The sequence below is a fragment of the Bidens hawaiensis genome, unplaced genomic scaffold, assembly GCF_021521415.1.
Source record: "Bidens hawaiensis isolate Kalapana, Puna unplaced genomic scaffold, B.hawaiensis_p1.1 tig00009361_1, whole genome shotgun sequence".
NCBI classification, from domain to species: domain Eukaryota; kingdom Viridiplantae; phylum Streptophyta; class Magnoliopsida; order Asterales; family Asteraceae; genus Bidens; species Bidens hawaiensis.
Genome location: NW_027491690.1, coordinates 585,102 through 657,190, shown reverse-complemented (window position 1 = coordinate 657,190; position 72,089 = coordinate 585,102). Strand labels below are relative to the sequence as shown.

The window sequence follows — 72,089 nt, the reverse complement described above, 5'->3', positions numbered from 1 at the left end:
CCAGACCTGCATGCCCTGACCAAATCAAATCAAAATCTTTTATCCACTACTCCACTTTTAAATAAATAATAATAATTTCCATACTTTATCATCATTACCCCTAGATATGAAAAGATTACAATCCCCTAAAGCAAGGGATTGTGTTCCCTCGAGTTTGCCTATAAATATGTAACCTAAGTTATCACCCAAAACACACTTCAAAGAACTACAAACTTGCACTAATCCTCTCCCAAGCATCCGTTGTTTTCAGCTCCGATCCTGTTACTAGGTAAGCCGAGAATATAACCTTGAGATCTACTTTCCAACCCTTATATTCTCCTATTTCTTGATCTTAATATATATACTTCTTGTTATTTAATCGTATTCTAGACCTTCAATTCCGAAGCCAACACCAAGAAAACCCGAATCTCGATTTAATCCCTTAACAAGAACCACAGGTGAGTCTCACAGCCCCTATTCTCGCTGTTTTCACTGTTTTTTTTTTTAAACTGCTTTCGGGGCGAGGGACACGTACTTAAATAATGTTTTATCATGGTATACTTACAAGCTATGCAAGCGATTATGTGTTTAAATTATATTTCATGATGAGCAATGCGAACGGTTATCTAAGGTTTTCGATGTATGTGCGCTAGAACTCGAGTAAGTGATCACTTTACCATTGGAACTCTAAGGGTAGGGACTGCTGGTTTGATCCACCCACTCGTAGGGGTCGCGCCTCTTTGCATAGACGAGTGCCTAGTATGGTCATGGGGCAGTACTATGGGTTTGAGCCCGCTCGTAGGGGTCGCGCCTCTTTGCATGGACGAGCGCCTTGTTTTCCGGCACAACGTCCGCGCGTAACCCGCGGGACGGAATTATTGATTAGCTCGTAGGGGCAGCGCCTCTTTGCATAGACGAGCACGGTTTTTCAGAAATGTCCACGCGTAAACCGCGGGACAGCATTATGTTATTTAGCTCGTAGTGGCAGCGCCACTTTGCATGGACGAGCACACTTCCAGTAATGATCGCGCGTAGCCCGCGGAACGACTTTTATCAGAAATATGTGTCAGATCTATGTTTTCATACGGATTATCAAGTATATGTTTAGACATGAAATCATAAATGTGTTTCAATATGATTTTATCAAGACTATGATGCAATGCGATTTATCAAGTTACTAAAACTTGTGAACTCACTCAGTTTATACTGATTCAAATGTTTTTACGTGTCTTTCAGGAGATAACTAGATAGCGCATGGAGTCACACTTAGAGCACCTCACGCTGAACATCTAAAACTAGCTTTTTGGAAGATTTTAGTTCTATCCCTTCGATGCGCGTGGTTGTTCCCACCGCGCAAGGGGATATGGCGTGGAAATCTTCAACAGTTTTTGTACTTGGATGTTTTTATGTAATTTTTAAAACAATGTAATGTATTTGTATTAAACATTTCATGCGCAATGAAAATCTTTGAATGTTTGCAATGGCCCGTGCTTAATTATCAATCCCCACTCGCGCGCGCCCGGCTGATTCCGCCGCTCAGGGCCGGGTGTGACAGATTGGTATCAGAGCACTGGTTATAGCGAACTAGGAAAAGAAGTTTTAACCTAGACTATAACCGTTGGGGGAAATCGCATGAAATATTTTTCAAAGAATATTTTCAAAAGAAACTATACACACACGTAGGAACACGGGTCACACAGTGTAGTAAATAATGATAACATTATGTGCTCAAAGTACATGCGCTAAGTTTGATATATTTTCACTCTTTTAAAGCGAGAATGCCTCCAACTAAAGCCAAAGGAATTACCATGACACCCGAGGAACTCGCGGAAATAATCGCGCAAGCAATCGCAACACATGAGGCCAGCAAGGCCGAATCAAGTCAGGGTCGTCAGAATGAGACCCCAGAACCCGAATCAGGAGCCTTGGACAAAGGATGCTCCTACAAGACATTCATGGCCTGTAAGCCTTGGCCATTCAAGGGTACCGAAGGGGCCATTGGGCTCTACAACTGGATTGACAAGATGGAGACAGTACTCTCCATTAGCGGATGTAGTGAGAACCAGAAGGTCCTTTACGCGACCTGCATGTTCCAAGAAGCAGCTTCGTCTTGGTGGAAGCTTCAAACGAAAACATTGGGGCGAGAAGTTGCTCTCCACAAGACCTGGGAGGAACTGAAGGAAATGATGATGAGAAAGTTCTGCTCTCGCGCAGAAATCCAGAGTCTACAACAGGAATTCTGGAACCACACCATGGTAGGAACGGATATCGACGCCTACAACAACCGGTTCAACGAGCTTTGCCAATTGGTACCAGACATGGCAAACACGGAGGAAAAGAAGATCGAGAGGTATATTTTTGGGTTACCTCCTGTTGTTAGGGTTCCGCTCAACGCCGCAGCGCCTCCAACTTTTGATGAGGCGGTAGCGCGGGCCATCACCCTTACAAGGGATACGGTCCATGCGGGTATGTTAACTACACGCGGAATCGAGCAGCGAACCTCTGATCCCAAGAGGAAATGGAACTCTCACCACCGAGGGTCCGACTCCAAGCAGCCACCGTTCAAGAAGCAGGAGAGCGTAAGGGCTTACGCGATTCAGGCCGCGGAGCCACCACGAAAAGGATACAGCGGGCCTCGCCCATGGTGCAACAAATGCAAGTATCACCACGAGGGTGAATGCGCAAGAATCGAATGCGCCAAATGTGGCAGACCAGGGCACAAGACGATGAATTGCCGTGTCAGAGAAGCGGGAGCAAGCGACAACTGCTACGCATGCGGGAAGCCAGGGCATTTTAGTCGGGATTGCCCGCAAAAGGGAAACCAAGCTCGCGGAAGAGCTTTTGTGATCGGCGCAGGCGAAGCTAAAGAAGAGCCGAATGTGGTAACCGGTACGTTTTTGCTTAACGGACATTTTGCATCTGTCTTATTTGATACTGGCGCTGACCTAAGTTTTATATCCGCTGAGTTTAAAGACTCCCTAGGCCTAGCAACCAGTAGGCTAGACACGCCTTATACTATAGAACTAGCCAATGGCAGGCAGTTATGCGCGAACGAAAGAACTGATCAATGTGTAATAGTCATGGGAGGTCTCGGGTTCAATATTAATTTGTTGCCAATAGACTTGGGAAGTTTTGACATTGTGGTAGGTATGGATTGGTTAGTCGAGAACCACGCGGAAGTTATTTGCCATGAGAAGCAGGTTCGGATCCCACTGTTGAACGGAGAAACCTTGGTAATTCAAGGGGAAAGAAGGGGAGTTGCGACGAAACTGATTTCGTGCCTAAAGGCGCGTAAGTGCCTAAGGAAAGGGTGCTACGCCTTCCTGGCGCATGTCGTAGAGAAGAAAGGAGATGAGCGAAGAATTGAAGACTTACCGGTAGTGCGCGAATTTCCAGAAGTTTTTCCTGAAGATTTGCCCGGATTACCGCCGCCGCGACAAGTCGAGTTTCGTATTGATTTGGTCCCAGGAGCTGCGCCAGTAGCTCGAGCGCCTTATCGATTAGCTCCATCTGAGATGCAAGAGCTATCCAATCAGTTACAGGAACTATTGGATAAGGGTTTCATACGCCCAAGCTTTTCACCTTGGGGAGCTCCAGTACTGTTTGTTAAGAAGAAGGATGGTTCGTTCAGAATGTGTATTGACTACAGGGAACTGAACAAGCTGACAGTCAAAAATCGGTACCCCTTACCGAGGATTGACGACTTATTTGACCAGTTGCAGGGATCCAGTTATTATTCAAAGATAGATCTACGGTCAGGATACCACCAACTTAGGGTCCATGAGGAAGATGTGCCAAAAACAGCCTTCCGAACTAGATACGGCCATTATGAGTTCTTAGTGATGCCTTTCGGGCTAACTAATGCGCCGGCTGTATTCATGGATCTGATGAACCGGGTATGCAAACCATACTTGGACAAGTTTGTGATTGTGTTTATAGATGATATTCTGATTTACTCACGGACCAAGGCCGAGCATGAGCAACACCTGAGATTGATTTTGGAATTGTTGAGGAAAGAAAAGTTGTATGCGAAGTTTTCCAAGTGCGAGTTTTGGCTTAGAGAAGTTCACTTTCTCGGTCACGTTGTAAACGAGAAAGGAATACACGTTGATCCTTCCAAAGTCAAGGCCATCGAAAACTGGGAAGCGCCAAAAACCCCAACTGAGGTGAGGCAATTCCTAGGACTAGCTGGCTACTATCGACGCTTCATTGAGAACTTCTCCAAGATAGCTCTACCTCTGACCGCGCTAACTCAGAAAGACAAGAGGTTTGTTTGGGACAAAAATCAGGAAGCAGCGTTTCAAATGTTGAAACAAAAATTATGTAGTGCGCCAATTTTGTCTCTGCCCGAAGGGACGGACGACATCGTCGTTTACTGCGACGCTTCACATCAAGGACTCGGATGTGTCCTTATGCAGCGAGACAAAGTCATAGCATATGCCTCGCGCCAACTCAAGACCAATGAAAAGAACTACACAACGCATGATCTGGAACTTGGAGCGGTTGTCTTCGCGCTAAAGATTTGGCGCCATTACCTCTATGGTACAAAGTGTATAATCTTTACGGATCACAAGAGCCTTCAGCATATATTTGATCAAAAGGATTTAAACATGAGGCAACGAAGATGGGTGGAGTTGTTGAATGATTATGATTGTGAAATTAAGTACCACCCTGGAAAGGCGAATGTGGTAGCAGACGCGTTAAGTAGGAAGGAGCGAATAAAAACACTACGAGTCAAGGCCCTAAGGCTAACCATTCGCACAGATCTCTCTACCCGCATCCGAGACGCTCAGCAAGAAGCCTTGAAACCAGAGTTTGTTAAAAACGAATGCCTTGGGGGTATGATTAAGAGTTTGGAACTTAAAGAGAACGGCAATCTATATTTCGCTAACCGCATATGGGTCCCTCTCAAGGGAGGATTGCGCGAGCAAGTACTAAACGAAGCTCACAAAACACGGTATTCCGTACATCCTGGCGCAGACAAGATGTACCAAGATGTTAAAACGCTGTATTGGTGGCCCAATCTTAAAGGCGCCATCGCGACGTATGTCAGTAAATGCCTGACGTGTTCGAAGGTAAAGGCTGAATACCAGAAACCATCAGGGTTGCTTCAACAGCCAGAAATTCCCATGTGGAAGTGGGAACAAATCTCTATGGACTTCATCACCAAACTGCCAAGGACACCTGGGGGTTACGACACGATCTGGGTTATTGTGGATCGGCTAACTAAGTCAGCGCACTTCCTGCCGATCAAGGAAACCGATAAGATGGAAAAGTTAGCCCGATTGTATATTCGAGAAGTAGTTTCAAAACATGGAGTCCCAGTGTCCATCATTTCTGATAGAGATAGTCGGTTCACATCAAGGTTTTGGAGATCGTTACAAGGAGCTCTAGGTACTCGCCTTGATATGAGTACAGCTTATCATCCTCAAACGGATGGGCAAAGCGAGCGAACAATCCAGACATTGGAAGACATGCTACGCGCGTGCGCAATCGATTTCGGAGGTAGCTGGGATACTCATCTCCCATTGGTTGAATTTTCTTACAACAACAGTTATCACACAAGCATCAAGGCTGCGCCGTTCGAAGCTTTGTATGGGCGCAAGTGTAGATCCCCACTGTGCTGGGCTGAAGTGGGTGACAAGCAAATGACTGGTCCAGAATTGATCCAGGAAACAACAGACAAGATTTTTCAGATAAGGGATCGCCTTAAGACAGCGCGCGACAGACAGAAGAGCTACGCAGATGTGCGAAGAAAACCATTGGAGTTTCAAGTAGGGGATAGAGTACTGTTGAAAGTCTCTCCATGGAAAGGAGTCCCCCATTTCGGCAAGCGAGGAAAGTTGAATCCGCGCTACATTGGACCATTTGAGATCCTGGAAAGGATCGGTCCGGTTGCTTATAAACTCCGTTTACCCGCCGAACTCAGTGGAGTTCATGACACGTTTCATGTGTCCAACCTCAAAAAGTGTTTATCTGACGAAACGTTGATTTTTCCGTTGGAAGAGATTCACATCGACAAACAGCTGCACTTCGTAGAAGAACCGATAGCAGTAACCAGTTGGAAAGAACAAAAGTTACGCAGAAGCAGCATCAAGTTAGTAAAGGTTCAATGGAACTCGAGGCGTGGGCCTGAATTCACTTGGGAAAGAGAAGACCAGATGCGCATGAAATACCCACACCTCTTTCAGAACGTGGCTCCTGCCAGCGACGTCTCCTAAATTTCGGGACGAAATTCTCTTAACAGGGGGAGAATGTGACACCCGGTAAATTCCCAATCCCTTAAACCAAGTAATCAACCTAAATATTAGGTAATTATGTTATATGCGCCTTGCGCGAGCGCGCCATGTTAGTCAGCGCGTGCATTTGTTATGTGCGCCCTGCGCGAGCGCGCCATGTTAGTCAGCGCGTGCATTTGTTATGTGCGCCCTGCGCGAGCGCGCCATGTTAAGAACCAGCGTGGGCATATGTTATATGCGCCATGCGCGAATGTTTTGGCTTTATGTTTTCATGTACCTTAACGTTATGTTGTCTAATGGGTTGACCATCCCGCATGATGCTAAGGCGGGTGCATCCTAAATCGTTTATGCGCGTGCGGAAGGGAACTAACCTCCCCGCATGGCGGGAACATTGAGAGCTAGTTTGTCTGAAGCTCTAGATGGAATTGACTTCAACATAACTGATCACTATGTTGAAATACCAAGACCACCTGGAGAATCTACAAATGAAACTCAATGTCCCTAACTGCGAGAAGGTTACGCACCTACCCGCAGCAAAGAAATGTCCTTCACGCAGAAAGCTATACGCACAAAGTAATACGCACAGAACACTTAGTCTATTCTCCAGGCGTAAGGAGATTACTCCCGCCCAAAAGGAAACAGTAGCGTGTTTCAGAGATTTTCCACTTTTTACTGTACACTAACAAAAGTACCTGAAAAAGCACTGTAACACGAAAAGTCAACTATCAGCCACCCTATTCTCACCAACCCCAGACCTGCATGCCCTGACCAAATCAAATCAAAATCTTTTATCCACTACTCCACTTTTAAATAAATAATAATAATTTCCATACTTTATCATCATTACCCCTAGATATGAAAAGATTACAATCCCCTAAAGCAAGGGATTGTGTTCCCTCGAGTTTGCCTATAAATATGTAACCTAAGTTATCACCCAAAACACACTTCAAAGAACTACAAACTTGCACTAATCCTCTCCCAAGCATCCGTTGTTTTCAGCTCCGATCCTGTTACTAGGTAAGCCGAGAATATAACCTTGAGATCTACTTTCCAACCCTTATATTCTCCTATTTCTTGATCTTAATATATATACTTCTTGTTATTTAATCGTATTCTAGACCTTCAATTCCGAAGCCAACACCAAGAAAACCCGAATCTCGATTTAATCCCTTAACAAGAACCACAGGTGAGTCTCACAGCCCCTATTCTCGCTGTTTTCACTGTTTTTTTTTTTAAACTGCTTTCGGGGCGAGGGACACGTACTTAAATAATGTTTTATCATGGTATACTTACAAGCTATGCAAGCGATTATGTGTTTAAATTATATTTCATGATGAGCAATGCGAACGGTTATCTAAGGTTTTCGATGTATGTGCGCTAGAACTCGAGTAAGTGATCACTTTACCATTGGAACTCTAAGGGTAGGGACTGCTGGTTTGATCCACCCACTCGTAGGGGTCGCGCCTCTTTGCATAGACGAGTGCCTAGTATGGTCATGGGGCAGTACTATGGGTTTGAGCCCGCTCGTAGGGGTCGCGCCTCTTTGCATGGACGAGCGCCTTGTTTTCCGGCACAACGTCCGCGCGTAACCCGCGGGACGGAATTATTGATTAGCTCGTAGGGGCAGCGCCTCTTTGCATAGACGAGCACGGTTTTTCAGAAATGTCCACGCGTAAACCGCGGGACAGCATTATGTTATTTAGCTCGTAGTGGCAGCGCCACTTTGCATGGACGAGCACACTTCCAGTAATGATCGCGCGTAGCCCGCGGAACGACTTTTATCAGAAATATGTGTCAGATCTATGTTTTCATACGGATTATCAAGTATATGTTTAGACATGAAATCATAAATGTGTTTCAATATGATTTTATCAAGACTATGATGCAATGCGATTTATCAAGTTACTAAAACTTGTGAACTCACTCAGTTTATACTGATTCAAATGTTTTTACGTGTCTTTCAGGAGATAACTAGATAGCGCATGGAGTCACACTTAGAGCACCTCACGCTGAACATCTAAAACTAGCTTTTTGGAAGATTTTAGTTCTATCCCTTCGATGCGCGTGGTTGTTCCCACCGCGCAAGGGGATATGGCGTGGAAATCTTCAACAGTTTTTGTACTTGGATGTTTTTATGTAATTTTTAAAACAATGTAATGTATTTGTATTAAACATTTCATGCGCAATGAAAATCTTTGAATGTTTGCAATGGCCCGTGCTTAATTATCAATCCCCACTCGCGCGCGCCCGGCTGATTCCGCCGCTCAGGGCCGGGTGTGACAGATGGCCAATGGTGTATGTGCATGGACTATCGCCGTCTCAATGAGGTAATTGTTAAAGATAAGTTTCCTATTCCGTTGATCGAAGAATTATTAGATGAGTTGGGGGGGTGCTACACTGTTTTCGAAGCTAGACTTATGTTCCGGGTATCATCAGGTGCGCATGGCACCCGAAGACGTGCACAAAACCGCGTTCCGTACCCACTAAGGGCACTACGAATTCCTAGTTATGCCGTTCGGTCTCACGAACGCCCCAGCGACGTTCCAAGCACTTATGAATCACGTGTTTTGTTCCATGTTACGGAAAGGAGTCTTGGTGTTTTTCGATGACATATTGGTCTACAGTCGGAATGAACAACAACACGTGCAACATTTGAAACAAGTTTTATCCATCATGAGGGAAAATAAGTTATTCGCAAAGGAGTTCAAGTATGTGTTCGGGGGCCGAGCGGTAGAGTATTTGGGCCATATAATATCAGGTGAAGCGGTGAAAACGGACCCGATGAAGATTGAGGCAGTCCAACATTGGCCCGTACCGAAAACACTTAAGCAACTAAGAGGTTTTTTGGGGCTAGCGGGGTATTACCGACGCTTTATACGATCATTCGGTATGATTGCAAAACCTCTCACGAACTTACTCAAGAAGGACGACTTTAAATGGAGTAGTGATGCCCAAGACGCATTCGAACGCCTTAAATCGGCCCTGTCATCGGCCCCGGTTTTGACTCTACCGGACCCTAAGAAACAATTCGTAATAGAGACAGATGCATCGGCAGGGGGTATTGGGGCGGTTCTCATGCAAGAAAATCACCCGGTTTCGTTTTTAAGTCGAGCCCTATCACCCAAACAAGATGCTTTGTCGGTCTACGAAAAGGAGCTGTTAGCAATCATGGTGGCTGTAAAACAATGGAACTATTACCTCATTACCGGGCCTTTCATTATCCGTACAGACCAACGGAGCCTAAAGCATCTTTTGACTCAAAAATTCACTACACCGCTGCAACATAAATGGTTAGCAAGGTTAATGGGTTGTGATTTTTGCATCGAGTATAAACAGGGTCGGGAGAACGTCGCAGCTGATGCCCTTTCTCGAGTTCAAGGCGGTACTCTTTTCGAGATGGCCATCTCCCAACTTGAACCATTATTGCTACAAAGAATATTGGAAAGTCAAAGGGGAGATATTGAAGTGAAAAGTATTGTTCAGAAGCTTAAAAATGGGGAACAGGTGCCACGGTTTAAATGGAACGGGAAGTGGTTAACAAAAGAGGACCGGATGGTGATTGGGGCTGACACGAAATTAAGGGAGGAGGTGGTACGGCTGTGTCACGAGACGGCCATGGGAGGTCACTCGGGGGTGCGAGCTACGACCCAACGGGTCAAGGGTATGTTCTTTTGGAAGGGGATATCGAAGGTGGTTCGCCGGTTGTTACGTGCATGTGATGTGTGCATGAGAGCCAAACACGAAAATGTTGCCTACCCGGGTTTGTTACAGCCGCTACCGATTCCTGACACGATCTTTACGGATATTTCTATGGATTTCATAGGTGGATTACCGAAGGTTAAAGGGAAAGATACAATATTCGTGGTGGTTGACCGACTCACGAAATACAGCCATTTCATGACATTAGGGCATCCGTTCTCGGCTAAAGAAGTGGCTCAAGTATTTCTTGATAACGTATTTAAACTCCATGGGTGTCCTAAGTCAATCGTATCGGACCGTGATCCGATATTTTTGAGTGCTTTTTGGACAGAATTTATGAACCTACAAGGGATAGAAGCAAACTTGTCCACCTCATACCATCCACAATCGGACGGACAGACGGAGGTAGTTAATCGTTGCTTGGAGGGTTATTTGAGATGCATGGTAATGGAGAGGCCACACACTTGGGTTAAATGGGTGTCCCTAGCTGAATGGTGGTACAACACCACGTTCCATTCGTCGTTGGAAAAAACTCCTTTTGAGGCTTTGTATGGTTACCGTCCTCCCTTACACATACCATATATTCCTCGTGACACGAATGATAGGGATGTAGACGAGATGATGCAAGATCGAGAGACCGCGATAAGGTTGGTAAAACAGTCCTTACTTAAAGCTCAAAACCGTATGAGGCAGCAAGCGGATAAACGTAGATCGGAACGGGTTTTTGAACCGGGGGCATAGGTGTACTTAAAGTTGCAGCCATACATGCAGAATTCATTAAGAGTCAACAAGCATTCGAAGCTCACTCCCAAGTATTTCAGGCCCTTTATGATTAGTGAGAAGGTGGGAAATGTCGCGTATCGTTTAGACTTACCTGAAGAGGCACAAATTCACCCGGTTTTCCATGTATCATTGTTGAAAGAAACGGCTGGACCACCAACTAAAATTGTGCCGCTCCGTACCGAAGCTCGGTTTTCCCTTCAACCTCAGGCGGTGCTGGAGCGGAAGTTGGTAAAGCGAAGGAATCGGGCAACGATGAAGGTTCTCGTTCAGCGGAAAGGGCAAGGGAAGCAAGAGGCTACGTGAGAATTCTTGGATGAGTTAAGGCTACGGTTTCCAGATTTTTCAGAACTCACTTCTTGAGGTCAAAAAGTGCTGAGGGGGAAGTGGTGGCATGGAGGAAGCCAGTCGTGACCAACGTGGCCGTGACCAACGAGGACGTTGGCCCTTAAGGATGATGCATTGTTACGGACTGAAACCATTGCAAGGTATGAGACTTGTCCCACATCGGTTGTATGGACAACTGATGTGGGGATTATAAGCCAAATGGGTTCCCCCACCTATCAGACTAGTCTTTTGGGTTGAGTTCTTCTGTTTGGCTTGTAACAAACCAGGTGCTCCTGATCTTATTGAAGGGTTTGGAAGAGCATACATCATCTTACTTACGTGTACCAACAACATGTCTTGTATTCTGGTAAATCATGAATAAACGTATTACATCACAAATTATATTCGGTCAAGATGGTTATCACATTGAAATCGTGACCAAAAATGATACATATTATCTCCAAATTACATAAATAAATATGACCGGAAGATCATATTAGAGAAATTAAAGGTTCACTAAACTAGAATATATAACATAAAATATGGCAAGTAATCAAAAGTAACTAGGAAACGTACTTCACCATATTACATGACCATATAGGTCATCCATATAGCATCACGATGTGATGAATAGTAGAAAGTGCCGAAAGGTATTCTCTTAAGTAATCTAACAGTCACATTACCAAAACGATGTTCATATTTGCAATGAATTCTGTTGGCAAATCAATTTTTAGGCCCCTCGAAGCATAACTTTTACAAAAAATCCCTCTTATGCGGGCCTACTAATATACATGTAGACCATTTTCAATACTTTATGGTCTTTAAATGCTGCATATTTACACCATCACATGAGAATTCTTTTAACTGCCTAAAAAGTAGCATTTGTCTAGCTATTAGCTCAAATCACAATGAGAATTCGCGGGAATGAACAATACAAGAGAATTCATATCCAAAAAATTTTAGCTACTATTATAGGACTATCGCTGCAGCATAACTCGGTTTATAACCAATTGCTGATCACATATACTCCCCAATGTAAATAGTCTCCAAAGCTAACCAAGCTGGTCTTACCTTAAATATATTAGGTTGTACGGTCTACTATGCAGCATTTAAAGACTTGAGCCCGTGCACGTCAGGTGCTCTGCACCCTCCATTAGGAGCATTTGGTGCATGCTAAGCATAAATGAATATTTCTATGGAAACTCTATCTTTTATTAAAAGATTCCAAATTTATCTCACTTTCCATGTGATTGAAATTTCTCTTTCTTATTTATAACCATGGAAAGAAATTCCATTTTCTTCTTCCTTTCTATGTGGGATGGAATCATTTCTCCCATTACCTTAATATGAATTCTTCTAACTTAATATAATTCATATATATTTTTTCCTTACCATTATTATTATAAAATTATTTTTGGGTTCTTCTGTTTTCAAATTTTACATTTTAACTTAAAAATATATGTGGTACTTTTCGAGATGCTACATTGTAATCACATATTATAATGATGATTAAAACATCATCAAGAGAAACTGTCGAACTTCTAGAGAGGATTTTGAAAGACATTGCCACAACATAATTATATCTTGACTTGAAGTTTGAGTATATGTGTAATTATATATTTTCTATTTATATCATAAGAATGCTAACATCTTATGACGAGGAAATATAATATAATATATATACATAAAATATGATCTAAGACAAGTTATGTATTCACATACATCGACACAACAATATCTTTAAAGTTGATGGTACAAATTTAAACAACACCATCAAATCAAGGTTAACTTTCAACAACATTAGAGAAGCATGCTTGCAACTAAGTCTAGTTATTCAACACACAAGAAGCATCAATTCAAAAATAATGAAGAAGAATCAATACACATGAGAAGTATCAATTCGTAAATAATGAAGAAGAGTCGGACAATTATTATGATGATAATGCAACTTATAATAGGCTAAGCCTTAGTCACTAAAGTTATTAGAATTTGGCTATAATTAATAGACTATTATTTTAACTATTATGGATCGATTGTTTATTATTAATTGTTGTTTTCCATTTAAAACTAATAGCAACCAAAATCGAACAACTAAATCATGCCCGATTGAATACGATAATGGTTCGAGTTAGTTTTACTGTTTTTTTAATTCGTTTTAGCAAGTTATGTTGGTTTGTTATTTGATTATTTGCGTTACAAGCAAAAAAGAATATGTTGTTTTAATTTAGCATTGTAGTTTTTAATTTATTTTTTGTTTTGTGTGTTTTTTTGTTTGTTTTCTAGAATACTCGAAACCCGATTAACCCAAGCCGAAAAAACCCGAACCCGAAAAAACCGTGACGAATTTAGGTTGGGGTTCGGGTCCAGATTTAAAATTTTGAAACCCGAAGAACACCCCTAGGTGAGATAATGTAATATATTTTTGTTATTCTTTGGTTGTTCACTATGTAGGGGCTTTAAACCCCTTCACGTAGAAAACACGGCTTTAAAGCCCTTGTTCATAACGCTCCGCTATGATTTAAAACATCTTTGATGCCACACAATATTTGCATATTTATGTATGTGTGTATGAGAGAGAGATGAGGGGGGGGGGGGGTGAGTGAAAAGCATGAGGGCCCACACCATCGACTCCTTTACCACCGGTCTTCAGGAGGTCGCCCCTCCAATACCGCCCCCCTGCGGTGTTCCTTTCCAGTACCGCCCCAAAATTGCCTCCTTTACCGCCATAGCATGGGGCCTTAGGTTATGTTTGTATTTGCTTAAAAGGTCTACAATGGGCTTTATGCTTGCGGGTACGCAGATATAAGCCTCTGAAGACAATTTTTTTTTAATATAAGATTTGAAAAGTGCTTTTATAGTCTTAAAAAATAAACTAATATCCAACTTCTTCACACCTTATCAACACCCAATGTCCACCGCCATCAGCCACCACCCACTACTCATCGTCCGCCACCACCACCGTCCACTACCACCAACACCACCCACCATTCTCCACCACCACCGTTCACCACCTACCACCATCGTCCACCACTAATCGTCCACCACCATCCACCACCACCTTCCACTACCACTATCACTGTCCACCACCACCACCACCACCACCATCACTACCCACTATCACAGTTCGTACACACTACCACCAATTATTTTTGCAGTCTACAGATATTAAAAAACAAGCAGTCTACAGATGTTAAAAAACAAGCAGTCTTCTTGTAGACTACGGAGATTTGGTCCACATCTTCTTCTTCAGATGTCAACAGATAGTCCACAGACTACAAACATTTGATTTCTGAAAAAATAAACCGCACCTTAGTGGTGTTACTTGCATATTCAAAACCCAATTTGTCCGCTAGTCGTTGCGAAGGCCGAGGTTATCATCCAGTTAGTTTGAATAATATAAAAAACAATATAAAGAAAAAAGTAAATAAGAAAAGGGCCCGCTAAATTTCACGTGAAAAAGAATTCAGTTTTATCTTTGCTTGTTGGACTGGGGTCCAAGTGTAAAGCTCGTTGGTGCATCCATCCATTCATGGCCACTCGACCGCACCACAACACATTCACCACACATCAATTTTGTGGCCATCACTCTCCGATGCCTTTGTTTTTGTCACTTTCTCTTTTGGACCATATGTGATTTTGACTAAGTAACTAACAAGTAACAACTGCCTTGTTTTTTTTTTAAATATTAATCGAAGGTGCTCAAAGCATCCCGATCTCACTCAAACTTGTGTTACTTTGCTTCTTAGATGGGGTGGGGGTGGGTTGTCCCAGGATGTACAAGAAGTATTATAAGAGTATATCTCAAAATAAAGTTTAGACCTATGCGTATCATAATATTTTCTATTTGATTATGTTTATTATAAATGATATTCTTAACGACTAGTTTTTATAACAACTAGTTTTATAAAGGAATATAACACTACACTTGTTAGCTTTCATCTTCACTTTTCAACTATAGTTTTCACTTTTGAGCTCAGTATGCCAAATCAACGAAACAACGGTTTTAGTTTTGAACCCCCCACCCCCACAACAAAGACATACCAGATACCCAAACCCATATATGTTGGAGATCCAATCCCTCAACCGAAAGAGGAGTTTGCTTTGTGATACAAATACTGCTCGAAGAATAGTATATGTCGGATAATCCATGGGCAGTCGATGAAGGTACACTAAATTGTTGCCTAACCATACCTATGGGAATACGAGCGCAATATGTATTCAAATAACTCATTTGATTCGATATTCATTGATATGTATATTTATACTTATGTTTAAAGTTATGCTTTAGTAACCATTTTAAGTTATATTATATAAATATAAATAATGTTAAATATAAATAAAAGATAATTATTTTTTTTAAAACCAAAACCATATAACTATCATAGATTTAACATATCTTTTTCAAAAATTATCCAAGAACACTTGTAAACTGTGAATCGTACAGCAACTAATAAACAGCAAGGGCAAAATTCATAACTTGTTATTCGGACCGGTCAATAGGTTGATTCTTTATGATGCGTCAGAAGATCATTTTAAACTTTTCGACTCTCTCATAGATTTGCCTTCATTTCTCAATATCTGGTCAATGGAGCGGTACATTTCCCAACCCATGCGTGTATGAAAATTGTTACAAATGTTTAACCAAAATTGAAGATTGTGGCAGATGACTGAATCATTTATATATCGATCCACGCTATTGACAACATCGTTTCCTCTTCGACCGTCCATGGTTTGCGTGAACTCGTGAACCATTCGTTAGCTCACTCGGGTGACAATGTTGTTTTGGTTGACGTAGTTTTTTAGCTTGAGTATTTGTAAAACTTTTTAAGCATTTAAATGAGTATTTGTAGCGTAAAAAAGGAAATAATTTTTTAAATGGTCAAACGACGGTAGAACAGTTACCAACAAAAGTGGGAGTAGTTCTGTAACATCCCAAAATTTCAAATAATGATATTTTATATATTATTTCGTATAAGGGAAAAGTTTACTTGGATTGGTAAATAAAATAAGATAAAAGGGATTGATAAGTAAGTTAATTAGATGGATTAATCATGGACTAAAAAGGAAATATGGGTCTTAGGTCCATGGGCTTAAGGGAGTATAAATACCCCCTTAAACCCTAAATCTTTCCATTTTCATCCAACTTATCCATCTTATTCTCTCTACACCCTAAAACACACACCCAACCTTTCCAATTTCGGCCGCAAGCTAGAATAAGAAACCGAGATAAAAAATCAAACCTTTTATTGATAGATCTTTGGGATACAAGCTAAATACAAGCTCAAGGTTCATAACTAAAGCTAGCCGTAACCTAGCAAACGATAAAAGGTATGTTCTTGATCTTAAAGCTTACGTTTTTATGAACGTATAGCCATGAAACTTGAACATAGACTAGATCAGGTCTAGACAAAACATAAAGTTAACAACTTGATGATTAAAATGGACGTAATATACTCGTGGCTAGATACGGTTCATGAAGGAAACCCTAGGTCTAGCTTAAAGAATGTTCTATGTCTAAAGGTTCAAACTTTATACCTAAAATAGACTAGATCTTGATGAAGAACTACTAACGAGTGTAAAACAGTTATGGGTGATGATAATAAAGGGGTTAAAAGTTCATGATTTGAACAAGTTAGCTGGGCAAGGTGGGAACCAAAGATAGAAAACGAGCCGAGCTGGGGGGTTTCGGCCAAATGTGAAGATCCTTGATCAAACCTTGTGGTTCTCGGTCAACCAGGCAGTCAATAAGAGCTCTCGGCCGAGAAGGCTCTCGGTGATTAGGTGTTCTCGGTCAAGAACATGTGTTCTCGGTCAGGGTTCTCAGTCGAAAACATGGGTTCTCGGCGAAGGATGGATTTCGGCCAAGCATGAGAGTTCTCTGTTGGGTGTTGGGCCTAAGTCCAGTTGGGCCCAGATACCCTACTAGACTGTTGGGCCCGAATCAACTAGGTCCACATTGTGCTAAGCCCATATCCAATTTAGACAAACTAGCCCATTATATTAAACTTAACAAACAAGCCCAACTCAGAAAATAATATAAAATGTTAATGAAAAATGTGTTAAGGCAGTTAATGAAAATAAAATTTTTACAAGCTGACCTGGCAGCTTAACCCCAGCCAGGGGCTGCCGCCCCTTGAACCCCGCTGCCAGGGGCGCTGCCCCCGGACCTCCGTTCCTTGTGGGTTATATAAGGATAGAAATACGATATGAGTAGCAATAGTTAATTGATACATGTAAATATTATACAGTTAGCCATGCACAGCTCAAGAAGGGAATAACTATTAACGGTGAACGTAACCGCATTCAGGTGAGTTTCTAGCCCCATTCCTTGTTATGTTTTCGGGGCTGTGTGCATACTCGATGTGATTAGTTAATACACTTACCTTAAGTGGTAAGTGTATGCCTGTTATGATATATGTGTATATTATAAAAGAATGCTTGACGGTACATGAACGATCTTCGGATATTGCATGTAGTGTCAGGAGATAGTTGGATGATGTGATAGTTTATATATATGTTGTATGTATGAAGTATGTACGTTATAGAATATGAGAATGAAAGAAAGTATGTAAAATATATGTAAATAAAAAGGAAAGTATGATATGAAGGAATTGACGGTAAAGGCTGGCAGACCCTAATAATATCTGTGAGGTTATAGGGCGAAAGGCTCTTTAAGGGTGGCAGACCCTAATAATACCCGTGAGGTTATAGGGCGAAAGGCTTTTTAAAATGTATAAGTATGTATGTAAAAAGACATATAAAATATGAAGTATAAATGAAAGAAAGAAAGTATGAAAGTAAGAATGAAAGTATATACTTACGTATGTATGAAAGAAAGTAAAGAAGGACAAGTATGTAATATAAGAACGTATTGTATGTTGATTGTATTATCTAGAACTCACTCAGCGTAGCTGACTTTTAGTATGCACGCAAGTGAGTAGAATGAGGCGGTAAGCTTGAGGAGAACACATGGCAGGGTTGGACGAAGCTGGCATCTGAGGATTTTGCTATGATGTTTATTTTTATAATTTAAGTTATGTTTTACAAGACAAAAATATGGATGTTTGTAATGAATGGTTCAAGTTTTATTATTTCCGCGAAAGTTTTTAATTACTCTGATATTTAAAACTGCATTTATGAGTAAATCCAACGTCCAAATGTGAGGTACCGGTAACGAGGCCTTACAAGTTCCCCAACAATTGGTGGGGAAAAAATCTCTCGGATTTGAGGGGCCAGATTTTTCAACGGCTCCCACTTCCTCCCCTTTTAGAAAGGGAAAATATCCCCGTTAGACTATGTCAGTTTTTCTCACCCTGGTTATAATACATTGTGACAGAAGTGGTGGACGTGTTGAGTAAAGATTCAAACTTATGATTATCAGTGTCGAATTGATTTTGAGTCGGGTATGATTGAGTATCTAGCAAAAGGTTTATTAAACGGCTTTAAAACCTTTTAATAGTTAGATAATACGTTAAACATAGTCATTCAATTAGTACTATCACAAGAACCAAACGCAAATATGATTTAGAATGTTTATTAATGGCATTAAGATACGTTTAAAGCGTTAACTTCATTAGCATTAAACATTATATTATATTTTACTAAAGAAAAAAGTAGTGGAATTAAAGATGAATGGTCTAGAATCTTTGAACACGAAAAAAGGAAGAAGAAGACATAGTACAATAAACAAGTTGAATTTTCAATTTTGATGGAAGGAAGAGTTGCGTGAAGATTTTTGGTTTTGTTTTCGTTCATTCGGTTACGACATGATACATACGTATATGGACATATTTAGTCATAACCGATTATTTTTTAGTAACCAACAAAGCTCACTATATTATTATTATTATTATTATTATTATTATTATTATTAAACAAATAAGCTATCCATTGGAGTGGTCAATTCACATGGCAAATGATGGATGACCCGGCCTTTGGCCTGGGTTCGAATCCCGATGACGCCTGGATTTTACCGTTTATATCCAGACTCGTTCTGGTTAACTCGATTGTCGTGCCTTCGGGCGGGTTGGGGCTGTCGGGTTTTACCAGGAACGCCCAAGTCAAACTCGGATGCCAGTGTGGATCCGGCTAAGACAACATAGTCTGGCCTGAGTGGGGTGGTGGGGCTCCTCTCGTAGGAGTTGTGATAACCCTTAACTGAGAAAGTTACCGTTCGAAAAAAAAGAGTTTATACAATAGTCTATTGTGATCTATTACATACTTTTATTAAAAGTTGTCTACTAACAGCTTAGTTGCATTAAATAAAATATGGTAAGGAGCCGGACCCAAAAACATATTACATCAAAAGGTGAGGGTTTTTTTGTCACTCATCCCAAGCAAACTTCCATTTTCGATTTCTATTCGATTACCAAGTGAAAGAAAAATAAATTATTGAATTAAAAATTTCTCTACTTCGTATCTCTTTCGTTTGAAATAGTTGCATATTTTTTAATCTCCAAATAGCCCACCACGTCACGAAACATAGACACACTCAATAAGCATTTTCTGTTTAGTCGAGAATGACAACGAGTCTAATAAATCCATCATCATTTTTAGTCGAACTCTAATAATAAACTCCACTTCAAGCTAGCCTGCAACAAGTCTCCAAATCTTTGAGGCGACAAAGCAATCTCCAAACAAGTGGTTTATGGTTTCCGGGCTCGAATGGCAAATCAGACAATCAATGGACTCGATATCAATACTTAATTGTTGATTGCTATAATTGGCAAATATCAGGGGATTGTTTGGAATTGAAGGTGGAAACGACAAACTTAAAATCAAATTGAACTAAATGAACGACAACATTGTTTTTCTTTGCTTGAACATGTGCAGGTAACGCTGGAAAGTGATAAACGAATATGGAAATCAGTTCTTGATGAACTTTGTTAAAAGTTTGATAACCAAAACAGATAATTCAGGAAGCTATTACAACTACAATTGTGCAAGTGGATTCCAAGCAAGTGTAACATATTCGAAAGGAGGGCGGTGATGGATCGGTTACCATCCTTAACGGCTTTATCAAGAAGAAACGTCCTAGTTAATTCCAATTTGTGCACTCTTTATGGGGACACTCTTGAGATGACGAACCGTATCTTTACTTCGTGCTATATCGTTTCGGTTGTTTGACAATGAATCGATAATTGGTGCAAGATAATTCAAATGTTTGCCTTTATGGTTGGAGACTTAATGAAATTTTCTAACTCAAGAACTATTAGTAATTGGTGCGAGATAAATCATATTATTGGTTGTTGGTGCATATGGAAAACAAGGAATGAAGTTCAATTCTCAAGCAAAGAAGTTAAAGCGAATGTGCTATATCGTTTCGGTTGTTTGACAATGAATCGATAATTGGTGCAAGATAATTCAAATGTTTGCCTTTATGGTTGGAGACTTAATGAAATTTTCTAACTCAAGAACTATTAGTAATTGGTGCGAGATAAATCATATTATTGGTTGTTGGTGCATATGGAAAACAAGGAATGAAGTTCAATTCTCAAGCAAAGAAGTTAAAGCGAATGTGCAAATGTCGTAGCAGTAGAGGGGTTGATCAAATCATCTGCTGGTACATAAACAACTTGAATAGAAGTTATGAACCCTTCTTTGATAGAAGTAATTCTTTCGTGTAAAGAACCCATTTTGATACTAAGGGCAGGTTGATAACCCACGGCGAAAGGCATTCCACCCAACAAAACGGATACTTTAGATCCGGATAAAGAATAGATCGAAACACAAGTCTATTCTTTAAAGATATTGGTTTAATTTATCATTTTTGTAATTAACATAATTTCAATCCACTACTTTGATGTTGTAAAAGTTTTTATTTATATCATTTCCAAACTTATATTATCATTTTTAAAGGCGAATATTATGTATCATATATCGATTATGGTGGTGGGGTGTTCTACCACCACCTATTTTCATATGCTAACCTCCATTTTCATTTCTTACACTATCAACTCTTCAATGAATAAACTTTAATTAATCATTTATTTTGATAATGATCTAGATTAAATAGACATATAATTATTACTTGTTCATTATTGCCGGTTATTCGTATATGTCTCTAAATACATAATGATCATCTTAATTCATACCAACATAAACATGCATCATAAGATTAAATATCAAGCTTATGCATTCACATAAAGATAAAGATTGGAGATGATACATCAAATGTTCATATTAAGATAACAAGGACTTCACAAAGATGGAAAAACAATGCTAAATAATGTTGTGATCTTAAAGAGATTAATAACTAACATGAATACTTACACAAACTTTAAGTTAAATAAAATAAAAGAAAACATAAAATGATTTTAATTTTGCAATGCAAGAAAGACTGAACCTAAAGACAAGGTTTCTTGAAATTTAAAAACATATATCTTGCAAGAGAAATGACTTAAAAAAAAGGGTAAGATCACACCAATTTATCCAACATACATGCATCCACTCTATGGCTAAAAGATCTCTTGAAATGGACTCATATTATGATGTTTTGCCTATAAATTGAACCCATTGTAAACCATTTTCCTCAACCTTTTTGCTCTAATCTTTCATATAAAATTATTCAAGATATCTCTCTTTAGATCCTTAATTTCTATCACCTATTTGAAGAAAAGAAATCAAGAAAGAACTCTTATTTAGGTTATTGTGATTTGTTTTTAACTGTTTTGCTTCGATCCATAAACCTTTTAACATTTCAAGATATTTAAGTTTCTTATTGTAGCAACTAACAGTTTTAGTTCAATTAATTAAGGACTCTTTTAAACCCCATGTAGATGAGGGTATCTTCAAAATTTATAATTATTTTAAATCCCTTTCTTTTATCCCTACCAACTTGATAATAACTATAATAATTGTTAATTGATATAATGATGTTATATATATATATTATTTTAACATATAAAAACAAATAATAGCAATTGTTATATATTATGCTAATATTTGTTATACACTGTTAATATTATAATAATTGTAAACAAATAATGAATGAGTTGAGTCTAAGTTGAGCTCAAACTTGAACTTGAAAAATAACTCATAAGCCAAACTTGAGCTTTTAAAAACAGAGATTGAACCGAGCTAAACTCGAGCTCGAGCGTTGTGTACGTTAAAATGCATGTATGTTTATGTTGTGTATAAATCCAATTCTGTCATATTCCGGTTCCAAATATATTTTCAAACCATTTCACAAAACCCGGGTCTGTTTGGTATGGGAAAATAGAATGGACGATGGAATGGAATGAGCGAGGGAATAAAATGAACGAGCTAATGGAATGGATCATTGTCATTCCATTGACATGTTTGGTTACCATGTGGGAATGTAATGACTTATTAATTTTTATTTTTTGATAATATAGAAAAAACCGAAATAAAAAAAATGGTAGTGAGATGATGGTGGTGGGTGGCGGCGGCGGGCGGGAGCCGGTAGCGATTATTGGTGGTGGCAGGTGGTGGTGATAGTACGTGGGTGGTAGTGGCGGTGGTGACCAGTGGGTGGCGGGCCGTATCGATGGCCGGGAGCGATGGTTGGTGGTGGCGGTGGTGGGCGGCGCTGGTAGGTGGTGGCGGACGACAGAGGCGGGTGGTGGTGGTTGGTGGTGGCGATGGTGGTGAGCGGTGGGTAACGGCGGTAGTGATGACCGGTAGCGATGGTTAGTGGTGGCGGTGGTGGGCGGCGCTGGTAGGTGGTGGTGGGTGGCGGACGGCGGAGGCGGGTGGTGGTGGTGGCGGGTGGTGGTGAGAGGGCAATGGGTAGTGGTGGTGGGATGGTGGTGAAGGTGATATAGTGTGAAAGATGAATGAAATAAAAAAAAATAAGGTGGGTGGATGGAATGAATTTTAAGGTGTTTTAGGGATAATGGAATAAATGTGATAATAAGTGATTCCATTCCATTATTTTGGATCATTGTGTGATTATTTTCTGGGAAAATTCCCAAAATAGCCCATTTATAGAATGTGGTTCTTAGTTTGTCCCCACAAATTCAAATTTCCAACTCTGTCCCTTTGGTATCTCGTCGTCGGCGACATGTTAGCGAACATCGACGATGTGTTAACATAACATAGGGTTGACAATGCGTTATGTTGCTAACATAGGGTAGCAGCGATGCATTAATGTTTAAAGCAGGGGTTCCACGATGCGTTAGTTGATAACGCATCGCTGCTACCCTATGTTAGTAACATTAACGCATCGTCAACCCTATGTTATGTTAACACATCGTCGGTGTTCACTAACATGTCGTCGACGACGAGATACCAAAGGGACAAATTTGGAAACTTAAATTTGAGGGGACAAACTTGGAACCACATTATATAAACGGGTCATTTTGGGGATTTTCCCCTATGCTCTTGCCCAGCTCTGAGAACGGGTAAAAAAATTTGGGTCAGAGGCGAAATTTGTTTTGGGCCTTAACAAAAATGGGTATCTTGTTGGGTTTAAACAATTTTATTTTTAAATACGCCTTAATTTTTTTGGGCCTTATGAATTGGTTGTGTAAAAAACTTTTTTTTTTATAAAATAAGGTTAAAATGTCTAAAGTGAGGTTAGAACCCACAACCTTTTGGTTGAAAGTCATACCCCTTTACAACTAAAACAAGCTAGTGGTTGTACAATTGTGTTTAAACATTATATATACATATTGTTTTTCATAAAAATATATATATAATTTTTCAAAAATAAATCCGGGCCTATCGGGGTGTCGAGCCGGGGTCCGTCGACCACCCGGCCCTCCCTTGTAACCGACCCTGCCTATGCTAAGACATCAAGTGACGCTGCATGCCAACCTATCCTTGACTTCTTGAAATCATGAAAAGTCTTTAACCATGTAAGGTCTCAAAACCTGCTCCTTGTCATGTAATTTGGTTTGGTTGTGCCGCGATTTGCCTTTACTGGTCGGTGGAGTAGTTTATAAAACTTTTGGCTGTAAAAAAAACCGTGGAAGGTCTCTCACTAGGATATGTCAGGCCGTCCGCTATGGGCGGCCTTGGGGTGCGGGAGGCATGGCACTCCGCCGAGGGGTGGGAAAGGTGGGGGCGCGGAAGGGGGGCGACTTTACAACGATGGGCACCGTTCTCTCTCCATCTCTCTCACACACACACATACATACACACACACACACACACATATATAGGGGATGGTTCAAGAGATAAATGATATTACTGCAAGAAATGCCAGAAATGAATATGAGTCACTAGTTTTGTTTTAAGTTTTAAATGTTTAAAGCTAAATAAAGAAAGTATTAATCATTCTCTTTCTTCATTTAATATAACTAATAAACCATAATACTTATCTACTTAATTAATATAACTAATTAAATTATTATAATTAAAAAATATTAAGAACTCATTTATTTTTATAACTTATTTTTGACGTCTTGAATTTTTTTTTATCCTACACAATTATAATTTATTCACACATAAAATTTTTTTATATCAAAACTAATTTCTTCTAACACAAGATATTAATATCCATCAATACATACTTACAATATAATGAATAATACCAAAATACTATTTTACATGTGTTTGCATTAGATATCAACAAAAAACATTCTACCTACATAAAAACATATAATCTACACTTGTTCTAAGAATACTACAACATATAACCTACACACGAAAAACATGTAACCTACACACAAAATTCATCATCAATAAAATACACATGCACACGAAAACATATAACCTACACACGAAAATTTTATCTTATACAAATACAATTTATTCATACATTTATTTCTTTTTATTCAAAACCAATTTCTTCAAACTCAACATATCAATATCCATCAACACGTAGTTACATTGTGATGAATAATACAAAAAAACTATCTTACACATGTTTGCATTAAATGTCAATAAAAAATATACAACCTACACAAAAACATATAACTTACACTTGTTCTAAGAATAAGAAAACATATAACCTACATACGAAAAATATATAACCTATGCATGTGTAGGATATGTGTATCTTTGTGTAATTTATATAATTGTTGATGTCGAATTACATATGTAAGTTGTATGCTTTTTGTATGTTGTATGTTTTTATTACTCAAAACTAGAGGTGGCAAATGGGTTGGGTTGGGTCAAAACGGGTCATGGGTCGGAACGGGTTAGGGTTGAAACGGGTTAGGGTCAAAACGGGTCACTTAAAAAAAGGGTTGTTTTGGTTCGGGTCGGAACGGGTTAGGGTCAACAGGTTCGGGTTATAAAGGGTCAAGGTTGGAACGAGTCAAAACGGGTTTGGGTCAAAACGCGTTTAAGCGATTTTTCAGTTCGTTTCAGCGCGTAACAGCTCGTTTAAGCGATTTTTCAGTTCGTTTCAGCGCGTAATAGCTCGTTTAAGTGATTTTTCAGTTCGTTTCAGCGCGTAACAGCTCGTTTAAGCGATTTTTCAATTTGTTTCAGCGCGTAACAGCTCGTTTAAGCGATTTTTCAATTTGTTTCAGCGCGTAACAGCTCGTTTAAGCGATTTTTCAATTTGTTTCAGCGCGTAACAGCTCGTGTAAGCGATTTTTCAGTTTGTTTTAGCGCTTAACAGCTCGTTTAAGCGATTTTTCAGTTCGTTTCATCGTGTAACAGCTCGTATAAGCGATTTTTCAGTTCGTTTCAACGCGTAACAGCTCGTTTAAGCGATTTTTCAGTTCGTTTCAGCGCGTAACAGCTCGTTTAAGCGATTTTCCAGTTCGTTTCAGCGCGTAACAGCTCGTTTAAGCGATTTTAAAGTTCGTTTCAGCGCGTAACAGCTCGTTTTAGCGATTTTTTAGTTCGTTTCATCGCGTAACAGCTCGTTTAAGCGATTTTTCAGTTCGTTTCAGCGCGTAACAGCTCGTTTAAGCGATTTTTTAGTTTGTTTCATCGCGTAACAGCTCGTTTAAGCGATTTTTCAGTTCGTTTCAGCGCGTAACAGCTCGTTTTAGCGATTTTTTAGTTCGTTTCATCGCGTAACTGCTCGTTTAAGTGATTTTTCAGTTCTTTTCAGTGCGTAACAGCTCGTTTAAGCGATTTTTCAGTTCTTTTCAGCGCGTAACAGCTCGTTTAAGCGATTTTTCAGTTCTTTTCAGCGCGTAACAGCTCGTTTAAGCGATTTTTCAGTTCTTTTCAGCGCGTAACAGCTCGTTTAAGCGATTTTTCAGTTCGTTTCAGCGCGTAACAGCTCGTTTAAGCGATTTTTCAGTTCGTTTCATTGCGTAACAGCTCGTTTAAGCAATTTTTCAGTTCGTTTCATCATGTAATAGCTCGTTTAAGCGATTTTTCAGTTCGTTTCATCGCGTAGCAGCTCGTGTATGCAATTTTTCAGTTCGTTTCAGTACGTAACAGCTCGTTTAAGCGACTTTTCAGTTCGTTTCAGCACGTAACAGCTTGTTTAAGCAATTTTTCAGTTCGTTTCAGCACGTAACAGCTCGTTTAAGCGATTTTTCAGTTCGTTTCAGCACGTAACAGCTTGTTTAAGCAATTTTTCAGTTCCTTTCAGCACGTAACAGCTTGTTTAAGCGACTTTTCAGTTCATTTCAGCACGTAACAGCTCGTTTAAGCGATTTTTCAGTTCGTTTTAGCATCAAATAGCTCGTTTAAGCGATTTTTAGCTCGTTTCAGCACTTAACAGCTTGCTTTAGCGATTTTTCAGTTCCTTTCATCACTTAACTGCTTGTTTCAGCATGTTTTTGTTTCGTTGTTGTCGACATTTCAGTTTCGGTTAATTTGTCGATTTTTTTTGAACGAGGACAACGGACGAAACGTTTTAGTTTTTTTACATTTTTTGTTTTATTTTTTGAGTTATGATTTTTTTATTAATTTTTTTGAATATTTTTTGATGATTTCTATTAAGATCAAAATCCCTCAAAAAAAAAAATAAAAAAAAAACAAATAAAAAATCATAACTCAAAATATAAACAAATAACGAAAAAAGTAAAAAAAACCAAAATATTTTCACCGTTAACCTCGTTCATCAAAAAAAAACCCGACAAATTAACCGAAAACGAAATGTCGACGAAAACGAATCAAAAACCTTAATCGACCCGTCTAGTGCGAAAACTCGAAAGAAACCGAAACCCAACCCGTCTAGTGCTAAAACTCGTGTCGGCACGAAAGCTGATCCGAGCCGAAACCTAAACCGATATTGTTCCAATCTAAAACCCATTTCAACCCAAACATGTCACTTTTCCTTAATACACTAACCCACATCGACCCATGTAGTTAAATTTGTCAACCCATTTTGACCCAAAAATAAGAATGTGGAATTTCAAGTGACCCATTTTGACCCATTTAATTAAAACCTATGACCCAATTCAACCCATTTGAATTTTAAAACAACCCAAATTAACCCATTTGGAATGGTTTGGGTCAAGGTTGCCACCCTTACTCAAAACAAGTGTATATTATATAACTTTGTGTATGTTGTATATTTATTGTTTACATTTAATCGACACATTTGTACGATATTTTTTTATTATTATTTATGACAATAATTTTTATAGGCATACCAATTGAAAAAATATATATATTATGCTTTAATATTTAGTGTTAAAAAACACGTTGATATATGTTAATAAATTGAGTGAAAATTATTTTTTTTTAATATAAAGAAATAATATTATATGAATAAATTGTATTTATGTTGAATAAAATGAACAATGTGTAAATAAAAAATAAAACTAAAGTAGTGTTTTTATCTTTTTAGTTATTATAGTTAAATTAGTTAGATATATTAATTTGAGAGAAATTTATTATGGTTATATTAGTTGTATTAATTTGAGAGAGAAAGTGCATTTATTGTCGCATTTACATTTTTTTTTATTTTTTTTAAATATTTAAAACCTAAAATAAAACTAGTGTCTCATATTTATTTCTTGCACTTCTCGCATTAATATCATTTCTCTCTTGAACTTAAATATTTATATATATATATATAGGGTATGGATCTTGTCAGAAGTGATATTACAGCGAGAAGTGCGAGAAGTGAAAGTATAACTCCATTAATCCCTAATTTCACTCCATTACATATGTGTAGGTGTGTTGTGTAGGTGCATATGTATGTGTGTAGGTACGTATGTTTGTATGTGTGTAGGTACATAGGTTTCTCGCACTTCTCGCTGTAAAAAAACTTCTGGAATGATCCAATACCTATATATATATATATATATATATAATGGGGGCGCTAAAGGGGCTTTAATCCACAGCGAGGTCGTTACGAAGAAGGGCTTCGAAGCCCCGTTTCTTACGTGACGATGACGTGGAACTGTGGCGATGACTTGGTCAGTATCAATTCGGTTTGTTATGGTTTCGTTCGGTTTTTATGGTACCGGTATAGTAGTTACATATGCCATAGAAACCAAATAAGGAATTCGAAAAATAAAGTCGTGACATGACCAAAATGATATCTACATGCGTTCGGTTCGTTGCAATGACGACTTCTTTATACATATGGAAGTGTAACCACGAAAAGTTACATAGTAATTTAAAAGAATCATCATATATAGGGGTATTACTTTCACAAAACCATTGGTGTGTGTTAACTATCATAATATGTTCATCTGTTAAGGGGAGATTACCATCTTTGTTGAAACTAAATTCAGTAATCAAAACTTTGGATATTGTTGTTATTTGATTATGTTCTATTGAAGAACACAATATCTAGATCCCAACCGTTTCATATAATTATTGATTTTGAAACCTTTCACTAACTTTTAATTAAAAAATTGATGATTTATTGATGAAATATTATTTCTGGAAGTTAATTTATTTAAATATATGTCACAAACATACAACTCTTTAGGCTAAGGGTAATGGGGCTTGGTTGAGCCCCAAATGAGCCAATTAAAACCCGACACGTAGGCGATGACATGACACTGGATCAAGCCCCTCAACCAAGCCCCAGTGGGTGTAGTGGTCCAGGTAATCCGGGGCTTGATCCATTTATTTTAAATATTAATTTTAATATTAGTATTAATATTCTTCTTCCTCAACTTCACTGAAACATACACACAGATCACACCACCACCATCGATCACCGGACCACCACCACCGATCACCGGACCACCACCACCACCACAGATCACACCACCACCACGATCCGGGGCTTCTTCCTCCCAAAACATACACACACTCCTCTCTCTCAAAAAAAAAAAACCCAACATACACACACTCCTCTCTCTCTCTCTCTCTCTTGCGCCCCGCGGCCACAGCCACGCCGGACCACCGCGCCCCCAACCACCTGAGGGGTGTAGCGGTGTTCGCGAGCCACGTAGGCGGCCGCTCACCCCCCACTGACTGAGCTTAAGCAGAGGAATATAGAGTTGCACAAATCGGTTTCTGTGTTCAAACAGGTTTGTGTTGAAATCCGTTCGGGTTTTGTCAAACGCAGTCAACATCGTGGTTTGGCTCAAGTTTCGGTTGAAACCAGTTTATACTCGAAAAAGGATCACTTTGGTTTTAAAACAAGATTATATACGATTAGGTTCAGGTTTAACCGGTTTCAACCCTATGAGTAAGTCCGGGTCCAAAACCAGCCCAGTTTCCAAAGCTGTTTCTGGTTTGTTTTAATAAAACGATTTACAATATCATATCATATACACAATCGTATACGGATGCCAACTTTCAACGCATTTGACTCTTTCAATCCCATTAGATCAGTTTTGTTTTGACTAAATCATTTAAGGTTTCTCATTGGATCCCAAAACAAATAGCTTAAAACTGCACAAATCAAATAAGAAACTCTTGTGATGATACATTTGGTGTTTTCCAAGGATGCATATACAAACAATGGGACCGTATATCTATACATATTATGCGCAATCAAAACTCACTTGCTATGCATCAGCCTGGTTCATACCTTCTTAATCATTTTACAGCAGGTAACTCTCGATTACCCGAGTAGATATTCACAAAGTTAATGTCATAGAGGAGTGTTGCATTTGCTGGTATATTGCAGTCACCTACAAGAACAATGCATTAAACATATTTAGCACAACTACACTTCATAAATAGAAAAACATAAAAAGAAACTACAATTTCACCAAATAAGTTATTTTTAAAAAAAAAGGTTATTGTTCAAGTTTAACCAATCAAAGAAGCTCAATTACTTTTTTAAAATAGGCCCATATCTTTTACCAATATGTACTCTTATTAACATGATATCATAAATTGTCTTATACTATGTGACTCGACCTGTTCCGAATGAAAATTTCTAATATCATGTTATTAGAAATTCAAGCACTAAAAAATACTGACACCATATGAAAAATATCGGGGCTCGGCCACCTTACGTTTACCCAACAAGGGTACATTTAACTAACCCCTTATTTATTTGATACTGAGTATACATTCAGTATCAGAAACAAAAGAACATCCAAATAAATACCAGAAAAGCAACCAGCAGGTTCAGGTCCATATGCTAGCTTCCGGAGGAATTTGAAGCTTACGTCTTCCACCTGCGCGCACAAACAATGAGTGGATTATAACAAAAAACCGGAACAGGAAGATGAATATTATTGTGTAGTTATATTTTTACCAACATGCATGGGTGGAACACCCTCTCCTCCAAAGATCCCTTGATCTAGACCCTTGATTACCTAGACAACAGACATCGTTTTATGATTAAAAAATATATATATGAAAGGGAAGGTTACCTTTCCGACACCTATCCGCATAGTGAGAGGTCTACCGCGCTTGTAACTGCTGTCGAAAACTATACCGTCAGCAAACCTTGCAGTATAGTGAATCTGTAATAAGGGAATTAAGTCACATTGTTTTACAATGATATATATATATATAGATACATATTGTGGTATCATTAATTAACACAAAGCAAGATGTGTAAATGTAACTGACATTGATTAGTGTAGAATAGGGAGCTTCTTGACCGAAACCAACGGCAAGATCGCAGTAACAGAGGCCAGAAGGAGCAAACTGGAGGTCGCAGGGGGGTTCAGCAACAGTGGCGTAGTATTCGATTCGGGTGGCATTGGCGGGATCAAGAGGGGATGAAAGTAGCATGGAAGCTGCAGCCAGCAATCCAACACCCACGCCCACCAATCCATTCTTCTTATTGGATTTTAAATTAGAATTGGAATTGGAATTGGAATTGGAATTGGAATTTGAATGTGAAGCGAAAGCGGTCAAGTGGCGGTGGTGGCCGTGGCGGAGAGATGGAGATGGTGAAGGTGAAGGTGTGGTGAGTGTAAAGATGGCCATTTTTGGAGATGAGTGGGTTTGAGTTTGTTATCCAGAGCTTGTGGATGCTAGACACAATATTCCCGCGATGGATGGATGGATGGATGGATGGATGGATGGATGGGTTTTTTTTATTTTTTTATTATTTAAATAAGATAATTTTCAACGGCTTTGATTGTTATTTGCTTTTCTAAATCCACATAATGAGTAGTCATAAAGTCTCATCTCCAGTCATTATGCAACACGTGACGTCTAGTCAGAGTTATGGTTTTATACAAAGATAGAGTGTAGTCATAAAACCTCCATAATGTCTCAACTTTATTATTTTTTTTCCTTCCACCCACGTTATATACAAAACGCACAAAAAAAATGCCATAATGCCAGGGGCCGGGGGCGGGCGGTGTGCCCCCGGCGTTATACACCATAACGCCATTATAAAGCTTGGAGTACGGATGGTCTTAGAGGGTGTTTGTGTGAGCTTTTAAAACTTATTTGATATTTATTTTTTAAAAAGCAAAATGTGTTTGATAAAGCAATTCCAAAAGCTTATAATAGAGCTTTTTAAAAGTGCTTTTGCTTTTCAAAAAGCAAATAAACAAAAAAACAATTTTAAAAGCCTCCCCAAGGGGTGTTTAATGGAGATTCATATTTGATTTTTTACTTGTGGTATTTTGGTTTGATGGATTATAGCAATGAAGGATTTGAGTTTAGCCTTGTGAAAAGCTTGTTAGTTTGAATCACGAACCTACCCGCATTTTCACCGCATGTTACGTCAGAGAGTTCTGCTGGAAAGTCGTTAATTGGCGGCCGAAGGAAAGTCGTAAATTGGCAGCCGAAGGAAAGTCGTAAATTCTGAAGCCATGATGGAACCGTTTAATAGTCTGGTCAGAGTGGAACAACGGGACTCTCAAATTTGATAAGTATGATGACCTAAACACAAAAGAAATCCGCCGTTCTAAAAGAAAGAATTTGCTTACTTCGGTTTAAATCTCAAACTTGAAAAATAATAGTTGCAATTTAATCATTCTAGGTAAAAAGTCGAAAGAGGGTATACATATATATAATTATAGTTTACTTGTATAGGGTTTGGATCAAATATAAATTAAATTAACTTGCTAACTGTAAGAATCAAATAGTGTGATTATATATACAATATAGTGTAATTATAGTGTAGTGTAATTACAGCATAGTGTAATTACATAATTACACTACTTGATTTACACAGTTACTACGTTCATTTAATTTGTACGTTAACTTCCCCCTGTTCATATATTAAACACACATAGGATTTAAAGCATTAGCATCGCCGTATTTCATATTAAAATTCATCATTGTAATCATGTGGTGATGAATGAAGATGGTAGAATTAAAAGAAATCATGTGTTGCATTAGTAATAAGCTTTTCTATCCTAACTCATATCATAATCACACAAACTCATCTCTGCATACCAAACACTCTTTAAAACACTTCTTTCAGGACATTTTAAGGGGAACTAAAGTATAAAAAGTTGCTTATCTAATTAAACAAGATCAAAACAATACAATAACAAGACTGCATTATCAATTACATGAAAATAAATATGTTATATGATTCGATTGACAGGGTTCTTAACCTTCTCTTGATCTTTATTCCATCGTTCAACCTCTTTTGCTAATAGACCTCTATTTTCCGTTTCTTCATCATCGTCGTCTTCATTTTTCTGAAACTTCTTTTTGCTTTTATTAAGAAATATTCGAGGAAAATTAAAACACATTTTTCTTCTCTTTCTCTATTAGATAGTAAGTGGCAGTTTATATATTTATTATCATTGTAGATGACAAAATGTTTTCCGATTACTGCAAGAAAGCTTGCCGTCTTACCTTTTGTCATTTATAGATGCCTACACGATTCCCAAATTGCTTACTATATTTTACTTGATTTATACTAATGTTCAACTATGCATCTGTCACATCACAGAAATCATGACTTTGTCAGTGATCGAATCAGTAATTTCTTTCTCAGTCAATACATCATATGTTGTATAATTTGTCCCTCACACGACCCATATGGCCAACTTCTCCATGTTATACAGCTCAAAAACCCATTTAACACGTCACTGTAATCTGGATAACATGTTTGTAGTGTTTATTTTTAGTCTGGTCCAAATGAGTATCGCCTTTATAATAGGACGGCTTGACAAAAATATATATCAACCATAAGATATCAATCTGTACGTCTCTCACTACAAGTACAAGCCAGTATAATATCAACTTTCGCCAAACATCAGTTGTAAAAATGAAGTCTATTGGCATTCAACCAACCAAACAAAAACGGTGTCAACTCACGAACACCACAAGAACTTTGGTCAACTTACGAACACGACAAGAACATTGGTCAACTTCAAAGTCCAATTTCTTGTTTTATTCTTTAACCGAGAAGGAGTGCGATTTAAGGGTGACTCACAGATGTAGCATAAGATTGAAGAAGAGTTAGGGCTTGCTCCGTGATTGCCCGATTCCTTGCTTGTCGTACCCAATCACCCACAACCTCTGCTGCCTGGCTACCTTTTAGACCGTTTTCAAGCGTCTCTGCAGCTTCCAAAAGTTTCCCATCGGCTAACATCTTTTCCACTCGGTTTATAACTGACTCGATCCCGTCACCTGAACTGTCACCTTCCTTCACCTGAAACTTGAATCATGATTAGATAATGTAATTAGGGGTGTCAATTCCTGACACGACCCGAAACCCGACACGAAAAAATATAGGTTTTGGGTCGTTTGACACGACCCATTTTCTTAAACAGTTCAACCCTAACCCGACACGTTTAAAAAACAGGTCAACCCGAAACCCGACCTGTTAAAAAGTGGGTTGACCTGTTAACCCGTTTAACAATTTTAGAGAAGTTAATATTTATATTTTACAGAGAAGATGTTTTAAATTTTAAAGTTAAATACTTAGTTTGTTAATTTTTCATATATCAATTAACTTTTAAAAGTAAAATATATTGTTTTTACACTACTTTTATATACTTTTACTTCTAATAATTTAATTTTATTAGTTCTAACTGTATATTCTCTGGTTATTTCATTCCTTTGTTCTTATCTTGAGCTAAATATGTGAACCTAAGTTTGTTAATTGAGAATGAGAGATAAATACACAAAGACTATTAGATTTATCAAAAATTATTAACAAGTTTTATATGAATAAGAGTAATTAATTGTTTAGTTTATTACTAATCAATAGATATTACTCACATTCATATATGAACGTAAAATTGGTTAACCTGAAACACAACCAGAAAACGACACGAATTTATATGGGTCGACACGACCCGACACGAATAAAAATATGGGTTGGGTTAGGGTTGAAGAATCTCAACACGCTAACCCGAAACCCATCAACCCGTCAACCCGGCACGATTGACACCCCTAAATGTAATACAGTAATAATCAGTTTTTATGTTGGCCATGAGTACCAGGTTAATAGTAAACTCACGGGACGTCGGGACCCAACAATAAAAACAGTAACAATTAGTTTGTGTTTTGATGGAGTGATATTTATTATGATTTTCCTGGCGCAGCAAAAGTGATTAACTGATTATAATTAATCTATAATATTATTACTAGAATTAAATACGATGAACAAAAACTTAATCTTTTAAAGAGCTTATAATATAAAATTTGAATAGTTCAAAAAGATATTTTGCCATATTCTGAAACTTATTACCTCAACAATATATAAGTCACAAATGTGTACGCACCTTTAGTACTGATGCAATGTAGGCCAATGAATGCGCCAAAATGCCACCGCCACCTGGAGGCATTAGACTGTAATGTTGCAGAGTCCCTTTCAAGCCGTCAAACTGGGATTAGACAGTAGACAGAACATAATTATAAAGTATAACCATAAGTCCATAACCTCTGATAGCTTTACAAGACATCTAAAGCTAGGTGCGTGAATATTGCAAAATTTTACTTCTGAGATATCAAAAAATATTATTGTACCATTCCTGCATTGCGTCAAACTTGTTTCCAAGGATCAATGTAAAAAGATAATTGCATTTTCAGTTTATAAGCATATAAAATAAACAAAAATAATAAAAAAAGTGGATGCATTCAGCGATTAAAATAATCTAAGTTCATACATGTCTGGCATATTAAAGCAAACTAAAACTGAAGAAAACATATATTCTCTTACTATTTTATAGGTTTAAAATTACAACCACATCCAACTTGCAGATACCTCGGCCGATGTGTGCGCTGAAGGCAAATAGTCTTTGTATTGTGTGTATGATAAGAATTTAAAATTGCCATATCGGACAACAGTTTGGGTTGATTCATTAGTTCTTTTTTTTTCAAAAACTATGTAGTAGAATAATATTTGGCAGATACTAAAATAAAAACTGGTAATATATATCTATGAGCAAGTAAGTCAATTATCAAAATAAAAATATATTCTCACCAAAAAAAAATCACTCAAGATGGCAACCAAATCAAAAAATGTATGATAATCACTTTTAGCTTGTCCATTATACATGTTTAATTATTACATTAAAATAAATATTTAAGGCAACTGCTTTTAAATAAAAGAAAGTTTTACCTTGTGATTTAACTGTAATATGGTATCGGTGCCTTTTTCGAGTGTCTCTTCTGGAAGAGATTCCATGACCAAACCTAATAGTGAGTCTTTATCAACTCCATCCGTGTAAGTTTTAAGGGCTTCTACTTCTTTTTGTATAGGTAGTCCTTTAGACAAAGCATCTTCAAGTGCAAGAGCACCCTGCAAAAAGAAAATGATAATTTACTTAAATTATTACACACCAAAATAACTACAAATTATGCGAAGCATGCATTGTTAACAGTAAATATACTTAAAACACAATATTTCACTGCTACCCATTTATTAGAGCCAAGAAAACCACCCTTTTAAAAAGACCTAATAGTAAACATTATGTGACATTATTTGCCTACGCCTTTGTTGCGGTTCAATCAAAACTAGAGTTGTTCTAAAAGCTCGTGGCGCGTTCAAAATCAGCTCGTTTGTAAATAAGCCAAGCCCGAGCCGGCACAATCGGTAAACGAGCAGAGCTGAGCCTGCATAGTCCTTAAACAAGTCAAGCTCAAGCCAAGGTCGGTTCGAAATCAAACGGGCAGAGCTCGAGCCGGCACAATCGGTAAACGAGCAGAGCAGAGCTGGTACGGTCTGCAAACAAGCCAAAGTCTGACCGGCTCGCGGCTCGCTAGTTAGCTGTCTCGTTTAGAATAGAGCCTGAGTTTGGAAACTCCAAGAAAATGGGTAACCGGATGGAACATATCAATAGAACAAATTTAAATCCTAACTAAAAACTTTCATAGAGCAAATTATATAAAAGGTGAACAAACAAACCAATGCAAGCTTGTGGACAGAATGGCTTTGGCGAGCCTCTTCAGATCGAGCATAGAATGCCATGCATAAAGCATTTATCTACATAGTACACCAAACATACTGCGATTAGTTTCCTCAAAAACACAACTAACCCAACTTCAAATGATTATGTCATACATTGAGATTTGCTTCCTCCAGTTTTTCAATTTGAGATGCCTTCTCCTTCGCAATTGCTGCAAGCAATTCAGCTTTTGTCAAATCCTTCAACTTACTTAATTCCATTTCTGTTTCAGCCTCCTGAAAATTTCAAGATTAACAAACTCTATAACTGCTATTTAGATTACAAAATTGTTGAAATATGGTCAAATAGTGGTCAACCACCTTTCTTTCAATCTCCGATCTGAACTCCTCTTCTAACTTTTCTTGAAGTGATTTGATAGCAGCAGCCGCTTTCAGCTTTTCTTTATGTAACTCCTACAAATAGGTTTTATGTTTTCATAAGGACCGAACCAAAACATAACTCTTGGTTTGGTTTGCTATCGGTATTGCACGTAAAGAAAACCGAAAAAACGAACCGAACCAAATATATGGATTTTAATATGTAGTGTAACCTAAACATTTTAGACCATATGTATAATAATCAATTAATCATTAATTAACAAAAAGATTTTGGCTCAAATCATTATTTTGGGCCATTTTTTTATCAGTCCAAAATTTCCAAGACAAATGGTAAAACCAAATCAAAACCAAAAACCAAAAAAAACAAAACCTTACAGTTTTAACCAACCTAAAAACTGACTTAGCGGTTTTTGGTTCGGTATTAGCCCAAAATCGACCCATCTAAACAAAATGTACAAAACCTTATCCAAAATAGTCTCTCTTTCAGCATACATAAGTTCCCGGGCTCTGGCATCTTTTAGTTCCTTTTCATATTTCTCCTGAAATATTTTAGTCAAAAGTTAAGCAGGTAATCAAATTGAATAATAATAATAATAATAATAATAATAGGTGTAGACAAAGCAAACAATTAAGTGGTAAATAATCTTGCCTTCAATAACCTCTTTTCTTCAGAAAAGACACGCGCATCTAAATCCGCCTGTCTTTTTTCAGCTGTGTGAATGGCCTCCAACAGATCCAAAATTAATGTTCCGTTCTTTGACACGTCATCATTACCTTTAAGAGCCGCGGCTACTTCCTTCATTTCACATCACAGGCAGTTAGTTATTCTTTCTATAAATTATGTGGTATTACTGTGTAAAGTGTAAACAAGTGAACTCGAGATAGACTCGCTATAAGCTCGAATCAAGCTGAGCTTAAACGAGCTTGAGGCTTACAAGGATTGCTTAACACGAGCCCGAGCCTGAGCTTCACTTATTGAGCTTGAGTAGGCTCGCGAGCCTAAACAAGCACAGTATTTATGTTTGTGTTGAGTATTATTTACAAAATAACAGTCATTAAACATAAAACTATAATGAAAATAACTAAATAGCAAATTTTATGTTATACTAAAAAATATTTATAAAAGTATAATAAAATTTATAAAATTTTTATAAAAATTTATGAAAGTATAAATGCATATAAATATACTAATAAATAACGGGGCGAGCTTGAGCTTGAAAAACCTCTCATTCTCACGACTCGTAAGTTAAACTAGCCAAGCTAGAGCTCTCAAAACTTAATGAGCCAAGCTCGAGCTCTCGTAAGTTAAACAAGCCAAGCTATCATAAGTTAAACGAGCAGAGCTCCCGTAAGTTAAACAAGCCAAGCTTGAGCTCTCGTAAGTTAAATGATGAGCCGAGCTCTCTTAAGTCATAAGTTAAGCGAGCCGAGCTCTCATAACTTAAACAAGCCAAGCTTGAGCTCTCGTAAAACTCTCATAAGTTAAACGAGCCGACCTTGAGCTATTGTAAGTTAAACGAGTTGAGCTCGAGCTTAAACAAGCTCAGGATCGGATTAGCTCGTTTACACCTCTATTTGGCATCTAAGTATCTAACCTTATCCAGATACGAAGATGCTGCAGCATTTTGTTCCACCTGATCTCTTACAAGGTATTCATCAAGAAGGGAATTCGGCTCATTGGAATCATTGCTCACATCACCCTTCATATAAAAACAAAATGAACATAAAAACTAGCTGCAAACGAAATTAAACAAAATAAAGAAGAAGCACCTGTGGCATATCTGTACTATCTAGCTGCTGAGGCGGCTCCGACTTCATCACACTTTCTTCAATAACCGGATCAACAACCTCATGTTGCTCTGTAGAACTCTTCACATCTTGGTGTTTTGTACTAAAATCCTCTTGAACCGGTGCTACTGAATCAACACCCGCATCATCAGAAGTTGAAATATTATTGTCGGAAACCGCATCCGATGTCTCATTCGGCAATTCCTTTATCTCAGGCCGATCAATCTTAACGCTTTCTTCACCATGGTCAACAGTCAGACTCGTTACCTCAGACTCTTGAACATTTTGAACATCATCAACTTGTTCTGCAGTTTCACTGTTTTGTGGTTCTTCGTGAACAACCGGAACAGGCTGTGTATTAATATTAATATTACTATTACTATTATCTGGTTCTTTAGTGATATGTTTATTATCTAAGTAACCAGTCTGGTAAGCTGCTATAACAGAAGCAGCACCTAGGGCTACAGTTCCAATGAAAACTTTGGAGACATTCGTCCAGGAATCGGACGGTTTGCCAGTCGAGTTCGGCTGAGATGCAACAGAATATTCCTTCCTAGAAGAAAGATACCAAGGTATCTGCTACAAATGTATCAATGATTATTAATTAATAACAAGTGTAGAACAATCTGCATTTAATCAATTAAGATGAGTATAGACTATAGAACATGCCTGTGTAGTAATCCGTGGTGAAAGTCGTCCAATTGATCGACGAGAAGATAGTTGCAGTATAGACCTTCAAAATAAGAAGCAAATTGATCATGTAAACCCTAGGTATGATTATGAAGGTTGATAATAATAATAATGAAATTGAAGTAATGAAGATGCATATTTGATTTGTATGTACCTTCGCAGCATGTCGATGGATTCACGTTATTGAAAATGGAGAGACGAACTGAGAGCGATTTAGGGCATCCGGATTCACTTTTCTTATTATCATTGTTTATGGAATCTGCAAATTTTATAAAAATTTGAGCATTTTTTATATTTTTTTTTGTTTTAAGGGTTCGATTATAATTTTAAATAGTTTCAAAAAGGTCGAGGCTCCAAGCTCGGGCTCGTGGCTCGCTCGATAAAAGCTCGAATAAAACAAGCTAAAAAACTTGATTTGAAACATCCTGAGCTGAGTTAGCTTCATTTTTGTAACTGAGCCAAAATCGACCTAGGCTCGACTCGATCATGGCTCGGCTTGTTAACTCGATCTTAATCTCGTATAACTTCAAAATCAAGCTAGAGCCTTAGTTGAGTTGCCCCGTTTAGTTTCGAGCCCGAGCTCGAATCCACTATGGCTCGACTCAGACTCGACTCGTGAACAGCCCGAGCTAGAGCCTAAGTTTCATCATCAAATAGAATCATTAAAATAACAAGAAAATTTCAAGTTACATAAAAAAGAAAGTAAGTGCTATGATAGCGTTTTAATGTTTATTTACGAATTATGAATACGAATACAAGTGATATCTGATGACTTAGTAACAATTGAAATAATCAATCATCTTCACTTTGTTTTTGTGGTTGATGTTATATTAATTGTTTTTGTTTCGTTATCTTTAGTTATGAATAAACAAAATTTTAGATTTATATTTTTAGCTCAAGAGTATCGAAAGAGTGATAAATAGCTACAACTAATGAATAATTCAAAATTCGTTTAGAAACCAGGAGGCGATAAAAGAGTTTTTTTATTACAAAATGTTAATATCACTCTCAAAATTGAGGCTTAGAGAGAAAACTAAAAACCAATATATTAAAGTTTTAATAATTTTCACACTATTAAATAATGCTCTCGAACATCTAAAATAAGTCCCCACACGACATTCAGGTGGTAATGCGTATTTCACTCACCAAAATGGCAAGAGTTCAAATTCTGCACTTTACAGTTTAGCGGTGTTAGTTAATAGGATAGATTAAGTGCCGGTTAAAAAATACACATAAAAACCTTTTTTAAAAAATCTTTAAGTGAGTTAATAGGTTAACCCATTTTATTAAACGATTCATATTCGGATTACTATATAGGTTGTGTTTGAATCGACCTGCTTAAGAAAACAGGTTAAACATCTGACCCAACACTATGTTTTGGAAATCAGCGAACACTTATTCACTTGTATTGTGGCATGCTTAATTTGGCAACATATTAGCAGCTAGTGTAAAACTCCACCAATTTTTGTCTTTTTATTAAAGGGAATTTTGAGTTACACAAGTTCATCCCCATTTCGAACATTAGAAAGAATCTTTCAATCAATTTTATTGGTTACTTGTTGGTGTATTTGGCAAGTAAGGAACAAGAGAATGGTGGATGTGCAGAAGATTGTGGGTCAAATTAAATTTCTTAGCTTCCTTTGGTTGAAGGCTCGATCGAGAAAGTTTGGAATAGATTGGAGAAAATGGTTGGAGGACGATGCTTAATTTTGTTTGTTGTTCCTTTGTATGTTTCGGCCTTGCTAGTTGTTTATTAGCGGGTATGTTGTGTTTTTAATAAAAGTTGCTCAAAAAAATGATATACTCTGAAATCTAAATAAATATGAACCTTTTTCTTTTTCTAAAAGGAATGATAGGTTAATTAGTGTTTCCTATTTATTTTATAGAAACACTTACCAATGAGGAAGTTTAACTTACTGCTCACATTGACTTATGAGGAACAACAAGCTATGAAGAACTTCCCACTGCCAATAAAGTAACAAATGGTGACAAGGTATGATACTGATATTCATGTTGATTAGAAAAACATGAAAAATCGGGTTGTAAGAACTGTCACGTCTATGATATCATACGACTCTTACGATTTAAATTCTTACATCATACAAATTATATGACTTCCGACACTACACATTGTCGTCACACCAGTCAGTTGCAATAAAATTATACCAGACCGTATAATAACTCGTGTAACACCTTATACAGGGCATATAGACATTGTCACCCTTTCATTCAGGCCATATAAGACCTTGACCCGTATTATTGACCCGTGTAACTTGACGAAAAAGTAGTACAACCCGTATGACCTGTCAATGGTGTTGTGTTGATCTGCCAAGAATTGATGACTCATTGTAGGTATTCAACCCATCATACGATTATACAAAGGACTCACCAAAATTTTTTTTTCAAAGTAAATAACTCACCAAATAAACCAAACTTTCTCAGTCATAGAATAACCATCCTGTTTGCACTACTGATGTGTTGAAAAAACAAAATACAGTCCCAACACATTCAAATCCATCCTCGAAACATTTAATGAAAAAAAATAAAAATCACTCGATCACTGTTGTATCACCGTTTCAAGAGCAATGTTATACTTTCCCTACCAGCACCAAAGCCTTCAGTGTAAGCCGTGTTTTTAAACGTGGTCTGAAACAAATCATCAAGTGTTTCAATTATGTTAGAAAAATGTTCTTGAAAATTTTACAAAAAAACTGATAGATTAACGATGAAATACTCACAGCTAGATTTTTCAACTCAAGGGTAAGATTTTTCTTTATACTGTTTGATACAACAACACCAAGTTGGTCTCCACGTTGCTTAATATTTTCCACTTTGACCTGAATAATAATAATATTTCAGATATCAAAAACACAAAACAGAGTTTAGTTCAAACAAAAGTCCAACAACTAACCTCGTCAACAACAATATCAGTTACTTTCTTTAATATCTCTTCAATAAACTTTTCAGGGTCAGCAAAAGAGTTTGCAGTGTTGACCAGTTTCTCCTTCGATTGACCACTGGAAACCTTGCCCGGTTTCTCCTTCTGTTGATCACTGGAAACCTTTGATGCTTTGGCTACATTAAGTCAAAACTTAATTAAAAAAATAGTAAAATCCTCGGGTAAATCACAACTAAAATACAAATGTTGTTTTTAGTGTCATCTGTCAAGTTCTAGATTCGGCTCGTCTAAACCCTAACATTTGCACCCTATTATACCTATAACAGCAACTGGTTTGCTGTTTACATCCCCATCAATCTTCAAATTAGCTGTTTTCTCAACAACATTCTGCACACTCGAGATGTCAGATGGAACTAAATTAGCTAAATCTGGCGGTTGATCTTTCCCAACAGTTGGATTAGCCTACAAAAACAATGACCCACAATCAGAAACTAATTAGTAAAATTAAAATAATAAAGATATTGTTACCTCAAGATCAACATACGCGACGATTCTTCCTAATGATTTAACAAACGTATACAGATCCTGTATGTTAAGGGCTTCAACCAAAAACATCAACAGAACACAGTTAAAAAGTAAGGACGTAATTTCATATATACCCCTATAAACTTGGAAAATATCATATATACGTCTACGTACTTGAGAATTATCATATATACAAAACAAAAGACACATATACGCCCTAACAAGTAGTTTAAATATCAAATATACCCAATTCATTAAAAACATGTTATTAAATAACCATTTTACCCTTATTTTTCAAAAACTTTAAAATTCCATATATGCCCATCTTTAACTTCAGATCACTTTATTTACCCATTTTTAGCTTAAACTTTTTTTCCCTCATTTTTAACTTAACTTATTTTACCCATAAACAACAGTTTCTCAAAATATTAGAATTTAGATTACTTATCATTCAATTCTAGCTGGTTCGATTATTAGATTTTAGTTCGATTATCTGCCAATGAGAGACAAAAGAGAGACGATGTTCGCTCCGCTTGCTTATCATCAATGTGGATCAAATCCAAATAAAAAAAGGGTTAAAACAAATATAATGAAAAGGGCTAGAACAGTAAGTAAAAAATCATTAAAGTTGGGTATGCAGGATAATTATTTGTTTTGGTTGAGTGTATATATGTATGATAATTATTAGTTTTGGTTGATGTATATGAAAATTTTCAAGTTTGTAAGAGTATATACGAAACTAATCCAAAAGTATAAAACTTAAATGATTGTAATATACTTTTAAAGCGTAAATATACTTACAGATTGTGGTATCATTTGAGAGCGGGTGAAAAAAGCAGCACTCATGGGTTTTAAAACCCTGGTCTAACAACAATGAAACATTCCTGGAAATATAAAATAAACAAGTTAACGCAACTTTTATGATAATACAGAGATGAAGATTGAAGAGAGGGAATTTCATGTATATCCTTATTTGTAACCTATCAAATTCTCTCTGATATTTCAACTAATTAAGTTCGTAAGAGCATATATAAAATTCTCTCATTTATAAAATGGTCAAATTTAACAGAATAAAATAATGCAATAAACATGCATACCGAGCTGATTCGTTCACAAGTGCAAATGGAGTAACAGATCCTAAAGGAACCTGAAAAAATATTATAGCAAGTGCAAATATTGTAACATAAACTAAAAGCACATATACAAATACTAATAATCAATATAAAATGAGGCATAAATGCATATAATAACCATAGTTATTAAAAGCCCTCGCTTCTTGCGCCTAGGCCCATTTTTCAAGTGAGGCTCAATAAATGCGCTTCTAGTTCCTAGGCGAGCGCTTCGGCATTGTCTATGCCAAGAACATGAGAACATAAAAGCCGAGCGAAAGAAACGCAAGGAGTGCTATTGAAGCTTAGATCCTGGAGAAGTCAAAATCGTTATATTGATACATTTTGTTATTCAAGTTTTGGAATTACATTTGAATCTTGACAATTTTAGAGCTTTTGGGACTAATTAGATGATACTAAATGTTATAATATAGCTTTTTATTTTACTTTAAGAAGAGTATTAATTTTTATACACACAACATATTTTTTATTTTTTATTTAAGTGTGCTTATTTTTTCCTGGGCCCTAGCTTTTTTGCGCCTAGGCCTCAGGCGAGGCCTATGCGCCTAACGTATTTGATAACTATAATAATAACTTCAAGTATTTCTGTAACGGCTTCTTCAGGTGCCATTCTCAAACCTCCTTTTCCAAGACCGAGCCTTTGCGATAAAACTGCTCAGCTTCAAAGCCACAATCAAATGTTATAAACATCATGAAAAACAAACATATTGATAAAATGGTAGAGCATGTTACAGACATTTAGAGAAGAAACTAACCTTTTAAATCGACCTTAGTGTCCGCTAAAGCCGACACGATATAAAGGCGGTGCTTCTTATCCTAAATGTGAAACAAAAAAACATAAAGATTACTGCATTTGATTTAATCAATTATCAATAACAAAAAGGTAAGTAAAAATTATTAAACCTTTAGGAATAAGTTTTTACTCAATCCAGCTTTGATGTGCCCAACATGCTTAGCCTGTTCTTCAACAGTCATAACTACTGGATGATCATACTGTGAAAACTGTATCTGTTGAGCCTGTTGGATTCCAACAGTAAATATTGTAGTTAGATGTTAGAACCCTAATTTAATAATTGTTTTCGGATTGAATTGCATACATCAGCAATCAAATTAACCAATCAATGATACGACGAGTGTGAATCTAATAAAGGAAAGAGTGAAACCTGTAAGCGTTCGAGAAGTTGAGCTTTGGAAACCCCCATATCTCCGATCGATTGATGGAAGCCGCAAAGCAATCTTGAGGACGAAGGAAGACTGAAACACAATGAAAACTGGCTTACTTCACTTATCCGCAAATATACATAAAACCCTAACTCAGAAAATAATAACTATTGCCGCATGTGAACTCGTAAAATTTAAGGTGTAGTAAAATTTTAGAAAAATATAAGTATAGAATATCAAAGTTGAAAGTGAAATGTATAGAGATTAGATTGTAAAATATGTAAAAGTATTGAGATAAAGTAAAAAAGAATGTAAAGATACAAAAGAAAAAGAAATTGATACAACTCACATAAGCCTATGGTGCAAACCATGATGCATGCATCTGGTGTTAAAAAGAATCTGACATGTGTCCTATGATGTAGTATTTTGGACGGCCTAGCGGACCGTCTGTATTTCCCGTGGTCCGCCAATGGTGGTATAAGGGGGCTAAAAATACCGAGTTGAGATAGATCATTTAGAACATCCCATCACTATTTCTACCTCGGTTTGTGTTCCACGTTTCCGACACTCCATTCTCGACGTTCGACGATCCATTTCCGAACCTTTCGAATGAGGCAAGCTATATTGAGTTAAGACACAACATTGAAAACATCCCAACACTAAACTCTACCTCGGCTTGCGTTCCACGTTACCGACACACCATTCCCGACGTTCGATGATATGTTTCTGATCCCTTTCAATGTTTCGACGAGACGATCAATTTTCTTTAGACGAGTTTCCGAATGTCTAGCCTATGCATTAATTCTATACGACCAATTACCCGATACCCTAAGCTATCAAGGTATTAGTTATGCTTTAGTGAAATCATTAAGCGTAAGACCCCAAACCGAGCACCCTATAACGGGATATCGTCACCCTGTTCAATACGTTAAAATAAGGTTATTTTATCAAACAATTACAACAAAAATACATTACAACAATTTGTCGATCGTTATTAAAATACGGAACACTTTTATATATATTTAAAACAAATAACATGCCACGCCCATGGGATCCCCCACACAATGTTAAGAACCTCCCGATATCCAATCTCAGGCCTACACATACCTAACATACATGCAAAAGTCAGCTACGTTTAGTGAGTTCTATCGGTCTCTTTTAAAAGACAATTTAGTTACATATTCCGTTGATCCCGTTAACATTCGTTTATCATAAAGTCTTTCTTTTCATTTACAACACATCAATGTTCAAAGATAGACCACTGTTACTTGAACACATAGGGGGATTTAAGTGTTGTTCAAGGGTGGGGGGGGTATAGACCCCACTGAGATTCGTCTCAGCAGTAGAAAATTTTTGATTTCTTTTAGCAGACCCCTTCTCAAATATTTAGGAGGCACCTTATATGACAAGGAAACTAATAAAGAGAGAAGACATAAAAGAGGTTGAGTGGTATTTTGTTTGCAAGGAAGTCATTAAAGCTATTAAGAAATGGATGGACAATATGAAATTGCATTGGGAAAACAAATTTTCATATGAAAACATGTGGTCATGAAAACACATGGTTATTTATAGATTAAAGAGAAAATTCCAATTTGCCTCCCTGGAATATATCGTCGGCACACGGAATAGCCACTGAAAACGAAATTGCATTTTGGACGTCTGTGTCTCTGTGATATTTGGGCGGGTCAGTCTGTGTCATTCCCGTTAGTTGACTGACCAAAAAAGGTTGAAATAACCATTCTATCCCTGAGCCTATAATTATATCTAAAACTTATCTTTCAAAATCGTGTAGAGGCCGGGGTTCGAACCCCCGACCTTTGGTTTAACAACAAAGAAAACCTACCGTTTGAACTGAACTAATGTTTGTTACACCTATACAATATGAAATATATATTCATCACTTCATCATCATCATCATCATCTCCCTATCTCCATCATCTCCATATCTTTATCATCTTCTTAATCTCTTTACACACTCAACTTATCCGACTGATTAGAAGCCGATCGTTATTAAAACTCTTACAAACCCTAGAACCCTAACAAGATCGGAATCAAAGTACCATTTGCAATCACTCCGGCGGAATCTTTTACCACCGGCGAGGGGGGAAACGGCCGGAATCTTTTACCACCGGCGACGGGGGAAACGGGTGCAGCCATGGTTCCAACAGCAGCATCCGCATGAGCAGCCCTAGGTGACGGCGGCCGTGTCCCAATACGTCTCTAACGGATGATACGTTGGTGCCGGTTGTAGCTTCAATCCATATGGGTACGTGGATTCAATCGATCAAAAACTTAAACCCTAAGACATTCAGTGAACAAAAACTATACAAATTCGAAATGGGTATTTCGAGAATCAGGTGAGATTAATAACATTGACGGATCGTACCTTGTGGGTTTCTGATCTGAATTAGACAGTTGAATAAGGGTTTTGGTTCAGCATATCTGGATCATTTGGGGTTGAATAAGATGGGTTTAAAGTGTTAAATATAAGGGTGAATGAGGGTTTGACAGATAAGGGTGAATGAAGATAAGGGTGAATGAAGGGTAAATAAAGATAAGGGTGAATGAAGATTTGGGATTGGATGAAGACTGGAAATGATGATGATCTACAGATGATGAAGATTGAAAACTGAATTTATTATTATTATTATTATTATTATTATGTACAATGACAAGTTTACCCTTCATCATTAACAATCAACTGTAGTTTAACTAACGGAAGGAGGAAAAAAAACCCGCCTAAATATCACAGACGTCCAAAATGCACAATTTCGTTTTCAGTGGCTATTCCGTGTCCCGACGATATATTTCAGGGAGGCAAATTGGAATTTTCTCCAAATTAAATACATGTTTAAAACAACCTTATTTTTGTTCAATTAAAAAGGCAAAATAGACCTTTTATTGATTTGAGATTTAAACAACACAGTAATTTAACATTCCATGTTAGAATAATATATAAATTACATTAAGCAAATAATATATGATGTTGTCATAATGTTATCAGAATACTTGATCATGTTCTTTATTTTCTAATTTCTTTTGTTCATAACTGTATTTTTTTATATTACATTTGTGGTTTACAAGTGTTTGCTGTTTACCTTTGTTTGTAAGTTTTTTTTTATGTTTTCATGTTTGTGGTGTATTGTTGTGATAATAAAAAATTTATACACGTTTAAGTTTGATAAGAAATGTTGTAAATCCATCATATCATTAGGTGACAAGTATGAATAATTTGGCATCTCATAAAGTAAACAAATGAATTGTTTATACCCGAACCCTAATAACGAGACTTATTTTGACTGATACTTTTGACCAATTCATCTTGTCTGACAATAATTTTCCCCCAGGACCCCAACTGACAAAACCTTCTGGATCCGTCACTGCTTGAACACCCGACAACAAACCATTTACCGACCCGACACCCAAAATCCACAACCCCTACCCCGATGCATATACACATTTATTGACACACTATCCAGACTAACATGTGCAGTCATAAGCAGCACAAACATACTCGCACATTCACATAGTGCATATCATTAACACATCATAATCCCATTGTCATTACTTGTCACACCTCGATTTAGGGCATAGGCGTGTGACCAATAGTTGGTACATGTTTTGTAAATATATTAGAGTTTTAGCGGAAGTCTTTATTTTATAATAATACATAATTATATATAATTTGAAACTTTTGTTTTTATAATAAAATCTTAATTTAATTGAAAAGCTTCTCGAATAATAAATACCCGAGTGTTTAATTTATAAACCTCGTTTGATTTTACAAATCATATTGTATTGTTTAATAATTAAAAACTGAGTCATCTCTACCTGGCGAACATCTATCTTCTTGGATGGCTATAATTACTTACTACATGTACTAACTTTTATTTTCTGAAATAGGGGGGAAATACGTCAGCGATATGCTGGTGAATCGTTGACTGTAAAAACATTTTATAAATCTTTTTTTGACTGACAAGATAGTTTTCTGGAACACCCTCAGCAGAAACGTCTTTTATTTATAGGATTTGTACCACTTGCCATACACACACAATTACGGTTCTCGGGGAACTGACGCCCATTGGAGAACTTTTTATTATGATCTCTAGTCTGCGGTCACATAGCCTTGACTGATAGACTAGATTAATTATGTTTGGATCCAGACACATGTGTACTCGGTCTGAGTTGCTTTTATTTTCTATCTTAAATAGGGATAACGTAATCCCATAAATCTTTATCTGACTGACTTTGTTTAAGATAAACAACCCATTTAGCTAGGGGTGTTCTTCGGGTTCGTTTTTCGGGTTTTGGGTTTTTCGGGTTTCAAAGTTTTAAATCTTGACCCGAAACCCAACCCAAAACTCTCACGGGTTTTTCGGGTTCGGGTAATTCAGGTTCGAGTTTTTTCGGGTTGGGTTAATCGGGTTTCGAGTATCCTAGAAAACAAAAAAAAACAAAAAAACTTTAAAACCTACAATGCTAAAATTTAAACAACATATTACTCTTTGCTCGTAATGTAAGGCCTCGTTACCGGTGCCTCACATTTGGGCGTTGGATTTACTCATCAATATAGTTCTATTTATCAGAGTTAAATAAAACATACGCGGAATATAAAAACTTTCAATAAAACATACATATTAATCCCTAACTTGTCTTAATTAAACGTACTGTCTTTAAAACATAACTAATAAACGTCTTGGGTATTCCGATGTCAGCCTCTTATTCAATGCCACGTGTTCACCTCAATCGAGCTGCATCATCCTACTCACCTACGTCCATACTAAAAGTCAGATACGCTGAGTGAGTTCTAGTTAATCATACAACATACAATACATTCATACTTTCATACTTTCAATCATTCTTTCATTTATACTTTCATACTTTCAATCATACCTATTTACATTCATATCTTACGTTATAAAGAACATTACGCCCTACATTCCTTGAGTATTATTAGGGCTCGGTACCCTCATTCCTCGAGTATTATTAGGGCTCGGTACCCTCCTTCCTCGAGTATTATTAGGGCTCGACACCCTCCTTCCTCGAGTATTATTAGGGCTCGGTACCCTCTTTCCTCGAATATTACTAGGGTTCGGTTCCCTAGTTCTCGAATATTAGTAGGGTTCGGTTCCCTCTTCGTTACCATACAACCACACCTTTCCTCGAATATTATTAGGGTTCGGTTCCCTCTTCGTTACCATACAACCATACATTAACCTTCTTTTATTAACTTTATAACTTTCATACATATAAGCATACCTATCATACTTACATTATACATAGAATTACAACCTGAAAGTACGTGCAATATCCGAAGATCGTTCACGCATTGGTTGGTAGGTGGGAATTTCAGAACGATAATACATTTGTACTTCAGATGGTTGATATATAGGTAAGCTTGAGGGATGGTAGCTTGAGTGTCTTGGGGGATCTCTTCTTTGTATCAGGTAAGTTAATTGGACAATGTTCGGTTCCAGGGAAGTATATTGGCTTGGGTCGCTCAATGTGTTGGTCTCGGTTGAAGAAAGCCTCATAATAATCTTCACCCATGATGTCTTTTGGGAATTTGTAGTATTCTCTTGCTCTTTTTGCTACATGATCATAATACTCTCGAATGACGTCTAAATTAGGTGGTTTAGATTGAAGATAGGGAAAGAAAGAGCTACCAGCCAATCATATCCCTATTCAAATAAACAAGTAAAATATTTTCCAATGCTTGGATCGAAGCTTGGGTATTATCTTTTTAATACCCAATTCGCTAAGATCGATGGCTCTGATACCAACCTGTCACGCCCCCATCTAAGGCCTAGGAGTGTGACCATTAGTTGGTACCACATTTGTAAATAAATCAGAGTTACGGGTTTATGCGGAAGACTTTATAAAACATGTGGTTTTAAGTTGTAAATATTTACATTACAAAAGATGAGACAAAAGTCTCATTTAAATTTAGTTGTTTATAAGTTTACAAAACCACCATTCATTAATATTAAAGTTAACAAAATATCCGATCCATCGGATTCATGAGCACTTCGTTCTTCAAGCCCTATTCTTGATTACCTGCAAAATGTTAGAAAATACGTCAGCAATGAATACTGGTGAATATGCTAACGCTAAAAATATTTTCTTTCACTTGATTACCCCTCGAGACATAACTTAGGTCCGGCCCATCGTGGCTTAGGAATAATCAAGCTAAAACAACATCATTATAAACTTGAGTCTCTACACTAGGTCACCCCAGCAAAACACCGCAGCGTTTCGACATACTTAGGTACCATAAATATACACATGGTCAGTCTCACTCGAACGTACTTAGGTTCGGCCCATCGTGGCTGGAGGTCGTGACCAAGAGTGGTGCAATGTGCCCACCGCATTTTACCACATATGTAAGGATCCAGACAAACGTATACTACAGCCTGAGGGCTAGGCTTTTACTCTTATTTATAACGTTTTTAGAGACACTTGATCTCATGTAAAGTTTTTCATATAACAAATTGACTCGTTTGAAAACAAGTTCGTAAAAGTTGGGGCGTATTCACCTTTTCACTTTGGGATCGGTTTCAAACACCGTCCGAGGGTCTTTCCCTTGCTATCTCGCAACAATAGTACGAGTATAACTTTTTGTTAGTCGGATATACAATCCGGCTTAAGACCTTTAGTCTTAGTTTTATTATCGCCACCTCGATTTACTTTAAAACCTTTAGTTTATAAAGTAATCTCTTTTCTTTTCTTTTTAAACCTTTAGTTTAAAATATTTTTCTTTATAAAATAACCTATAGATATCTTATTTATAAAACCCTACGTTTCTTCTTCTTTAAGAAACGTATATCTTTATTTTCTTTATTATTTAAGAATACTCATTATTACTTAAATAATATATATATATATTATATAACAAAGTATTACACATATTTATATACACACATATAAATATTCTTAATTTCTTTCTTTTCCTTTCTTTGTTATAATTTCTTTTATTTATCGAGATATCGAGTATTTACTCGACCTTAGGTTTTAAGTGTGACATCTGCCCCGATCCGACCCGACCCAGGTACCCGTTTCTCTGACCCGATCTCTCTTTTATTATTTAATATTTATACTTGTATTTTATTTTTAATAATAATATATATTTCCTGCCCGCCTCTTTCTCCCTCTTTCTTTCCGCCGTCCCCTCCCTCTTCCTTCTCTCTTTCCGCCTTCTCTTCCCTCTTGTCCTTTGGTTCTTTCCGCCTAAGGATGTCTGCAGCTCCACGCGCCAGACTCCTTACATGGAAGCCTGCGTGAAGACATCTTGTTCCTGCGATGCGTGAAGAGAACTCTTCTCGCAGCGCGCTAAGAATGCATGTTCTTCCCGCAATGCGCTAAGAATGTATGTTCTTCCCGCGATGCGCTTAGAATTCTTGTTCTTCACGCAGCACGCTAAGGATTTGTGATTCTTCCCGCAGTGCGCTAAGGATTGTTGTGCCAGCCTTCGCGCTCGCGCACTCAGCCTTCCCGCGCTTAACCCTTGTATCCTGTTTAAATCTAGCCGTTTGCTTTTGTGTTGTCTTATCTTTTGAGCTGTTGACCTAATCTGCTTTATGTCTGAATAGTTACTTTCGGCGCAGCATGCGTACCAACCCCCATTGGTTGGTAGAAAAAGTGACTGACATTATCTTTTGAGATCTGCTTTTGCCAAGCTTTATCCAGTACCTTTATTTGAACCGCCCATGCCTGTTACTGTTCCCTGTCAGCTTTATCTTGCCCCCTGCAGCTGCCATATCTTTTGATATCTTTTGCTTTTGGATTCTTATGCTTTTTGATATCTTTTGCTTTTTGAGATCTTTTCCCCTTTTCTAGGATTGTGTTCCCTAGGGTTTCTCTATAAATAATAGTATTATTTTTCCTAACACATCACACACAAAACACTTAATCTCTCCTGTTCTCTTGCTCCTTGCTCTCTCTGCCGTCTTCCTCTCTGCCTCCGTCTTCCTCCTTGTTCTTCCTGCTTTTCCGGTAATATATATTATATATAATAGTTTACTTATTAATTATGCTAACTTATAATCAAGACTTAAAACAAATCATTAAAACAATAATCTTATTTATAGGTTAACTTGTGCTTGTTTAAAGTTGGTTCTTGCTTTATCTATCACCGCATCGTTTATCATGTGAGTTATCTCGTATCTAATCCCTTTTTATTTTAAATGCTTTGGGATGTTCATGTGTTCATACAAAACTTGAGTCTTAAACTTGTTTATGAACTTTAGTCGCGCAGTATCCCATGTGTTGAGGACGTTTACTTGGCTGTTTATTTGTATGTGTGTATCATTAACCGCTTTGTTCGGCCTATTCCGCAGTTCCGTTGGTACCATTAGTTGAACACGGGAGACCTATCGTTTACGGTTTTCTTTGTTTACACTTGCACAGATGTTTTCTCGTTTTTATGCTCAATTGGGAGCATGGATTGAACTATGATCTGTGAACTATCTTAGGCTTGATCACAATCTGATTACACCCTTGTTAAACTCTAGACATACACGTGTTGCGCGCAGATTTACTGTGATTATCTATGATTATCTATTAAACTTGATTTCTCACCAACACGCAAGTGTTTGACGTTTATTTTAACACATGTTCAGGTTTGCAGTAGCTGTTTTGGAGCTTGTGGACACGTAGGACGTTTTTACTTTTGGACCTAGAATTAAAATGTATCAAGACAAGTTAATGTTGTTTGAATGTTATAATTTATGATATATTGATTTATGTTTGATTTATGTTCTTTATTTTCCCCGCTGCGCGTGCGCGATAAAATGTGTATTAATAAATATTGACACCAATAGTGTCGCGAGTAATGAAGCAATATGTGGCGCCCCGATGTATAATCCGCCTTTGGTCGGGGTGTTACAGATTGGTATCAGAGCTCGTTGACTTTAGGATAGGTGGTTAGACGTAACGGCCTAGAATACCTAAGAGTCCCTTCTCGCGCATGAGAGAAATCTCATGTTTGCGCGCTTATTGTTAATTACTCGTTATTTATGAATATGCTCGCGCTTGCGCAGTATATGATTTTATTCCGCGATATTTCGACTTTTGTTGAATTTCGATTTTTATTGATTTTACTTACATATTCGTTTGTTGGGGTTGAAAATCCGAAAAGTCATGGTGATACATGAATAGTTGATTTTCAATTTCCATTTACGATTATGTTCTGAGGTTGGAGACTTGAAAAGTCATGGTGATACATGAATTGTCAACCTCCAATACTCATTTTCTTGTATGTTTTATATTGAGGATTGAAAAGTCATGGTGATACATGAATCGTCAATCTCCAATACTCGTTTGCTCGTATATTTTAAATCGGGAATTCAGAAAGTCATGGTGATACGTGAATTGTCGGTTCTTGATTCGAATTTGTTACCTTTATTAAGTCTGCATTTAGGATCATTTATTTTACTTTAACTTTTGATAGTATCTAACTCCGTGAAACCAAGCTTTATAAGATTAAAACTTTGCGCTAAAACCAAGATATTAACTAAAATTAAAATTTTTATAGAATGCCTCCGCTATCTCGCCGATTTCAGAGAAGAGAAGCCTCGCGCATGCGTAGACAGCAACGTTCCCAGGAAATGGCCGCCGCAATAGCCCAAGCTTTGAGCCAAAACAATGCTAATACCTCCAGTTATAACATTAAGTCCTTTAATGCGGGTAACCCTCCGAAGTTCACAGGTCTTGAAGGAGCCACTGTGATGCTCCAATGGCTTGAGAAGATTGAAAACACTTTCCTCCACACCCAATGCCCCTCAGACAGACGAACCCTATATGCTTCCAGTGTCCTGGAATCCAGAGCGCTTACATGGTGGAATGGAGTAGCTCATGCGCGTGGCGCAGAGGCTGCTTCTAGCATGACATGGGAGGAATTCAAGGAAATTCTTACGCGAGAATTCTGCCCTCCCAACGAAGTTAAGCGCCTGGAGGAAGAATTCTGGAACTTGAAGCAATACAGCGGTGAAGCGCGCGAGTACGCGACGCGCTTCCATGAACTAAGCCTGCTTGTCCCTCACCTTGTTACCCCTTCACGCCGAGCAATCGAGAAATTCCTTGGGGGTCTCCCCATGGAAATTCAAGATTCTGTATGGGCCAGAAACCCAGTTACCCTCTCTGACGCCATTGAGTTGGCCGCTGTGCTCAGCGACAACCATGTCAGAGCAGGAACTCTGTTCCTGCGGGGAACTGAGAAGACCAAAACCACCAAAACTGTCCCTGAACCCGCAGAAACCAAACCAGAACCCTCAAACCGTAACAACCTCAAGCGCAGGCGCAAGGCCTATGCGCTTACCAACCCGCCCATTGTCCAGCAACCCGTTTACCAACCCCCAGTTTACGCGCCTAACCCACTGTCAACCTACCCAGCACCTCCTGCAGTCCACAACTATGCCTTAACCAATCCCGCACTCCCTGCCCCGCCAACTAAGAAACCTTACACAGGAAACCAACCCTTTTGCCCAACCTGTAGACTTCATCACCCACCTCAAGTCCCGTGTCGACAATGTAACCGATGTGGCCGCGTAGGTCACTCCGTTGAGTACTGTAGAACCCCTCCCTCCAATCCGATTGCGCCAACACCACCAGCTTACCCGCAGAACCCACAGCCAACTTACCAAAACCCACGACCCAGATCGTGCTTTAACTGCGGTGATCCAAGTCATTTCCGGAACGCGTGCCCAAGGCTACAAGTTCAGATTACTCAAGCGAATCCGGTGAACCAAATTTCGAACCAAGTGACGCGTGGCCGAGCTTTTAACATAACCGCGCACCAAGCGCAAGCGAATAACGACGTAGTTAATGGTACATTTTTGCTTAACGGATTTTATGCATCTATGCTTTTTGATACTGGCGCCGATCGAAGTTTTATCTCTCGCGCCTTCGAGCAGAAGCTTGCGCGACCGCGCGATGACTTAAAAGAAGATTTTTCAGTTGAATTGGCTAATGGCGAAACTGTTTTAATAAACTCGGTAATTAAAGATTGCACGCTTAACCTTAACGAAAACGATTTTCTGATCGACCTCATCCCTATGCCTCTTGGAAGCTTTGATGTTATCATTGGTATGGACTGGCTCTCGAAGAATCGCGCCGAAGTTATTTGCGCCAAGAAATTGATTCGCATACCTCGAGAAAATGGTGATCTTCATATCTACGGCGAAAAACCCTCCAGTGGTCTTAAACTTATGTCTTGCGCCGAAGCCCAAAGACTCATGCGGAAGAAGTGTATTGCATTTCTAGCCCATGTGGTTAAACCCGATGAAGGAAAGAAGCTTCGCGATATCCCTGTTGTGCGTGATTTTCCTGAAGTTTTTCCTGATGATCTTCCTGGTATCCCTCCCGCTCGTGAAGTCGAGTTTCGTGTTGATCTTGTCCCTGGTGCTTCCCCCGTTGCTAAATCTCCTTACCGTCTTGCACCCGCTGAGATGCAAGAATTGGCCAGCCAACTCCAAGAGTTGACTGCTAAAGGATTCATTCGCCCTAGCTCTTCGCCCTGGGGTGCTCCGGTGTTGTTCGTTAAAAAGAAAGATGGATCGTTTCGCATGTGTATTGATTACCGCGAGTTGAACAAACTCACCATTAAAAACCGGTATCCCTTACCGCGTATTGACGACCTCTTTGATCAACTCCAAGGTGCCTCCTGTTTCTCGAAGATCGATCTCCGTTCTGGTTATCATCAGTTGCGTATCCGCGATGAAGATGTTCCGAAGACTGCTTTTCGTACTCGTTATGGCCATTTTGAATTCTTGGTCATGTCCTTCGGTCTAACCAACGCACCCGCCGTTTTCATGGATCTTATGAATCGGGTGTGTAGGCCTTTCTTGGATAAATTCGTGATCGTGTTTATCGATGATGTTCTGGTGTATTCTAAGACCAAGACCGAGCATGAGCAACATCTCCGATTGGTATTGCAAAAGCTTAGAGCCGAGCAACTCTATGCTAAGCTTTCCAAGTGTGAATTTTGGTCTGATGAAGTACAGTTTCTTGGTCATGTTGTAAACAAGATGGGTATTCATGTCGACCCATCCAAGATTGAAGCAATCAAGAACTGGATTACGCCATCCTCTCCTTCTGAGATCCGTTCCTTTCTGGGCTTAGCTGGTTATTACCGGCGTTTCATTTCGAACTTCTCAAAGATCGCTTTGCCTTTAACAGCTCTGACGCACAAAGGTAAACCGTATATTTGGGGCTCGAAGCAAGAAGAAGCCTTTCTAACGCTCAAGCGTTTGTTGTGTGAAGCTCCTGTTCTTGCGCTACCTGAGGGTAATGATGATTTTGTCGTGTATTGCGATGCATCCAACCAAGGTCTCGGTTGTGTTCTTATGCAACGAGGCAAGGTTATCGCTTACGCATCAAGGCAACTTAAGGTTCATGAAAAGAATTATACAACTCACGACCTCGAGCTTGGTGCAGTTGTTTTTGCCTTGAAGATCTGGAGACACTACCTTTATGGTACTAAGTGTATCCTTTACACTGACCATAAAAGCCTTCAGCATATCTTTGATCAAAAGGAACTTAACATGAGGCAACGCCGATGGAACGAACTCATCAGCGATTACGATTGTGAGATCCGGTATCATCCTGGTAAGGCTAATGTGGTAGCCGATGCGCTCAGCCGAAAACCCTGCCAACTTAACTGTATCTTGCCGCGCACCCAGCTTCACTTCGCGCCGATTCAAAGCAACCTTGAATCGCGTATTCGTGACGCGCAGCGCGCATCCATCAGTAATGGTAACCTTCGCGCCGAGTTAGCGTGTGGCGCGGAAGCACTCTTTGTCCCTAATCTGAGTGGAATTCTCTGCTATCTCAATCGCATCTGGATCCCTTGTGATGAGAATCTTCGCGCTGATATCCTGAGTGAAGCGCACAAATCTCGGTATTCTATTCATCCCGGCGCTGATAAGATGTACAAGGATTTGCGCATAACTTATTGGTGGCCCGGTATGAAAAAGGATATTGCTGTGTTCGTAGCTAAGTGCCTGACTTGTTCTAAAGTTAAAGCTGAACACCAGCGCCCATCTGGTTTGCTCGAACAACCAGAAATTCCTACGTGGAAATGGGAAGGTATAGCGATGGACTTTATTACCAAGTTACCTTTGACAGCAAGCAAACATGATAGCATTTGGGTAGTAGTGGATCGATTGACTAAATCTGCTCACTTTCTGCCCATTCGTGAAAACTACCGTGTTGAGCATCTCGCGCAGCTTTATGTCAAGGAAATCGTCTGCCGCCATGGTACTCCTTTGAGCATCATATCCGATCGCGATGGCCGTTTTATATCTCGCTTTTGGAAATCTCTCCAATCTGCGCTAGGAACTCGCTTGGACATGAGTACGGCATATCATCCTCAGACTGACGGTCAGTCTGAGCGAACTATTCAAACTCTTGAGGATATGCTCCGATCTTGTGTTCTTGATTTTGGAGGTAATTGGGATTCACACCTGCCTTTGATCGAGTTTTCTTATAACAACAGCTATCATTCCAGTATCGGTATGGCCCCATTTGAAGCACTTTACGGTCGTAAATGCCGCTCCCCAATTTGTTGGAGCGAAGTGGGTGAAACTCAAATCACAGGACCCGAACTTGTTCAAGAGACAACCGATAAAATCGCCAAGATCCGTGATCATTTGCTGACTGCCAGAAGCCGACAGAAGAGTTACGCAGATCGTAGGCGAAAGCCTCTCGAATTTCAAGTTGGTGATCTTGTTCTCCTCAAAGTGTCGCCTTGGAAAGGTGTTGTCCGCTTTGGGAAGAAGGGTAAGCTTGCTCCTCATTATGTTGGTCCATTCAAGATTCTCGCGCGTGTGGGAAAAGTTGCCTACAGACTTGACCTGCCGCTCGCGCTCAGTAATGTGCATCCAACGTTCCATGTTTCCAATCTCAAGAAGTGTTTAGCTGACGAGAACCTTCACATTCCACTTGATGAAGTTCAAGTTGATGAATCCATGCATTTCATTGAGAAGCCTGTTGAGATTATGGATCGCGAGGTTAAGCAAACCAAGCGCAGTCGTATCCCTATCGTGAAAGTTCGCTGGGAGTCCAAGCGCGGAGCCGAGTTTACATGGGAAAGGGAAGATCAAATGAAGATCAAGTACCCGCACCTGTTCTCTGCGCAACCTACTTCGAGATAAATTTCGGGACGAAATTTCTTAAAGTAGGGGAGACTGTGACATCTGCCCCGATCCGACCCGACCCAGGTACCCGTTTCTCTGACCCGATCTCTCTTTTATTATTTAATATTTATACTTGTATTTTATTTTTAATAATAATATATATTTCCTGCCCGCCTCTTTCTCCCTCTTTCTTTCCGCCGTCCCCTCCCTCTTCCTTCTCTCTTTCCGCCTTCTCTTCCCTCTTGTCCTTTGGTTCTTTCCGCCTAAGGATGTCTGCAGCTCCACGCGCCAGACTCCTTACATGGAAGCCTGCGTGAAGACATCTTGTTCCTGCGATGCGTGAAGAGAACTCTTCTCGCAGCGCGCTAAGAATGCATGTTCTTCCCGCAATGCGCTAAGAATGTATGTTCTTCCCGCGATGCGCTTAGAATTCTTGTTCTTCACGCAGCACGCTAAGGATTTGTGATTCTTCCCGCAGTGCGCTAAGGATTGTTGTGCCAGCCTTCGCGCTCGCGCACTTAGCCTTCCCGCGCTTAACCCTTGTATCCTGTTTAAATCTAGCCGTTTGCTTTTGTGTTGTCTTATCTTTTGAGCTGTTGACCTAATCTGCTTTATGTCTGAATAGTTACTTTCGGCGCAGCATGCGTACCAACCCCCATTGGTTGGTAGAAAAAGTGACTGACATTATCTTTTGAGATCTGCTTTTGCCAAGCTTTATCCAGTACCTTTATTTGAACCGCCCATGCCTGTTACTGTTCCCTGTCAGCTTTATCTTGCCCCCTGCAGCTGCCATATCTTTTGATATCTTTTGCTTTTGGATTCTTATGCTTTTTGATATCTTTTGCTTTTTGAGATCTTTTCCCCTTTTCTAGGATTGTGTTCCCTAGGGTTTCTCTATAAATAATAGTATTATTTTTCCTAACACATCACACACAAAACACTTAATCTCTCCTGTTCTCTTGCTCCTTGCTCTCTCTGCCGTCTTCCTCTCTGCCTCCGTCTTCCTCCTTGTTCTTCCTGCTTTTCCGGTAATATATATTATATATAATAGTTTACTTATTAATTATGCTAACTTATAATCAAGACTTAAAACAAATCATTAAAACAATAATCTTATTTATAGGTTAACTTGTGCTTGTTTAAAGTTGGTTCTTGCTTTATCTATCACCGCATCGTTTATCATGTGAGTTATCTCGTATCTAATCCCTTTTTATTTTAAATGCTTTGGGATGTTCATGTGTTCATACAAAACTTGAGTCTTAAACTTGTTTATGAACTTTAGTCGCGCAGTATCCCATGTGTTGAGGACGTTTACTTGGCTGTTTATTTGTATGTGTGTATCATTAACCGCTTTGTTCGGCCTATTCCGCAGTTCCGTTGGTACCATTAGTTGAACACGGGAGACCTATCGTTTACGGTTTTCTTTGTTTACACTTGCACAGATGTTTTCTCGTTTTTATGCTCAATTGGGAGCATGGATTGAACTATGATCTATGAACTATCTTAGGCTTGATCACAATCTGATTACACCCTTGTTAAACTCTAGACATACACGTGTTGCGCGCAGATTTACTGTGATTATCTATGATTATCTATTAAACTTGATTTCTCACCAACACGCAAGTGTTTGACGTTTATTTTAACACATGTTCAGGTTTGCAGTAGCTGTTTTGGAGCTTGTGGACACGTAGGACGTTTTTACTTTTGGACCTAGAATTAAAATGTATCAAGACAAGTTAATGTTGTTTGAATGTTATAATTTATGATATATTGATTTATGTTTGATTTATGTTCTTTATTTTCCCCGCTGCGCGTGCGCGATAAAATGTGTATTAATAAATATTGACACCAATAGTGTCGCGAGTAATGAAGCAATATGTGGCGCCCCGATGTATAATCCGCCTTTGGTCGGGGTGTTACATTAAGCATTTTCAATATTTTATTATTATTTTATTCGGATATTATGCCTACCTTTTCTTGGCTTATTAAAACCCTACACATTTGAGCAGCACTTCAACTCCCTTTGCTCTTTTCAACTCTCTTTGATCAACACTTCCCTTGAGCATGCCAATTGAGACACCAATGCTTCACGGCACGCACTTCAAGATAATTGTTGGTACGTCGGGATAGTATCACCTTCTTGATATACACGTCGTCAGGTGGTGGTACGAATATTGAGGACACGCTTATCAAGGAATCGTGGCACGTTTATCGAGGTTGATCAAAAGCACGTATTTTGAGGTGTAGAGAGATGTTAGAGAGAGAGATATGTGTGAGTTTTTGGTGTGAATTATGAAGAACCCGTAGCCCACTATTTATAGGCAAATTTTAGATCCCGTCGCGGTACGCGACGGTCTCCTGGCCAAGCCCGTCACGTATCGCGACGTAGGCCTTCTGTGTCACCATGTAGACCTGCGTGTTGCCACGTGGTGACACATTGTGCCACCGTCTGCCACGTGGTACACGTGTCGCGATGTGTCAGGCCACGTCATCGCGATACGCGATGACGTTGGTTCAACCAGCGATCGCGTATCGCTGTTGACCCCTTCTAGAACCTTTGACTAAGCCCCATCGCGATACGCGATGGGCTTGTCTTTTTTCCGTCGCGTACCGCGATTGGACAAGATAACATAATTTTTACTTTAAACCCTAAGGTTTGGAATTTTGGCATTTTTGGTCCTTTGATTTTAAGTTGACATTTTTGGCTCGAAATTTCCGTGATGTTACAATTCCTAACCGTTTAACACCCATTAACCCCCACGGCTCAAGGCCTAGCTCGTTATTGTCATTAAGATTGAACCTTTAATCCTAAAAACGTTCTTTAAGCTAGATCTAGGGTTTCCTTCATGAACCGTATCCAACCATGAGCCCTTTACGTCCATTTTAATCATCAAGTTTGAAACTTTATGATTTTTCTAGACCCGACCTAGTTTATGTTCAAGTTTCATGACTATCCATTCATAAAAATGTAAGCTTTAAGATCAAGAACATACCTTTATGTGTTCTTAGATTACGGTGTAGTTTGATGCTCAACGATGATCTTGTATCTAGCTTGAGAAATCACTATCTGTCGATATTTGGCTTGGTTTTGGCCTTGGATCTCGTTCTCTCTCTTGCGGCCAAAATGGAAGGGTTTGTGTGTGTGTTATGGAGGTGTAGGGGATATTATGGATAAGATGGATGGAAATGGAAAGATTTAGGGTTTAAGGGGGTATTTATACGCCCTTAAGCCCATGGACCTAAGGCCAATATTTCCTTTTTAGTTCATGATTAATTCCATTTAATTAGCCTACTTATCTTTCCCATTTACCATTTTACTATTTATTAACTCAAGTAAACTTTTCCGTCATAACGAGTCAATATACAATATTATTATTACTCGAAATTTTGGGATGTTACACGTAAGCAAATAATCAATTAATAAACTAACATAACTTGATAAAACAATCCAAAAGAAGAGTAAAACTAACTCGAACCATAATCGTCTTCAATCAAGCGTGATTTGGTTGTTCAATAACAGTTGCTATTAGTAACAAATGAAAAACATAAACTATCAATAAACAATCGAGCAATAATAGCTGGGATGACGACAATCGATTAGGACCAGATTCTGATAACGTTAGTCGCTAATACTAAGCATATTATACATAAATATATATTTAATTTTAAAACTAAAAGTTTATTCGGGTTATTCGGGTTGACCCAAAACTTATAAATCAAACCCGAGAAACCCAAATTACTTCGGTTCGGGTTGATCTTTTCTCGGGTTCGGGTCTTTTGGGTTAGGTTAGTTCGGGTTCGGGTACGTGTTTTCTCGGGTTGGGTTTCGGGTAAAAGTGACAGCCCTACATTTAGCTTGACTGAAAAAGGTTTAACGTATTCACCTGTGACTGTCTGTTCTGAATGATGTGGTGATCTCGTTTGAAAACCTTTGTGAATGAATGAATGATTGACCTATAATAAAATAGGTTTATACATACTCGGATCGTCTCTTAATCCGGCTACAGACCTTTAGTCTGATTTTGATAGTTTTAAACCTTGATTGATCTTTTGTTTGAATAAAAGATTTTGGACATGAATTCTCTCTCTTTATTTGCTAATCATGTGCTATGTTTTTTCTTTAAGAAGAAATGTCTATGATTTGTTTCTTCTTCAAGAAGAAACGTTATTTGTCTATAACCTTGATATATATAAAATCTTATGTTTCTTATTTTGACTATACCCTCATGTATATTATATTTCTTAATTTAAAGAAACATTATTTTATCTTAACATTTGTATTTATTTTGATCAAGGTCTAGGCTATACCCCTGACTAGGTCTAAGCCATAATAATAAAATAGCTTAAGCATAATTCCTACCTTAAATGGGTATTCGGTTATAAAGCTTAGAATGAACAGGCAGCCCTTCTACTACTCGTCGTGTGTCCGGGTATGAAACGTCATAACTCCGGAGTGGCGTCAGGATAGCACGAAGTTCGAGGCACGGGGTACTCGTCTCGAGTTGATATATCGTCGGAGTATGATACAAAACTCGCGACACAACAACGGCTCATCGGAATCCGGGAAATGACTCGCTCTTTGAGGACGACCGTTCGAAACCGTCTAGCTCCATCGTTACAACTACCTTTCTTTCTCACTCGGCCCTATTACTTTCTGTTTAATTTATTTTTCTTTGTTTTAGCTTTCCTCTATCGTTTTTGTTCGGGATTTTGAATGTATATATATAGATAATAATGATGACTTAGCATATAAACAATGAATGGTGTCTTCACTATATTTACTTACTTCATTATGAAGACTTCCTTATTAATATTATGCTTATATATAGTTTTTTTTTTTGAACGGCAAATTTAGGATCACTCACGGACCACTGGAGTATAGTATGCTTATATATAGTTATTATAATAATAATAAGAGATAAAGTTGGGTAGTATTATTCTTCATCATGAAGAATTCGCAAATTTTGAAATTATAACATGATTTTGTGAATTGATGTTTATTTATATAATTTTGTGAATTGATATATAGAAACAAATCACGTGGCCTCACAAGTCACAACAGAGTTTTCTTTCATATTTTATTTTAAGGCATGTATGAAGTTATGTTTGTTCTAAATATTTAAATGATATTCTATAATAAAAATTCGTTTAAATATTTTGTAATTTAAACGATCACTTATTCTATTGATATATTGTAACTCAAATGATCACTTATTCTTTTAAACGTTAAGTAATAATATTTGAATATAAAATGAAACATTTAATTTATATACACAAACAGTACTTTTACACCGCTTATTATGTCAGGTGATACATTTGGTTTTCCAACTTACAAAGTTGATATTTTGAAACAGAATTTTGACGGGTGTTACATTACTTAATTAGAAATAAGCACATAGTGGTCGAAACCCTAACACATACTTAATCACATTACACAGACATGACAAGGATTGAACATCACGACTATACCTTGCGGTTGTCTCCTTCCTCTTGGACTCATTGCTATCATGTAGCATTGTCCCCCTTCCCCGCACCCTTGTTCACACAATCATGCAATATATCGACTCTAATGAGTCAACTCACATCATGCACACCACAAAAAGATAGCACATATTCATAAGGCTATGCCGTTATGCCTACTATCGGTTACCCCGATATCACACAACAAACACGTACTAGAAAAAGCAAGACTACCCCTAGTTTGCCGCACTAGCTAACTAACACCCCTTGTATAAAAGCATCCCGAGAGCCCAAGCTCCCTACCTGTCACACACAAGACTATCATAAGATTCTACAAGTCATACACATACCCTAGTCTACCATAAGACTCTGCATATCGTATACACACAAGTATACCATAAGACTACATATCGTATACACACACAAGTATACCATAAGAATTTACGTTAAACCGACTATGGTTACCCATGAAGTCCCACACCCGTACTCTTACAAGGTGTAAAGCCCCTCAATCAAGGCCATGTCTCTAACAGACTACCATAACCCGCTTTTAAGTCAAATATGATTTAAAGCAACATTTATATGACGAATGCATAGTACAAATAAAAACAAACATTTTTTTTCTTCTTTAATATGAGTATAGTACTACTCGATTTATTTGTAATTTTTTAAAATTGGGGTTTTTTTCAACTAGGTTTTGTACATGATGTTTATATATATGTTCATGGTGTTTTTAAGTTCTGTATATGACGCTTTAAGTTTTGTACTCTGCCTAGGTTTTCGAACATGGTTTATAAATTTTTGTCATGGTGTTTTGCCACTTGGCTTCCATTTTCAACATGATGTTTTAGGTTGAACATGGTAGTTTAACATTCTACACATGGTGTTTTACACTTTGGCGCCAATTTGCACATGATGTTTTACATCTTGTCACCAATTTACATAAAGGTGTTTCATCTAAGTGTCACGCTTGGGTGTGAAATTACATATTGTGTTTTACACACTTGAATGTTTTACACATGGCTCGTTTTTTTGGCACCAATAATACAAATGATATGAACAATGAGAATTGCACAATACATGTAAATTTTACTTTAATGAAAGCGGTAAAATTGGAAAACAAATATTTAATTTCATCTGCTCTTTCTTTGCCTTTATCTCCTCTGTTATCATTTTTTCAAAAATACAAAAATGTACACATATTTATGTTGTGTATATGCAAATATGCATTTGAATAAAATATTATTACCATCTTCGGGTTGATATTATGGGATTCTCGAGTTGGGTTACTTAGGTTTGAGAATTTTCAATCTAGAACCAAAACCAGACCCTAATATCTCATAAGTTTTCAGGATTAAGTTTTATTGGGTTGGGTTAATCAAGTTATGAGTATTTTACCTACAAAACTATATAAATAAAAAAATTAACCAAAAAAGTGCTAGAACTAAAACAACATAATCATCATCACTTGTAGCGTAAATAAGCAAATTATAAACCACCATAATCAAAATCAGAATAATTAAACAAATTAAACTAAAAAAGTTCAATGATAAAAAAAAAGTCAATCATAAATGTCTTCCATCTTCACGCTAGGTTGTTTGTTCTTTCCTCCATTCCAATGCTGTAATAAAAAGAAAGCCAAATAAAATAAGTATTATCATTGTTTAGATGTAACATAAACAAACATTATAAATGCTAGCTAGTAATAATACCAAATAAAATTAGCATGGAACATGTTTTCCGGCTTGACCGAGAAACCCAGAAATGGGCAACAATAACCGAATCGAATTAGTAAGTTCGAATTAGGGTAGCGTGAATGTGCGTTCGAGTTTCATGGATGCGACTCATATATTTAGGCTAGAATATATGTATCTGATGTCTCAATTAATCATATACGACTCATATCTTCAATGAGTTAATCTTTTGGCTCGAATCATTGTATCTGATGTCTCAATTAATCATGACGTAGCCAACAACGACTAGATTCCTAACTCTATAGCGTTTTTACAATTGGTTAAACTTACAAAAGCATAGAAGAATTTCAATTATATTCTATCTTACAGTATTAATTTTATAATTCTTAAAAAATTCATATTTTTTATTGACAACCGGATGATGACATATAACATACTACTTCCTCCGTCCCTCTACAAGTGACATGGTTTGAAAAACACAAAATTTAAGAAAGTTTGAATAAGTGCACCTTTTTCTTAACAAATAACTATAATGCATTTGACATATATAAAAAGACAAAATTTAAGAAACTTTGATGATTGTATTTTAAGGGTAAATTTGTAAATTAATTAATAAAGTTTGAAAGTGGACATTTGTAATTAGACAAACTAAAAAGAAAATGTGGACACTTTCAAAGGGAACGAGAGAGTAATATTCATAGAAAGTGTTATTTACAACATGTTGGATTTATTAACCCATGTGTATGTTTTTCAATGATATTTTTATGTACGCGACATTCTAAAGCGTTGATTAAAAAAACACGCTAACCCTAAGATCACAACTGGTCATCGTCCACATCTGCCCCATCGATTCCGTCCATCATTATCGTCACCGTCCAACGATTCCATCTACTGTCGAAACCACCATCCACCGTCGTGATATAGTCACCATAGCTTTTTGTTCACATGTTTGTTTAGCTATTTGATAAGAATTGGATTTAAAGTCAATTCATTAATTAAACTTTAAAATTGATCCAATCATCAATTTGAAGCTTCAATCGATCTATTTTGACTTTGAGTGATGGGTTTAACCTTGAACTTTTTAGGTGTAAACCTTGAAAGTATTAACGTTTTAGGGTTTGGAATATGATTTGAGTGTATCTGTTTTTTTTTTACATTGAGCATGATTCACATACCTAATTAATGTACGTTAACTCAACCCTATATACACACATATATGCATATCACATAGTATGCATATGCCCGTCCCCCATCAGTGTTTTTTTTTTTGTTATGACCACTGTCAGAGAAAAAAGAAGCGATGGATTTTGTAGGATTCCCAATAAATTCTTCGATTCTTCAAAATATCAAGGGAAAACAAGAGGATGGTGAGGATTTTTTATTTTTTAGCCCATTTGAAGGATATCTTATATTTTTAACGTATATATTGTCTAATAGTGAACCACAAAAGAAGATAAAACTTACAATAAAAGTCTACTAAGCAGACTTGATGGTAAAGATGGTCTGAATCACGGTTAGAGCAAACAGGATGATTCCGGCAAATAGAGCAATAATACTCCATGGACTGCTAAAGTAAGTACGCTTCAACTTGAATATATTTTTTGACCAGTAAGCATTGCAGTACGTAGTCAATGTTTCATACTGTTGGCTATAAAAGAAATCTTCACATATAACGTTTTTGCATATTCCTTTGATCATATCAGCGGCTTCCTCATTTGAACCCATATCATGTACAAGGACTTGTGAGTCCACCAACTTGGTAACATCTTCTTGAGTATGCACTAACATATTCATGGCAAATGCATATGATGTAATATAGCTGAAACTTTGACACGACTGCTCGTATGCAATGAGATTCCTTAAAATCACCTCTGTGAAATCATGAACATACAATACTGGGAGTTTAACAGTAGGTTTTCTCCATGACCCAATACAGTGTGTTTAGTTTTACTTCTATTTGCATATCCCATTCTGGTTCTTTGTTAGGTTTGAACTTCAAGCCTGCCCTGTCTAGATGTACAGCCAAATGCTTTCTTGAAGAAAAGTCAGCTGATTTAATATCACTTGGAGGCTTGTAATATTCATGCAGAAGGCTAAGAATATGAGGTGTGGTGATATTATTGGAAATACGGTCGTGTTTTATATCTCCCATAAAGAGGTTTAGATTATCAATAATTGGACGGATATATTTAGTAAGGGAGACGTAGTGATTTTTCAATATAGTGCAATCGTAAATTTGATCAAGAACAAAGAAAGGGATCTGGTTTTCTAGCAACACCAAGTCATAAATTATAGTAGTTTTTCTTTTGAATACGATTCATAGTATCCCGAATACCAGTAAATGAATTCAAGGATGAAACACGCATCAATAACCATCATGTCGGCTATTTCAGACTCCTCATAGGGCTTGGTCCAAGAATAGCATTCCTTGATCTGTTTCATTGAATTCTTTACCTTCCGAAAACATAACTCCAATATTTCCTCCTTTGGGACACCGGTCCGACACAGCAGATTATGGACAAACCTTACTTTTTGTCCTTCAAATGCTTGCACATTTTTATGTTCTCTGTGCAGAGGTCCAATGGAGACTACGCGAGGTTCAAAAGAACTTGGGCTCAGATCTCGTAGTATACATGGCGCCATGTAAATTGATGGAGCAATTCTGTTCGTATTGATGTCTGCATCTTCATTGACACGCTTAAGAAGGATTTTGACGCTCTGTTGAACATTCATGTCTACGTCTCAAAGCCCCGAATCTGTTTTTGATAGTGAATCTCAATTATGAGTAGGTCAGAACATAAAAAGTATCGTGGGCGATTATTGAGATCGATCTGTATTATATAGTTTTACATTTTATTATCTGATTGAAAGCACAATATCAATATCAAGTGAAACAATAAGCTACAGGTTCTTTGATCATGTTGAAAATCAGTTTAAACAATTTAAAGTTCACAAAGAACACAACAATAGCAAGGAGTCATAAAATCCCACATTCAATATCACAAACTAACAAACTGAAATTCCGTTGACTCATTTTCAAACAAAAAGAAAGAAAGAAAGAAAGAAAACTTAAAATCACAAATGAGAGGAATCAGAACTAGCAAAACTAAAACATAAGCAAAGTTTGCGTTACCGGACCTTAAACGGAGTCAAAAGATAATTATGGAATAGGATGGTCGTGTAGTAGATCTGATCAGCTGAGTGTAGAGAGACTTGAGAGGTGAAACACTGAAATGGAAATCCAAACGCAACGTCTATTTAGCTTTACTCATTAAAACTTATTTAGTTTTTTTATTGATCGTGTCTCTTAATGCATAATTTTCTAATTATCAATATTGTATTGTATTAGTAAGTATTATAACTGACAGCTTAAGAGTATACTAAATTATTTTTTATAGTTTCCAATACAAATGCCAAAATTTAAAGTCAACTATCTGGCTCGTAGATCAAACGTGGACAGGATAGTAATTACAGTTTAGTTTATGCATACAAAGTATAAAATAAAATATAAACTCGTTGACCTAGTTATCCTGTGTTGACTGGTTGATCCAGTCTAAGAAGATAAATCTTGTATATGTTAATTTAGGGGTGCAAACGAGCCGAGCTGCTCGCGAGCTACTCGAGATCGGCTCGTTAAAAAGCTCGAACAAGGCATAACTCTATGATTATAGAAGGGGTGAGTTGGATTAGGTGTCACATGCGATGTTAGATTAAATTTGGTTGCGTATTATAAGCCAAGCCATTGTTGGTTTTAAAAAAATTTATTCCCTCCATCCTAAAATAGACATAATAGTTTAATTGTATGGAGTGTATGAGTGTATGTGTAATACGATAATTTCATTCATTATTGGCCCCTACATCGACTGTATATGATTTGGTAGGCAGCATAACTGAATAAAAAATTGCATACCACAAGTAATAATACTATAATAACATGTTTTTGGATTGTGAAATTCACCCGAGCGGGGCTGTAATGGTTGGCTCGTACCAACAACATAAAAAGCCATGAATCTCAACTATAGTGGCAACAACAAGTATCGCACGTGCGCATTAGAGTTCAAAATTCTCCGCTTCAAACATGGTCGGATCAAATGTGATAGTGGTAAATTGTGTAGACCTCAAAATGTTCACCGGATAATAAGGCGTTAATGTATAAAATTAAAATATTTTGAGAGAATTTATTTTCAACTGAAGTGAGATGTATATACGTAAGATGTAGATATGTACAGAAATATAGGCACTTTGTTTAAGCTGAACCAACCTCAAGTGAGAGGCGCGAATGACTCGCTTTTGTAGCATTGTCGTAAATGTGCTTACCCGATTAATATGCTCATTGACATACAAAATGTTTTTCTTTTGTTGGAAGTTTGTGAAATGTGTAAAATATTAAGGGGATGTTATTGATATACACACAATAGTCTTTTGTATGTTGTTTAGCGATGTTAAAAACACAAGGATGCACATATTCTACTAAAAAGATGGATTCTTTTCATTTTCACTTCTGAAAAACACAAGTCCACCATAAAAATGAAGAACTATAACTAACGTTGGAAACCAGAAACCCTAAGCTCAATAATACTAAATCGATACCTTGTTAAAATTGACTTGTTTTAACCAAACCAAATTGATACCTTTTTAAAATAATTTGTTTTGACCCAAACCAAATTAATATGTTTTAAAATGACCTTATTTAACCCGAACCAAATCATTAACTTTTAAGAATGACCCGTTTTAACCCTAACCAAAATCATTACCATTTGAAAATGTCCCGCTTTGGTTTTCATTAAGCATAAGTATATTTTGAATATTGATATGCAACATAATGTTAAGAAATGAGGTAAAATATGATATCAAGTTATACTGAAATATGCAAACTAAATCTTTAAGATCTTAATAAATGTTATATCTAGGAACTTATATTAATATATGTCAGTTGCAAAAACATGTTTGTCGGTCTTTTTTTATAAATGGGTGTCAACGTCTCATTCATCACAAAATCACGTAAGAATGTTTATAGAGTTAACATGTAAAATAAGTTTTTAAACATATTTAAACTGGTCTTATACTGTATTAGAAGAGTTATAATCTGTCCAAACCAAATGGTATCGAAATACAAGTTCCGACCCATTTTAGTGTCAATATGCATTTTTGTAATGCTTTAAAGCACGTATAACTCTTTAATTAACCCAAAACCTTTTATAATAGTTTTTTCATCATTTAAAACATTATTTTACATAAAAATATTATGTGAAAACCATCCAGGCCCGTTTGAGTTGCCTACCGTTTACGCACTTTTAAACGTGTTAAACGTGTAATAAACATAGGCTGATGTGGCTATTAACTGATCCAAAACCTTCTATAATAATTTTGTCTTTTAAAACATTAATTTAACATAATAACAATCTGTAAAAACTGCCCAGGCCCATTTGGTTAGCGAAATCCCGTTTTCGCACTTTTAAACGCATTAAACGTAAGCTTATGCATATATCGAGTTGACCACATTATTTGACCAAAGTAAATTGATTTAGATAATAACTACACTACATTTGAATTGATGTACATGTTCTAATTATAATAATAATAACTGCACAGCTTTTTAACCAACCTGGTTTGAGGTGTTAGTGTGAATCTGTAAAGTCGAACTTTATACGAAAGTGACATTATTCCTAAAGTGCAC

The 72,089-nt window shown here is 37.7% G+C and overlaps 3 protein-coding genes and 2 pseudogenes across 5 annotated transcripts; 1 reads left to right on the top strand and 4 right to left on the bottom strand.

Annotated features, from left to right (window-relative positions):
- The first annotated feature begins 10,682 nt into the window (after nucleotides 1–10,682).
- Nucleotides 10,683–11,003, top strand: LOC143532117 (uncharacterized). The gene has a single exon (XM_077027255.1). The coding sequence runs from the start codon at nucleotides 10,683–10,685 to the stop codon at nucleotides 11,001–11,003; it is 321 nt and encodes a 106-aa protein (XP_076883370.1).
- Nucleotides 11,004–29,632: 18,629 nt separating this feature from the next.
- Nucleotides 29,633–31,268, bottom strand: LOC143532148 (photosynthetic NDH subunit of lumenal location 4, chloroplastic-like; annotated as a pseudogene). The gene is made up of 5 exons (XR_013135128.1): nucleotides 30,849–31,268; nucleotides 30,647–30,739; nucleotides 30,529–30,589; nucleotides 30,379–30,448; nucleotides 29,633–29,953 (listed from the first exon to the last, which is right to left on the bottom strand). The product of XR_013135128.1 is annotated as a photosynthetic NDH subunit of lumenal location 4, chloroplastic-like (transcript).
- A 2,272-nt stretch (nucleotides 31,269–33,540) lies between these two features.
- LOC143532150 (MICOS complex subunit MIC60, mitochondrial-like) lies at nucleotides 33,541–39,673 on the bottom strand. Its single transcript, XM_077027279.1, has 12 exons — nucleotides 39,566–39,673; nucleotides 39,391–39,454; nucleotides 38,704–39,297; nucleotides 38,529–38,633; nucleotides 37,583–37,729; nucleotides 37,395–37,472; nucleotides 36,916–37,008; nucleotides 36,712–36,831; nucleotides 36,556–36,633; nucleotides 35,770–35,949; nucleotides 34,931–35,032; nucleotides 33,541–33,852 (listed from the first exon to the last, which is right to left on the bottom strand). Exons 1-12 carry the CDS (start codon nucleotides 39,574–39,576, stop codon nucleotides 33,619–33,621), a joined length of 1,806 nt encoding a protein of 601 aa, XP_076883394.1. The 5' UTR covers nucleotides 39,577–39,673; the 3' UTR covers nucleotides 33,541–33,618.
- A 2,228-nt stretch (nucleotides 39,674–41,901) lies between these two features.
- LOC143532133 (uncharacterized) lies at nucleotides 41,902–45,288 on the bottom strand. 2 transcript variants are annotated; one of them, XM_077027265.1, is made up of 12 exons: nucleotides 45,129–45,288; nucleotides 44,869–44,982; nucleotides 44,721–44,781; nucleotides 44,540–44,616; nucleotides 43,933–43,982; nucleotides 43,637–43,719; nucleotides 42,839–42,909; nucleotides 42,628–42,772; nucleotides 42,473–42,486; nucleotides 42,323–42,436; nucleotides 42,150–42,248; nucleotides 41,902–42,057 (listed from the first exon to the last, which is right to left on the bottom strand). In XM_077027265.1, exons 1-12 carry the CDS (start codon nucleotides 45,165–45,167, stop codon nucleotides 41,980–41,982), a joined length of 945 nt encoding a protein of 314 aa, XP_076883380.1. In that variant the 5' UTR covers nucleotides 45,168–45,288; the 3' UTR covers nucleotides 41,902–41,979. The 2 variants fall into 2 exon arrangements, with proteins under 2 accessions (XP_076883380.1, XP_076883379.1); XM_077027264.1 differs by having other exon boundaries at nucleotides 42,323–42,486.
- A 22,412-nt stretch (nucleotides 45,289–67,700) lies between these two features.
- LOC143532132 (UPF0481 protein At3g47200-like) lies at nucleotides 67,701–69,376 on the bottom strand (annotated as a pseudogene).
- Between the last annotated feature and the right edge of the window lie 2,713 nt (nucleotides 69,377–72,089).

Bases quoted from the DNA above. Each gene is read 5' to 3' on its own strand.
- LOC143532117 (XM_077027255.1), top strand. From the start codon at position 10,683: ATGCAGAATTCATTAAGAGTCAACAAGCATTCGAAGCTCACTCCCAAG.
- LOC143532150 (XM_077027279.1), bottom strand. The intron at 38,634-38,703 runs GTGCTTCTTCTT...TTTTATATGAAG, and splicing joins ATAGTACAGATATGCCACAG to GGTGATGTGAGCAATGATTC. The intron at 35,950-36,555 runs GTTTGTTTGTTC...TTCTTTTTGCAG, and splicing joins CTGTCCACAAGCTTGCATTG to GGTGCTCTTGCACTTGAAGA.
- LOC143532133 (XM_077027264.1), bottom strand. From the start codon at position 45,167: ATGGGGGTTTCCAAAGCTCAACTTCTCGAACGCTTACAG. The intron at 42,910-43,636 runs GTAAGTATATTT...TTTTGGTTGAAG, and splicing joins CTCAAATGATACCACAATCT to CCCTTAACATACAGGATCTG. The intron at 42,249-42,322 runs GTTAGTTGTTGG...ATTATTATTCAG, and splicing joins CTGATATTGTTGTTGACGAG to GTCAAAGTGGAAAATATTAA.